We start from the raw sequence: 72,089 nt of genomic DNA, 5'->3' as shown, positions 1-72,089 counted from the left end.
TAAGAACAGTCTTTAGCTGGAAGAGGTTTAGAATGGTCAATGATTTCTCAGATAATGGAAATTTGAGAATTCACCAGTTCTACAGAAGTGAGTTTATTTAGATTAATAATTCTTGCAATTTAGATATTGGGACTTAATGAAGCATGGGTTATAAAATTGAAAACACTTTTGAATCTCTGCTTACAATTCATTCAGTATTAACAATGTAAGTTTCCTGCTGGCACAGTTATTAAGGTATTGTCTGTCAGCTACAAACCAACCCTTTTATCTGCTTTGTGATGCTGGGACTGGACTCTATAAACTATATCTCTCCTTTGCCAGAGACTGTTAAATTTTGTGAATAGTGTGCCGTGGAGGGAATCTGGAAGTAGAGACAGAAATTTCTATTTTCAGTTGGTTTGATTTTCCCTCTTAGAGTCACCCCAGTAAAGGCCCCACTAGTAAAATGTGTGTGTGTGTGTGTGTACACACATATATTGAACAATTGGTTTCAGCTTTCTTCTTTACTCCCTGCCAGTCGAAAATCAACTTATCATGACCTTTAGAGGAACCAGTAGTAGTCTGGCAGTGCGTTCATCAGAGGTCTGAGCCTCAAGTCCAGAGCTGGCACTTTCACACTTCTTTGTTCAGATTTCTTTGTTCAGATAACCAGCTTCTTCTCTTACTCCCCTAGCCCTAGAGGGTAGAGCTGCTTCCTGAAGTTTCTATTTACGTGTTGCCTCAGGGTTTCTTTCTTCCATTATAGCCTGTCAACCTGTGTGTCAAAATTCTTTGCTGTTTTCTTTACATATTTTATATGATCTTTTATATAAAATGTATTATCTTGTCAAATAGCTAGAGTGGTTTCTGTTTTCCTGAATATTATGGATTGAACTGTGTCCCTCACAATGACAAACTGAAGTCCTAATCATCAGCCCCGTGGATGTGAACTCATTTGTAAATAGGATCTTTATAAATGTTATTAGTTAAGATGAGGCCAATTGAATCAGGCAGGTACTTATGCCAATATGAATGGAGTCCAAATAAGCAGAGGAAATTTGGACATAGGAATCAATGGACAGGGAGAGAAATAGGCACGTGACAGAGGTAGAGATTGAGTTATGGATTGCCTGCAGCCACTACCATAATGCCACAGACTTTAGAGAAAGCATGGCCCTGTAAATATCTTGATTTTGGATTTCTAGCAACCAAAATCAAGACTATACATTTCTATTATTTAAGCCAACTGGTTTGTGATAAATTGTTATGGCAGCTTTGTCAAACTGAGATAGCTTTTGTTACCAGAAGTGGGTTGCTGCCAGGCTGCTGAAACAAACACCAAAAAAGTGGGAGGGGCTTCAAAATTAGGTAATAGGTAGAAGCTGCAAGAATTTTGCAAGTACATGATAATAAAAGCCTAATGTGCCTTGAAGAAACTGTGGGTAGAAATATGGCCATTAAAGGCAGTTCCGGTCAGGACACAGAAGGAAATGATGACTGTGTTATTAAAACCTGAATGAAGGACAATCATTGTCATAAAGTGGCAGAGAACATGTCAGAATTATGTTCTGATGTCAGACCCAAAGCAAACTGGTAAGGATGAACTTGAATATTTAGCTGAGAAGATTTCCAAGCAAAGTGTGAAAGGTGAAGCCTGGTTTCTCCTTATTCCATATAATAAAATGTGAAAGGAAAGAGGTAAATTGAGAACTAAAGAATTAAGCAAAAAGGGAAACAGCACTTGATGATCTGGAAAAATTGTCAGCCACCCAGATAGCATGCTCTGAGAATAAGTCCAGAAACAACCTTAACGTGGCCCTTCCTAAGTCCCCAGGAGACGCGTTCCAGGAAATGGAGTTCAGCATAAAGGAGTGACTGAACAACTGTTTGCTAAAGAGATTAGGCATATAACTCATGGATCCAATAAAGCACCTCATAGTAAGTCAGGAAAGGGAATGCAATTATCCAAGATAGATCTGTAAAATCTGATGGCCTGGACATTGAATTGCATGGAAGACATAGATATTTGAAAATTTTATATTGGCAGAAAGATTGCTGACTTGGACTAGAAAGGAAAGAGATAGGATAAAATGAAAGAAGAATAGCCCTGTTCTAGTTTGTTAGCTGCTGGAAGGCAATATGCCAGAAATGGGATGGCTTTTAAAAAGGGGAATTTAATAAGTTGCTAGTTTACAGTTCTAAGACTGTGAAAATGTCCAAATTAAAACAAGTCCATAAAAATGTATAGTTTGTAGTTGCTACTACAAATTAAGGCACCAACAAGAGATTACTATCACTTAAGAAAGGCCGATGAAGCTCAGGGTTTCTTTCTCAATTGGATAGGTATGGGGTGAACATGACATCTACTAGTTTCCTCTCCAGGCGTCTTGCTTCATGAAGCTCCCCACGGGTGTTTTCCTTCTTCATCTCCAAAGGTCACTGGCTGGTGGACTCTGTGGTTCCCTCATCCTTCTCAAGCTTTCTCCAAAATGCTTCCTCTTTTAAAGAATTCCAGTAAAGTAATGAACCCACCTGGAATGGGCGGAGTCACATCTCCCTCTATTTGAAAGTTAATACTCACAATTTGGTGATCTGCGTGGAGATAATGTAATCAAGTTTCCAACCTATGGTACTGAATAGGGATTATAAGAAACAGTTGCTCCCACAAGACTGATTAGGATTAAAACATGGCTTTTCTAGGATACATAAACCCTTGCGAACTGGCACAAGTCCCAAGAATGGAACCGTGGTCTGGGATAAAGGGAACTCCTTGTGCCAACAGAGAGGGGATGTTACCCTGACATTTTGAGAGGGTGGGCCCACACCAGCAATTGGAGAGGGCAGACCTGCTCTAGTGTTTGTAGAGAGTGAGCCCACCCTATTGTTTGGAGAGGATGGGGTAAAGAGCATGGCTGCCTTTCCAGCATTTGCAGAGGGTGATGCCTTTGTCTCAGTGTTCAGAGAGGGTGGGGCTCTCTGGTGCTTGGAAAGGGTGGGGCTGTCACTCCAACAGGCCCAGAGGACAAAACATTAAGCCACAGGTTACTCTGATATCTTGAAATTTAAGGGGATTTGCCCTGTTGTGTCTGAGATTCCTGAGGACCGGTGATCCCTTTTTTCCTTCCAACTTCTCCATTCTGGAATGGAAATGTCTATCCTGTGCCTGTTCCACCATTGTATTTTGGAAGCAAATAACTTATTTTCTAGGTTTCACCAGTCCACATATGGAAAGGAATTTTGCCCATGGATGGACTATAGCCATGGCTGATTTAAATGAGATTTTAGACTGAAAGTTGCTACTACAATGACTTAAGACTTTAGGGATGTTGGGATGCGGTATTTTGCATGTAGGAAGAACATGCGTTTTTGTGGCCTAAAGGACAGACTTCTATGGACTGAAACAGATCCCTCACAGAGACACATCCAACCCCTAACCCCTGGTCCTGTGGATGTGAAAACATTTGTAAATAAGATCTTTAAAGATATTATTAGTTAATATTAGGTCAAATTGAATCCAGTATGACTGGAAGTCAGAGAAGCAGAAGAAATTTGGACAAAGGAATAGATTGACAGGGACAGAGGCAGAGATTGAGTTCTGGATTGCCTACGTGCCAGCACAAGAATGTCACTAAATTCAAAGAAAGCATGACCCTGCCAACACTTTGATTTTGGACTTCTAGCCTTCAAAATTGAGATAATAAATTTTTGGTGTTTGAGACTACTAGTTTGTGAAACTTTGTTTCAGAAGCCCTGGCAAACTAAGACACTGTAACCCTGATTGATACAGCTGCGGTTCCGAGGAAACAAGTTGATATAGCTGCTGTTCTGAGTGAACAAGTTGACCTTGTTAGTCTTTTTTGTTCATTGTATAAGTGTTTTTTTTTTTTTTTTTTTTTGCATGAGCAGGCATGGTGAATCGAACCCTGGTCTCCAGCATGGCAGGCAAGAACTCTGCCTGCTGAGCCACCATGGCCTGCCCTGTATAAGTGCTTTTATTTCAAGTTTCCACTTAGTATATAGAAAACTAGAAGAGTCATCACCCCACCATTGCCATAACAGTAATAACAACAACAGCAACAAACCCTGGAAAATCTGTAAATTCTCAACTTTTCTTGACCCTTTCAGAGCTGAGGTTGCAGGACACTGAACTAATCTGAAATCTGAGGAGAGAGAGGCTCCTTAAACGAGGACTGGGGTGAAAGTTCTTGCTGATCTGGAGCGTGTCCAATAAGCACCAGTAGGAAGGATTCAGCTAAAATCATTAACAGTGTTAAAGGCCAAGTGTGGGCTAACAAGACAATATGGGGACCATAGATAAAAGGGAGATTCACACTCCTTCCACTGTTGTTACCTGTGGACCTCACAGGTTGTTCACAATAAAAGATTCGGGGCAAAGTGAAAGACCTGAGAAAGTAACTCTCACGAAGCATGGTCTGAGGGAGGGACAGCAGCCTCTAGGAGAGAATGAAAGTCCATCTAAATCATTCTTCCCTATCTTTCCTAGGGGAAAAAAAAAAACACTAAAACACTGTTGCCTTTAGGACATTGGTGAAAAAACTCATGACAGGGTGATAAATGTAAAAAATCATCTACCCCAGGCTGAGGGGAGGTATGCATACATGGTCCAGAGCTACAGTAGTTGAGACTGGGCAGAATTACTGAGAATAGTCTTCTGAGAAACAAAGTGCCTCTTTACAATTGAGGTTAAATCAGAGCCACAGAACATACCTTCCCTAGACCCTCACCATGAAGCTAATGTGGGTTGGATAATAAGCAGACTATTGTTTGGAGAAAGGCAAGAACATGGAGAGAGATTATGAGGCTAAGTACAAAGTGAAGAGTTAAAGTTGAAGCTGAGCCAACCCCTGCCTTAAACATGAACTAACAGTAGAGGAATTTGATGTCTTAGGTACACTGAGTGTTGCCACAGCTATAACAAATCCAAATTTAGTTCACTTGTGGACAAGATTGAATGAACCAACCACCTAAAGATTTAGCAGAAGGTGAGAAAGGTGTGCCTAATTCCAGACATGAAACTGTTTATCTCAATTTTTACTATTTTATGTAAGATGCCTAGCTCTCAACAAAAATTATCACATATAAAAAAGAAGTGAATACACAACCTCAAGAAACAAAGCCATCAACAGAACCATACTGAAATATGAAACAGATGTAGGAACTATCCAACACAGAATTTTAAATAAATATGATTGATATTTTATAGCCATTATCAATAAACAGTGGACAACATGTATGATCGGATGGGTGATTTATGAGAGAGATAGAAACTGTATGAAAGATCAAATAGAAATCTTAAAAGCGAAAAACACTTGAAAGAGAAGAAAAAAGTCTGTAATGAACTCATCAGTAAACTCAATACACAGAAGGACAGAATCAATGAAATTGAAGATCAGTCAAAAAAACTTTACAAACTGAAACACCAAGTGATTAAAAAGTGAAACAAACAGCAACAGCAACCCACAACAGAGCATCCAAGAGCTGTGGGACAATATCCAATGTATGGTAATTAGAACCCAAGAAGAAAAACTGAGGAGAAATATTTGATGAATTAATGATAAAGAATTTTCCAAAATTGATGGTGGAAACTAACCCACAGATTCAAGAAGCTCAGGCACTACAAATCAGGATAATCACATTCAACTGATCAAAAGGAAAGACAAAAAGAAACACTTGAAGGCAGCTAAAGAAAAAAACACATCATAGAGAGGAGTAAAGAAAGGGATTACAGAGGCTAGAGAACAATGGAATAATAACTTTAAAGCACTGATAGAGAAAAAGAAATTGTTGACCAAGAATTCTATGCCCAGCAAAAATATATTTCCAAAAGAAGATGAAATAAAGTATTTTTTCAGACTAACAAAATGGAAAGACTTCATTGCCAGTGAACCTACATTGCAAACAATTTTAAAGGACATTTTTCTAGCAGAAGGAGTGTGACCTTGGACAGGAAATTTGTTCTACCTGAAGAAACCGAGAGTGTTGGAAATGAAATAAATAAATGTAGATGCAAAATTCATTTGCCTTATTTTAAGTTACTCTAGAATATAACTGATGGTATAAAGCTAGAATACTAGCTATAGATCATGTTTTTAAAACATATGTAAAATAAATTTTATGACAGTAAAACAAAGATGAGAGGGAGATCATCAGGATTGGACTTCTGTGAGGTCCTTGTACAACCCATGAAGTTTTATATTGTTTGAAGGAAAATTCTGACGAATTAAAGAGCTATAGTAAAAACCATAGGCAATCAATAAACAAAATAACCCAATAAACAAAATAACCCAATAGGTAAAGGGAAATATTAAAATATACTCAATTTAAAAAAAGACAGAAAACAAAGAAACAAAAAATCCCAAACTCTCAGAATGTAATAATGAAAAAACAAACAATTCAAGTTCAAAAGATGAGGAGGGGCAAAAAGTTAGAACGGATGCTTCAACAAAAAATATATTCATATGGCAAATAAGCACATCAAAGTTAATTTACCTAATTTTATTAGGTGAAGGCAAATTAAAACCACAATGAGTACCACTGCATACCTATTAGAATGACTAAAATGAAAAGCAATCTGTCACTACCAAGTGCTAGTCAGAGTATGGCGTGATTGGAACTATCATTTATTGTAGGTGAGGATGCGAAATGGTAGTCACTTTGAAAAGTAGTGTGTCAATTTCGTATAGAGTTAAATATGCAATTACTCTGTGACCCAGAAAACCCATTCCCAGTATTTACCCAAATGAAATTAATACTAGTGTTGATAAAAATATCATCTATGTGAATGTTTTAGTGGCTAATAAGACCCAAAGTCTAAAAACAACCCCAGATCCCTTAACTAAGGAATGGGTAAATAAATTGTAGTGCATCTATAAAATGAAATATTATGCAGAAATAAAAGGGAATGGCTAACCAATGTGATATAACAACAATATGGATGAAAGTCAAATGTATTATGCTTAGAGTTTTAGTGCACTGCTTAGTGTACAATTCTGTTTATATGACATTTTTGCAAAGGCAAAAATAATGGGACTGAAGACAGATCACAGGTTGCCATATACTGGGTAGGAAGAGGGGTTGACTACATAGGGGTATGGGAGAATTTGAGGGGCAGTGGAACTGTTACTCATCTTGGTTGTGGTGACTGTATATGTTTGTCAAAACTTGCAAAAATTTCAATAAAATGAGTGAATTTTATAGTACATAAATTATACTTTAAAAGTGGAAAAAGTGTTTCTCTGCATTTCTATGATAATGTAATTTTCCATATTGAGCCCTTTTGGAAGGGAGGCAAATTTATATCAAATCCAAAAGAAAATCTAATATAAAAATAGAACTTTTTAAAGATATTTAAAGCATCAGAGAAGTACTTGAACAATTTTGCAAATAGTTTTAATTATGTAGAATTATCAAGATTAATATCATTAACTTTATTTTGTCTGAAGAATCAGCATTCAAAATAAAATATTCATAGAACTATTGGGCTAAGGCTTTGGCCTTATCATATTGCTATTTTTCATATACTTCCTTGAAAAAAATAGATCAACATGGGCATTGAATGAGAAATCTATGTTCTAGGAAATATTTCCACTCACTCTGAAATAGCAGTTCAGCATTTATATATGACAGGTCTATTTATCAGCATACTGTGACATTTAGTAAAAATGACTAGGGATGCAGAGTGCTGTTTTTCTATGTCATGAGTGGCAATTGCAATTTATTCATATACAAGCTATTCAGTCTCATTACCATATACTTTTTCTACTAATAGAATGAAATGAAAGAATCTTTAATTTTTAAGAGTTTTGGTGGACTCAAAGAGTGCTGGACTAACAGGCAACTGTCTTAAATGCCATCTCCTCAGAGAGTTCTTCCTGATCACAGTGGCACACCTGTTAAATTCTCTTATTATCAAACACATTCCTTATTAACTGTTCATTGTTTATTACTCTCAACATTAAGATAGGGACCTAGTTTGTCTTGTCCATTATTGTATTCTGGCTCAGTGCCTACCCATTTTAAGTATTCAAAATTAGTTTTTGTTTCCTTTCTTAAATTAATGAAGGATAATTTGTGATTCCATTTTATATTCACGTCTAGCTTATTGATTAAACCATTGTTATTAATTTTTAATGGTGGTTCTCGGGTTTGAGGTACGTATCTTTAACTTTCTTTAAATGGCATTCCGGTGCAATATAGTATAAGATACTTCAGTGGTGTACTTCTATTTCCTCACTTTTATCCTCTGTACTGTTGTTATCATATATTTTAATTTTATGTACTTCAAGCACTCATGATACATGTTAAATTTGCTTTAAAGAGTCAGTTATATTTAAATGATGACAGAAAAATGTATTCAATATTATCATCATTTTTTTTTACCATTTCTGGCGCTCTTCATGTTTTGTTTACATCCAAATTTCAATATAGTATCACATTTCTTCTGCCTGAGAAAACTTTTTTTACATTTTTTGAAGTGCAGGTCTGATACCAGGAAATACTCTGGTTTTATTTTTTAATTTTTGAAAGCCATTTTTGCTAGGTATAGAATTCTAGTTAACAGTTTTTTCTTTCAATTTTTTAAAAATAGTACTGCATTGTCTTTGGCTTATATGTTTTCTGGCAAGAAGTCTGCTGTAAATTTTATCACTCCTTGTTTCTCTGTGTGTAATGTATTTTTCCATAGCTGCCTTTAAATTTCCTCTTTTCTTTGCTTTTCAGCATTGTTATTATGATGTGTCTAGGTAACTGTTCTTCTTTGGATCTTTTGAGTTTCTTTGATCTGTGGTTTCATTAATTTTGCTAAATTCTCAGCTATTATCTTTTCATATATGTCTTCAGCTCTGTTCTTTCTCATCTCCTTCTGGGATCCAGTTAAACATATCTTGTCTGTTTGTTATTGTCCTTCAGTTCTGGAATGCTGTATTCTTTCTCTTCTTTTTTTTTTTTGTTTCAGTTTAGGTAACTTAAATTGACTTATTTTCAAGTTCGTTGATTATTTTCTCAGCTGAGTCCACTTGCTAATATGCAAATTGAGGAAATTTTTCATCTCTGATATGGTCTATATTTTTATTTTTTGGATAATATTTGATTTTTTAAATTAGTTTTCATCTCTCTCTTGATATTTGCCATCTATTTATGCCTATTGTTCAGATTTTCCACTAGATTTTTTGCATATTAATCATAGTATTATAAAGTTCTTAAATTATAGTTCCAACATCTGAGTAATTTATAGAATTGGTTCAATTGGCCTCATTATGTATTGAAAATATTTGATTTTTCCTTAAATTTATATTAATCTTGTAATTTTATAGTGAATGTCAGACATCATGTATTGAAGAATAGTACAGACTGACGTAGATAGTATTTATGTCCAGAAATGGACATGTCTCTTCCTCTTTAGGAAATTAGTGTAGCAAGTTGAGTCAATCTGGTCAAAAATTGGGCTACACTTGACTTTTGTTGTTGCTACCATTACAGATGATATGCACAGTCTATGTACCAAGACTTCAAATTTCTCTACTTGTAGGGTATTGCACTTATATTTAGTATGGGGTATGGTATGATGAGTAACTCTCATTTTTCTTGATCAAACCTCAGCTTTGAGTATGCATGCTCCACAGATGGGATCTCTTGCCATACTTCTGTAACTTTCTTGGAAATAACTACTTGTTTCTTGGTACTCTCTGCAAGGCTTTGATGGTGGGGGAATAAGGAGAGCTCTTTTTCTATTGGTCCAACTTCAATCTTAGGGGGCCTGAATATCTGGGTCTTGCATTTGGGTCCTGCTCAGAGTTCTTTCCTCTGCTCCCCATGGTATCTACTATTATTGTTATCACTGTAATGTCTATTTTAGACTGGCTGTGGTTACAAAACTGTGGTGGGACAAACAAGGCATGAGATTAGAGAGGGAAGCAGGGCTTTGTTAACCATGTTAAGGGTGTTTTATTTTATATGAGGGCCCTGAGAAATAAAATGAGCATTTAACAATGATAATATTGCCTCAATGGTACCTTCCAATCTTGCCTACTTTTGAAGCATTGATATTTTATATTCTCATAAAATATTTTGTTATTAATCCCAGATGGTTCAGGCAAGTGAGTATTTAGGTGGCATATAACCTCTTTTTCATTTCTAAAAGCAAAGGGATCCCAAGAGAAATATCTTGGTGGGAGAGAACTTTTAAGGCTGTGGATTGCTGCAGTCCTCAGAGAGTTATGGGTAGGAAAGGTGTGTGATCTGTGGCATTAGAGAGAAATACTGGATAATTTTTTTAAGGAATGAAACTTTTTGAGTAACTTGAAAATGTTGGTAACTCTTCCAAAGCATTGAAAGAAAAGGACAGATTGATATATTAATCCATGTCTTTAGGGAGATAAATTTTGTTATATTAGAGTGTGAGAATGGCTGTACCTTTGACGTAGCTTCCCCATTGTTTGATGAATCTACATCTGGGTTTTGGAATGTATGTTTTAGTTTCCTCAAATTCCATGTTCTTACTCACTGCATAAATGAAACCATACCCAGTCTGAATAAAGGAATAGAGATAAAACCTTGGAATAACATTATCACAAGAATTGGCTTTTCTACCACAGAGGCATGTTTCAATTATCTATTGCCATGTTAAAATTTACTGGCTTAAAACATGATTATTTCTCAAGATTCTTATAGTTCTGGTTTACAGAATGGTTCCCTCTAACCCATGTAACATTGGCTGGGATTACTCAATCATTTATATTTGCCTGGTGGCTGTTCCAAAAGATCTAATAAGGCTTTACAGATAGATGTGGCAGCTCAATCCCTCTCCACGTGGGTTCTCTTTCTGTCTGGTCTCTCCTTATTCAGTAGTCTAGTGCAGACTTCCTTATAATACAATTGTTTTTCCCAGAGTGAAAGCAGAATCTGCCAGGTCAACCCATATTTGGGGTCTATGGGGGAGGTTAGATTACATTTTTTAATGGGCAGAGCAGCATGCATTCCAAAGAGGGAAGGAATCAACAATGACTGTATTGGAAACCTGTGCACCAGAAAGTAAAAATGCTTCTGGTTGACAAAAATAAGATTGGCTCATTGAAAGATTTCTCTGCAGTTTAGCTCAGTTGTTTTTCCCAAAATTGTTTCAGAGAATATTCTGGAGTTCTCCTTAAGGAGATGAAGAGTATAAGAATCAATGAGCTTCAACTGTGGTTGAGAAATAGGCCAAACTCATATTCTGTAGTCTGTTTTACAATATCATCATACAGGGACATTTAGCAGTCTCAGAGTCTCAGAAGCCTCTTTGTGAGTGATTGATAACCTGCTACCAAACAAATCTACTTTTGGGCATCAGTTGGGGGCTGGTTTAAAAACCATGATGATACTCAATAGAGTTTGACTCTAGCTCATACATTTCAGGTTTAATGTTTAAATATGATTATTCTTTTCTTAATTTTTTGTACTTTCTCTACTTATTTTTGCCACTCACGACAGATCAAAAAGTGGAAAGAGGAACAATCCCCTAATGCTGATTCATGCCTTATAACCAGGTCTGTCTACTTTTGGGTCAGAGTCGATTGTAATGTAGCTATATCTTGTTTTTTCTCCTTTATCCAAAACACATGCTGACCATTTGCTCTCAGATGGATGTAGGCCACTGTGATCATGTTGCTAGGTAATGTGACATGTGTTTCAGGAAGAGTTCTTAAAGCCAGAGAATCAGTTAAATTGGAGTGGGGGAGTATCCAGGATATCCAGTTTTACATTCAATGGCATTAGGACATTAAAATACATGCAGAGCAATTTCTCTCATGAGACCAATTATTCCCAATTATTGTGTCTTCATAGTGATTGCCCAGGTGTGACTCAATAAATCTCCATATTATATTGGGAGTAATCATAATAAAGCCCTTTTATTTCATTTCATTTAGTTAGTTTTCAAAGGATTTTAAAGGATTGTTAAAGGATAAATTTGATTAAAGTGGTTCAGGTAGTACCTTCAGAAGAAAAGAGAATTGGTTATAAAACTATGTGCTAACAGATGGTTTTTGACATTTTAAGAGGGCACAAGATAATGCCTGTCTGGAAATTTAATACCTAACCCAAAGGATATTCTCTGATTATGTATGGTTTTTCTTGGGTTAATAATCTGTTTTGATATTTAGAAGAGCATTTTGCACATAATAAATGCTCAATAAATATCTATAGAATGATTGTCTAAGAGAACATCAATTTTTTTGTATCCAGTGTGCTATTTAAAAAATCTGGTGTTAATGCCTCTGGAAGCAGAATTAGATAAATCAATTGGAAAATAACCATCTCAGTGTAAGGGAAATTACATAGATTTAACTTTAAGGCAACCTCAAGGTTACTGTTAGATGGGGATTTTTGAAAAATATTTTTCACAGCTGTGATGGAGCTATTTTGCTGACACAGAACTGTCTCATCATTTGGCAGAGGTTGGAAAAGAGGGGGCCAAGTTAGGATGGGGAGAGAAATGGTGTTTGAAATTGTTGAGAACTTTTCTTATAGCTCTGAGATTCTGCAGTTTTAATGAGAACTAAACAAAAGAACTATTAACTGCTTCCTCAGATGGGTATTATCAGTAACAGCTGGCTATAGTTTGTTTGTATTTGAAAATAAAATATTTTAAGTTAATGCTCAAACTATCAGTTTATGTATTAAAGTAATCTTACCATTTTTATTAAGGTTTGATACAAGATTTAAATTCAAGAATAATGTATAAGTCATTGGATGTTACTTTTAAAATGGATGCATAATTGAATTTGGTATGCAAAAGAGATTATTTTATTTTCTAGTGAACGTCTAGCTGATTGCACAGATATTTTCCCAAACAGCTTTTTTCCCCATAAAATTGCAGGAGGTGGGGAGGTAAGGTTTGCTATATTTTATCCAGAAATGTTTGAAGAAGGAAATTGGTTGTTGTATGAAAAAGCATTTTTGTGATTAGATTGTTTTATTGAAATGCCAGTGCAGAGTTCAGATTTCTTGATCTTTACCTTGGCTTTACCCACATGTATATGCAAATGAAAAGAACACAAAACCATTTCTCGTACTGTTTTCCAGCATCTAAATGCAAACGGTTACTTTGAGTCTATCCACATTCCTTTTTTTTTTTTAAGCTGGCTTCATCTTTCATGAAATTTAAATAGAAAGCTTCATTTTCCACAATATAGTGTGAGTTTGCATTATTCAATATTAATCTGTATTTCAAAAATTGGTATACATAAGCCAGTGACTGAATTTGTCTCAGAAAGATCCTTTTTTACAGTAAGAGTGGACTTAATTTAAACCATCAGATAGAGCTTGGAAACAGGTTTACATGCAGGGGGTGCTCAGGAGGGTTCTTATTATCCTACCTCATTTCTGAAAATAACAGTTTAGCTGCATGGGCCAGGTGACGTTGAATTTACAAAGCAACATGGGGGGAGATTCAGAGGCTGGGCCATGTGATTGCTGTGGCTGTAATCAGGTCAACCTAACCTGGAAACACAAGGATATCACAATAACAGTCACAAATCAGAACATCTCTTATTCTCATTTGGCTGTCCCCAAAACTGACCATAAGGAGCTCTTCTGGACATCTCAAGGTATGTCTCTCATGGCATTTGTAAGCTCATCTTCTAAGTAACAATATGGTGTCATGATTTTCCTGTTCCCCTGATGTAGCTCTCTGCCTCTGATGTCTGCTAATGTTGGCAGTGGCTGCTTGAGGCTATTGAGTTTTGCCTTTAAGTTATTGATGCCTGACACTGGATATGTGAATATATAGGCTGAGAGTTTTACGCCTGGTGCCCTTAACTGCTGAAAGCAACAACACTGCCTGATTGTTGACATATATTGTGCCTTGTTGCTGAAGTCATTGGCATTTGATGTTGCTGTCACTTTGGCTTTTCAAATTCCCAATTTATTTACTTTGGACAGGCTCTTTTATCAAAGTCTCCTTATCCAAAGACTTATGCATATGAGTCCATGCAGGCTAGGTCAGGGGATAAACTAAATTACAGATATTATGAGTGTTCAGTATAGTCCCTTCTTTTAACACAGGCTGGTTTTATTTTGCATCAAACTTGTATACTTAAACTTTCAATACTCATATGATGAATTATTTTTATAGTGAGCCCCTTGATACTTTATAGAAATTGAGCACTGAAAGGCCCAATCTTCAGTCTTCTGGAAATAATTACGCATATTTACATTTCAGAGAAAAATGTTTGGGCACAACTTGAAATTAATGCCATATGAATGGTAGAAATTAAATACATACAACACTTTAAAAATATTTTTTCTTAAAAAAATTATTTCTGTTGGGGGAATATTAGGGAAAAGAGGGTAAGATGACAACTTAATCTACTAACTGTATTTCTCTTTTGGACCAAAATAATTTTATACTCTGGAAATAGTAAAAGCTAAAAGATAAAATTCTCTCTCTAGAGATATGAATAAATATCTGTTATAGATGTAGATATATTCTGACTTAGTATATAGTAAATTTGCTAAGATGTGAAAGAGAAGGCAGGGGTCCTTATCAGTCTATATAAATTTTGGAAACAATCTGCTAAGCATAAAGATGTCTGAGGTTTCTGCACAAGCGAGTCTACAGAATTCATCTTTTGCAAGAAGGCTTTTCTTTTGTTTTAGAAAGAAAACAGCGGCAGTGAAACTGGAGTTACTGGATCAAGGCAAAAGTAAAGCCTTCATCTTACTCTGAAAGGGAGAGGTTTCAACATCTTTAAAGTTTTTATCCTTGGAAGGATGGTGATGCTTCTACAGAGATACCAACTAGGGGTAGCTTTTATTCTTTCTTTATGCAAAATAACGAGTTGGGAATTTGACTCCTAGTGGTGAGTTGAGAGTCAAGCAAATCCATTCCTCCTGAGAAGTAAGCCAGCTTCTACAGCATGGTGTAGGGGAGTTTGAGCTTAGGAGAGAGAAATCAAGCAGGTGACCTCCTATGAAGGGGTATGACAAATTGACTCTATCAGCGGTGTTTTCTAAGACAGTTTGGTACATAACAAATGCCCCAAATTTAGTAACTTAAAATATAAGTTATTCCTCATGATTTTGGGGATTGGCTGGATGGCTCTTCTGCCCAATGAGATGTCCCTTGGGACACTAGTACAGCTGCACTCATCTGGAAGATGGCTGGGTTAGAAGATTGAAAAGGTCTCATTTACAGTCCTGGATCTTGATACTGTCTGCTGGCTGGAGGCCCTCAGTTTTCCTTCACATGATTTCTCTTTCCCAAAGGTGATTTATTTTCCAGAGTCTTTCCATGTGGTTTCAATTTGTTGTAGGATAATCTGGATTTTCTGACAATATACTGACTAAATTCTAAATAAGTTTAAATGACAGCTACATGTCTCTCAAGGACATGGCCTGGAAATAGCACTTCTATGCCATTCTGTGGATCAAAGCACATCATGTGGTCAGTTCATGTTCAACAGGAAGGGAAATAGAATCCATCCATTCATGGGAGGATGAGCATGCTCATTCAGAGAAGTGTTTATAGTGGCCACAAATACCTCATTTCATAGTTTCCTATTATAGCCTTGTCATTTCATCTCTTCAATACAGTCACTTAAAATTATATAGATTTTTATTGGCTGTACTTTGGTGAATTAAGAGATGCTTCAGTGTCCAATCTACATGGAAGCAGAAAATTCAAAAATGGCACAGCCTGGACAAGTATGGTTACAGTCAGTGAGAGATGACCTGTAAGAAATGAAAAGGCTATTGAAAAGAAAATGGCTGGCAAAAGTGATAAGAGAAAAACACAATAGAGTTAGGGAACATACAAGCATTTTGCAGAGATTCTTAGAAAACCAAAGGAAAGAAGCAGAATAAAAGACTTTCCTCAATAATACAGGATTGAAGCTCATACTAATTTTGCGGTTATTGTATAGGATGAATGAATCCTTAAGACTGGTAAATGTGGAATCACCTTGGTCATATGAGGATATCTAGCAAAGGACCTAAATTTGTTCTAATTGGAGATCATAGAGGAGGTAAATAGCAACTTAAAAGGGCTGAAATCTCCAGTGGAATAAATATTATCATTCACCCCTGTCCTGAGGAAACTGTACATTGAGTAAACAGCTGTTGTTTCAGTTATTCCATTGAGAAGAGAAAACTACATTTTTTACTTTGAGTATTATGATAGTGGTAGAGATAGAGTATGATGAATGGAATCTTTATTTCTGAGAGGAAAATATGAACGGATCTTAGGGACTGAGAATTGAGAACAAAAATTGCTTTGTTTTGGTATGTTCCTGGGCACTCAACCCATTGAAGACAAAGGACAAATAGCACTTATTCTTAAATTCTACCTTAATTCATGTTGACTGGTAACATATTGATCTTTGTTTCACTTATCAATATGCTGCCTTTCCTAAGAACCCAGTTTAAGATTATTGCTTTTAAGAAGTTTTCTTAAAACATATAATGCTCATCCTATTCTTGAAAGGTTATTGACCTTGAAAGACTTTGAAAAAAATCTACCAACAATAAACATATTAATATTTTAAGAGAATTATAATAGAAAACATATTTTAGTTTAAATAATTGGCATCATAATAGTATTATTGTCTTTCATTCAAAGCATGTCTATTTATACAAAAATATTCTTAAAATTACCTCCAATTGTGTGGCTCTAGATCAATTACTTGCAAAAATATTTTCAAATTTGTTTGATTTTATTTTCACTGTTATTAAACTGACTGAAATATTATTAGAACTTAGATGAAATGTTGTTTTAGAGCTATCTGAACTCAATATCCAAATGGAATGCTAGATTTATGTCAAATAAGTGACTTATGTAGTATAATTTAGCTTCATAAAGAGCCATTTAAAGTCCTTCATTTCCAGAAAGCAGAAAAATAAATTCTTGTTATGCAGAGTTAAAAAAAACACACAGTGTCATCTTCTGTATATAACAGGCAAACTCATTATGCTCATTAAGAGGAAATATATGTTAAAAACTAGAAAGGAGCATGGACTCTTCATTAGAAACACAAATTATTCTAATTGGCAAAGGGTTATATTATCTTTTAATTTCAGAATGAAAATCTTGAACTAGTCTCTACAGAAAAGAAAACTATTCCCAAGATTTAAATTGCCTACATTAATCAATGGTAAAATTTAAAGTATATACAACCTTTATGGCATGGATATAACCGATCCGAACAGACAGTGGCCATCGAGGCTAGAGCAGGTATCTGACAGCCTCCTCTGTGCCATACGTTATCCTTTTAGTTTGATGGATTGCAGGGAGACTGCCAGGTTGGTGAGAAGGAACTTGGGATAGAAGAGCAGACTAGGGGAAATGTCTATTTACCAATTGGAATGGAGATATTTACATATTTTAATAACCTGGATGCTCATAGGATAGAGAAATGAATGGACTTTAGTCCTAGCATTCCCCCCCCCCACCACCCCCATTTAACAAACTGTATAGTTTGGTCAACCACATTATTGTTTACTAGCGATGAGGGTTATCTAGTTTCTGACCTCTGAAAAACTATTAACTAGCTGGAGCAAAGGGAATAAAATGCTTAGAGGGCATGGATTTAAGTATCATTTAAATTGAGAGAAGAAGGTGATTCCTGTGGCCTGGGGTAATTGGGAAATATGGAAGTTACCATGAAGTGGTTGAAACTTGAGCTTGGATATAAGGGGTGGAAGTTTTATACATGGTAGTCATGCAAGAAGATGGTGGATAGAACATACCTCAGGTAAGTAGAACAGATCAACAAAAGGATTGGGGAGTTTATGGTCCATTGGGTATGGGACATTCTGCAGCATGGCCAGTGTAGGGTAATGATGGCTCATGTGTCTTACAAGTTGATACATTATTTTGATGTTAGGCACAATCTGAGAACCCTCAATAGTGCATGAATTCACTTTAAGTTTATTCGTTTTATTGTCAAGTAGTATGTACCACGGGGTTTCTTATACTCACTCTGGCCCCAGTTCTTCCAGACTACAATCCCCATACATCTATTGTCTGGATCAAAGTAGCCTTCTCAAAATTACCACCAATGCTTAACTCTGAAAAAGTGGCCCGGTTCCCTGGGCTGATAAGCTTGAAAGGTTAGACCTACCTTTTGCACCTATAGTTAATTATTTAAAATCCATTCCTGTGTTCAAGTGCCTACCTATTGAGAAAGACAGCATCAGAAGAATCTGTTTGTCCCTCTGGTTGTTTTCCTGCAGGGTAATAGAAACTCACTTAAAGCAAAATCAAACAAAGAAAGTGTCTGTCTTAATTTCTCTGCCTGTGCCTAGAACTTGCAATTACAGATTGAGTTATGTTCCCCTGAATAGGTGATGGCTAAACAGGCCATATGTATATATATACATATGTATATATATGTATTTAAATGCAGTTTTGTTGAGATATAGTCACACACCATACAAATGATTTGAAGTATGCAATCACTGGCTCACATCACATAAGTTGGACTTCAACCCCTTGATCAATTTTAGAACATTTTCATTACTTCAGTAAAGAAATAAAAGTAAAACAGAAAGCCTAAATCCTCCAATACTACTTATGCCCAATTCCCTTCCCAATATCATAGTATTGGTGTAGGACATTTGTTACAGTTGATGAAAAAGTATTAAAATATCACTGTTAACTGTAGTCCATAGTTTGTAATAGGTACATTTTCCTCATATAAACCACTCTATTATTCCCTTAATAATGTCATACATTTGTTCTAGTTCATGAAATAACTTTTTTTATATTTATACAGTTAATCGTGGATGTTGTCCACCACAAGATTTACTGTGTTATACATTTCCACGTTTTAACCTCCAACTTTCCTTCTAGTGACACACATGACTCTAAACTTCCCCTTCACACTACACTCATGCACCATCCAGTGCCATTAATTTTCCTTATAATAACGTCCTCATTCTATATCTAGGTAACATATATTATTGTATTTTATGCCTACAAGTTTACATATTAAAATTAGTTCATATCAATGTGACCATACAATATTTTTCCTTTTCTGGCTGACTTATTTAACTTAACATAATGTCTTCCAGGTTCATCCACATTGTAGCATGCTTCAGGACTTTATTCTTTCTTAATACTGAATAATATTCCATCATATGTATGTATCACATTTTGTTTATCTTTTGATCTGTTAATGGACACTTGGGCTATTTCCATCTTTTGACAATTGTGAATAATGCCACTATGAACCTCAATGTGCAAATGTCTGTTCATGTCCCTACCTTCAGATCTTCTGGGTATATCCTGAGTATCCTGGGTATATCCCTGAGTGGGATTGCTGGGTCATAAGGCAACTCTATATTTAACTTCCTGAGGAACCGCCAAACAATACTCCACAGTGGCTGTACTATTTTATATTACCACCAGCAGTGAATCAGTGTTCCAAATTCTCCACATCCTCTCCAACATTTGTAGTTTCTTGTTTGTTTAATAGTGGCATAGTGGCTGTTCTAGTAGGTGTGAGATCCTATCTCATTGTGGTTTTGATTTGCATTTCCTTAGTAGTTAGTGAAGCGGATCATCTTTTCATGTGCTTTTTAGCCACCTGTATTTCCTCTTTGGAAAAATATCTATTCATGTCTTTTGTCCACTTTTTTTTTGTATGCTGTATGGTGGGGTCACATTTTTTTATTTTTCCACGTGAGTGTCCCATTATTGCAGCACTATTGGTTGAATTTTGGGGGGGGTTGGTTTTTTCCTTGTTTGTTAGTGTTTTTTTGGGAAGTGCATGGACCAAGAATTGAACCCAGGTCTCCTGCATGGCAGGCAAGAATTCTACCACTCAACTACCTTTTAAAAATTTTTTATATTATTTTTATTTATTTATTACTATTTTTTAACTTTTTTATTGTATAGTAAATGCATATACAAAGCAAAGAAATGAAAAGGCAATAGTTTTCAAAGCGCTTTTCAAAAAGTGGTTACAGGATCGATCCCAGAGTTTGTCATGGGCTACCATAGGATCCTCTCTTATTTTTCCTTCTAGCTGCTCCAGAATATAAGAGGCTAGACGGCTTAAATTCTTTTTTTCTCATCACAATCGACTTTTTTTCCTTCTTTTTTTGTGAACAATATCATATATACAAAAAGCTATAAATTTCCAAGACAGTACCACAATTACTTGTAGAACATATTTCAGACTTTGACATGGGTTACAATTTCATAGTTTTAGGTTTTTACTTCTGGCTGCTCTAAAAAGTAGAGACTAAAAGTTAAATCCTATCTTCTATGTGTAACTCCACCATCACCTTTGATCTTTCCATACCTCTTACTGGGGTTGTTTGGGCTATGGCAATTCTAAATTTTTGATATTGGAAGGGTCTGTCACTATTATGGAGTAGAGAGATGGAACTATCTGATGTTCTGGAGAGGCTGAGCTAGGTTTCAGGACTTATCTAGACAAGGGACCCATCTGGAGTTTATAAGTTTCTGACCAGTTACTCTAGTGCCTGGAACCCTTTTGGAATCTTATAAACTGCCCTAGGTGTTCTTTAGGATTGGCTAGAATGGTCCTGGGTAGGGGTTGGCAGGTTATGATAGGCAGTAAGGTCTATCTGCAGCTTGCATAAGAGCAACTTCCAGGGCAGCCTCTCGACTCCAGTTGAACTCTCTCTCTGCCACTGATACTTTATTAATTAAACTTCTTTTCCCCCATTTGGTCAGGATGTAATTGTTGATGCCACGGTGCCAGGACTGGATTCATCCCTAGGAGTCCTCTCCCATGTCGCCAGGAAGACTTTCACCCCTGGATGTCATGTCCCATGAAGGGGGAAGGGTAATGATTTTACTTGCAGAGTTGGGCTTAGAGAGACTGAGGCCACATCTGAACAACAACAGAGGTCCTCCAGAAGTAACTGTTAGGCATGCCTATAGGTAGTCTAAGCTTCTGTGCTCCCTACACAAAGTTCACAAGAGTAAGCCTCATGATTGAGGGCATGGCCTATTGATTTGGGTGTCCCTAAATTTTGACACAGTATCAGGGGATTCCTGATGGTAAGGTTTAATAGTTCCATAGTCTTTCTCCCCTCACTCAGGGGACTTTTCCAATACTTTTTGATTAGCTGGTTAATATATTCTGGGATGTTTCCAGGCATTACAATAATCTATACAGGATTAAGGGACCACTTTCTCATTCTAGTGCTCTATATTTCACTTGTTCAAATGAGCTGTACAGATAGGTTGAATTAGATTGTACCCTACAGAAAATTTCAGTACCAGATCAAATAAATCTTTCTTCCATTGGTCTCAAAGAGTATGTGTGGTTCTAAAATATAGACACTATCTTCCTTACCCCTAGTTCTGAATTACTTTGAGCCCAACCTATTCAGCTTCATTCTTATCTTTAAATATTAGGATATATATATATCCTCTCAAAATACAAAATATAGAAATAATAATCACCACTCCGGACTTAATGTGTCTACTCTAAAAGCTTACAATCTAGGCCCCTGTTTTCTTATACGCATTTTCCAAAGGTGACCATGCCATTGTTGTTCTTTTGTTTCTGGCTTATTTTGTCTCACCGAATGAACCGCATGTTCATTCACATCATTGCATGCCTCACAACATTGCTTCTTTTTGTAGCAGCACAACCTTCGTTCATGAGTACGCACTATCATTTGCCAATCTACTTCTCTGTCAGTGCATCCTTCAGCCACCTGCATTCATCGGGCATCATGTAGAGGGCCCAAAGTCCACAGTCCATCAACATTCTCAATTTCAGGGAGTTTCATTGTTTGCACACTTTTTAATTGGGTTGTTTGTCTTTTTCTTGTTGAGTTGCAGGATTTCTTTATATATTCTGGATATTAAACCCTTACCAGATATGTGATTTCCAAATATTTTTTCCCATCAAGTCAGCTGCTTTCTCATCCTTTTCACAAAGTCCTTTGAACACTGAAGTATTTGATTTTGAGGAATTCCCATTTATCTACTTTTTTCTTTTGTTGCTTGTGCTTTGGGTGTAAAGCCTAAGAAACTACTGCCTTATCACTACATCTTGGAGGTGTTTCCCTATATTTTCATCTGGGAGTTTTACAGTATTGGTTCTTTTCTGTTTTTTTTTTTGCATGGGCAGGCACCAGGAAGTGAACATAGAGCCCAGGTCTCTGGCATGGCAGGTGAGAACTCTGCCTGCTGAGCCACCATGGCCCACCCCAGTATTAGTTCTTATATTTAGGTTTTTGATCCATTTTGAGTTAATTTTTGTATAGGGTATGAGATAGGGGTCCCTTTTCATTCTTTCAATTATGGATATCCAGTTCTTCTAGCACCAGTTATTTAAGAGAATGTTCTGTCCCAGTTAAGTGGACTTGGGAGCCTTGTCTAAAAGCAATTGACTATAGATCTGATGGTCTATGTTTCTAAACTGTCAATTTGAATCCATTGATCAATATTTCTATCTTTATGCCAGTACCATGCTGTTTTGTCCACTGTATGATTTGGTAATATTGCCAGAAAGCAATATAATAGAAATGGGTTGAATTTTATGAAGGGAATTTATTAAGTTACAAGTTTATAGTTCTAAGGCCATAAAAATGTCCAAACTAAGGTATCCAGATAAAGATACCTTCAACTCAAGAAGGCTGATGGGTCCAGAACACCTCTGTCAGCTGGGAAGTCATGTGGCTGGCATCTGCTGGCGTCTTTGACCTCTGGTTTCTAACAGCTTCCCCAAGAGCATTTTCTTTCTTCCTCTCCAAATGTGTGGGTCTCCTATTGGGTCTCTCCAAAATGTTTCCTCTTTTAAAGGACTTTAGTAAACTAATCAAGATCCAATGTTAACGGGTGGAGTCACATTTCTATCTAATAAAAAAGTCACATGCACAATTGGGTGTGTCACATCTCCATGGAAACAGTCCAATGAAAGTTTCCACCCCACAATATTGAATCAGGATTAAGAGAAACATAACTGTCCCCAAGAGATTGGCTCAGAAAAAGGGACATGGCTTTTCTAGGGTACATAATAATTTCAAAGTGGCACAACCACCGTGGCTGTATGAAATGCTTTCAAGTCAGGAAGTTTGATACTTCTCACTTCATTCTTCCTCTACAAGATGTTTTTAGCTATTCAAGGCCAGTTACCCTTCCAAATAAAATTGATAATAATATTTTCCATTTCTGCAAAGTGGTATGATATAATTTTGTTTGGTATTGCATTGAATTTATAAATCAGTTTGTGTAGAATTGATACTTAATGACATTTAGCCTTCCAGTTCATGAACACAGAATTTCTTTCCATTTATTCAGGTATTGTTTGATTTCTTTTAGAAATTTTTTGTAGTTTTTTGTGTACAAATCCTTTACATCCTTGGTTAAGTTTATTCTTAGATATTTGATTCTTTTAGTTGCTGTTGTAAATGGATTTTTTTTCTTGGTTACCTCCTTAGATAGCTCTTTACTAGTGTATGGAAACATCATTGATTTTTGTGTGTTGATCTTGTATCTTTCCACTTTGTTGAACCCATTTATTAGCTTAATAGCTTTGTTGTCATTTTTTCAGAATTTTCTAAATATAGGATCATGTCATCTACAAATATTGACAGTTTTATTATTTCCTTTCCAGTTTAGATTACTTCTATTTGTTTTTCTTACTTTGTTCTACTGAGTACAACTTCTAGCACAATGTTGAATAGCAATGGTGACAATGGGCATCCTTGTCTTGTCCCTGATCTTAGAGGGAAAGCTTTCAGTCTCTCATCATTGAGTATGATGAGAGCTGTGGGTTTTTCATATATGCTTTTATTATGTTGAGGAAGTTTCCTTTGATTCCTACTTTTTGAAGTGTTTTTATCATGAAAGCATGCTGAATTTTGTCACATACATTTTATCCATCAGTCAAGATGATCATGTGCTTTTTACCTTTTGATTTGTTAATGTGGTGTATTACATTAACTGATTTTCTTATGTTGAACCACTCTTGCATACCTGGAATAAAACCCACTTGGTCATGGTATGTAATTCTTTTAATATGCTGTTGAATTTAATTTGCAGGTATTTTGTTAAGGATGTTTGCTTTTCTTTTCATTAGAGAGATTGGTCTGAAGTTTTCTTTTCTTGTAGTATCTTTATTTGGCTTTGGTACTAGGGCTTCATAGTTGGCTTCATAGAATGAATTTAGTAGTATTCCCTCTTCTTCTATAGCAGGAAGAGAGCCTATCTCTTCTGAATCCTCCTTAAAAGACTTTCAGTGATTAGATTAAACATTACTCATTAAAGAAGATACTCCTCCTAGCTTATTACAAATGGAATCAGCTGTGGATGTAGCCGATGTGATCATGATTTAATTCTATGAAATGTCCTCATAGCAAAAGACAGACCAGCATTTGCTGGTACCACCACCTAAATCTTGTGATATTTGGAGTGAAATTTTGGGAGTGCTTAAGTGACAGACAAAAGTAAGACAACATAGAAAAGGGCTTTGAAATAGATGTGCTGAGCTAGGTGCTTGAGTCTCTTGGGCAGAGAAATGGCCTTCTCTCCCATTGGTGTGATGCTGAATATCTAACTACCTATTGTTCCGTGAAACATCCCCAGGAATAAATGAGAATTTGGACCTATTTGGACCCAGGAATAAATGAAAATTTGGGTTCTGGAAAAATTCTTGAAATAAATAAAGACTGAACCTACGTATTTTTCCTGAGAAAATTTTCACAGAATGGCCAACACCAAGACACATTTTAGTAAAATTTGGGGGCTTTAAATGAAATGAAAAAGAAATAAAAAATAAATAGAAAGTCCTTTTGTCTTTCAACAAAAAGATCAAGATGTTGAGTGGTGTGACACTTTTGACATGATTGCTTTGTTCTGTACAACAAAGGACTAATACATTTAGGAAACTCAAAGGAAAATAATGTTACTTAAGTATTTTATGTTCAGGCAAAATAGCCTGAACATGGATATCATAATTGGCCATAAAGATTCATTTTAAACTCTGTTGTATTGAAAGGAAAAATACATAATTGGGTTAATGATAACAGGCAGGTTTATCCATCAAAAGAATTAAAATCATAAAATTTAAATCATTCCATAAGCATTAATACACACATGGAAATGCATGCCGGTATTAAAATATATGGCAAAGTCTGTTATCAAAAGAGATAACACTAACTGGTATTAGGATATAGAAAATTATATGAGTGGTATAGGATAGAGACCACAGAAATAGATTATAGCAAATTTGAGAATTTAGGATTTAACAGATGTATTTTTTTAATTGAGAATTTAACATACAAAAAATGTGGGAAAAATGTAATTTATTTAATAAATGTCGCTGACAGCTTCATCTAGAAGAAAATATAACTCTATTCTCATTGCATGCACAACATAAATTCCAGATATTCTAAATATGAACAAAACAATAGAAAACAAAAAGACTTTTGAAAAAAAAACAGACAAGTAAGTCTAAATTGCCAATATATATTTATAAATAGAATATCTATACTTGCTTATATTCAGGGAAAGGAGCACTGATGTAACAATTTTGACATTTATGTTACATTTACCTGATTATTAAAGTTGAAAAAAAAAAAAATTGTTGACACTTATGACTGCCAGGGATGTGGAAAAAGGTATTTTCAAATTCAGTGGAAAAATTAATTTTTACAGTATTTTAAAAGTCACTTGGTGATTTCCATCATATTTACTTTTTTATTTTTTCATTTGAGAACTTCTAGATTTATAGAATAATCATGCATAAAATACAGGATTCCCATGCACCACACCACCACTACTTGCATTGGTGTGGAAAATTTGTTATAGTTGATGATAACACTTTTTTTGGTAATGCTGCTGTTTTTAATAGTAGTTACATTTGTTATAATGGATGAAAAATTACTGAAGTAGTACTATAACTACTGTCGATAGTTTATGTAGGGGAATTTTTCCCCATATTTCTGGCCTATTATTATATTGTTATTATTATTATTTTATTATGTCATGCATTTTTTATTTTATTATTCATCTCCCTATACACTGGATAAAGGGGGTGTCTGTCACAAGGTTTTTATATTGAAGGGTCAGATGATAAAAGCTATATGGTTAGTCATTATACATGATTATGATTATGACTACTAAATCATTATATGGATATTTTTAATTTCTAGTGTATGAGAATAATCAGATGTGAAATTGTTGCACTGTAATCCAGTAGCCCTGATCTTTGATAATGATTCTATTATGATTTTAAGTGTATATCCTTCTAATAATGCTATCTCTAGAAATCTATTACTAGAAATGGAGATAATAATATATAAGGACATATGCACCTGGATGTTGGTATTTTGTGTTTGTAGTGATAATAAAAAGTAGGTAAAGTGACTACTTAGTAAAGAATGTGTTTGGATATCTTGTACTCCATTCATTCCACAGTATATTGAGGACATTATAATGAATGAGATAGATTAATGAATGCTATCTAGTTTGGATAGAAGCTAGGGGGAGAAGCAATATGCAGAAAACTGCAGTTTAATATTATTACTATTTAATAAAATAAAACAAATATATATATATATATAACTCAGGTTTATCTGCATATTTGTTTATTACATATAAATATTGCATATTATATTGAAATCTATAATTTTTTTATAAGAATACAGAACTACACATATACCATAGCATACCAGGTTGTGAATGTTGGATACTGAAGGTGGAAAAAGGACAGATGAGGCAGGGCTGAGGGTGGAAGGGATATATTATGAAGAAGAAGCATAAAGAAGAGGAAAGGAAAATAAGATTTATTATTACAGATAGACCTTCAGATAAGTGCACAACTTAACAACTGTGAATACAACAGCAAAGACCTTAAGCCAGAAAGGGACACCCAAGTAGAATTACATCTAAAACTGCACCACAGCCTTTCCCTTAGGGACACTCATTAAGAAATTTTTACCCAATAACCGTAGGGAAGGACAAATGGAAGCTGATATGAGGACACCATGTGTATCACCTACCTTACTTTATTGTGTTGGACGTTGTTGTCAGCTTTGTACCACCCCACCAAGCTGATCTAAATTTGGGAATGTGTTTTCCATAATGCCTTCTCCTATGAGTTTGGGCTTTTCCAACAAGATGGACATGTATGAATGTTGAAGGCAGAAGGAAGTGGAGCCCGCTATTCTCTGGAAGCTGTGCTGGCCAGACAGTGGCTTTGTCAGTCAGTCATGGAGACCTTCCTCACAGACAGTTCTCACTCTGGAGTCAGGGACAGCTTGGCACCTGCCTCTCCTCTGAGCCTGGGCTCCTCTGCCCAGCCAGCGCTTCGGGCTGCGATCTCCACTGCTCACCCTGACCTCCAGTAGTGACCTCCCTGACACACACACTGTCCCAGGTCTTCCAACAGTAATGTGAGCCTCTACTTTCATATAGACCTGTTTAAACCCCAAATGCAAAAAGTGCCTTTTCTTTTCCTGATAAAAGCCAGTCTGATAGAATTATGTATGAATTCGCATGGTAAGAAATAGAGTAATGAAAACATTAAATAAAATCAGTAAATAATGAAGTGAGTAAGTAAACAAACAAAAAGTAAAAATGGTAAATAATGAACAAATGAAATACCATATAAACAAAGGAAAGTAAAGAAAAAATGTGAAATTAAAATAGCATATTAGAAGAATCAACTAGGGGTGGGAGCCGCCTTCCTACAATGAGACAATTGTCTGTAGAGAGTTTAAAAACAATTATAAAAGCAGCTAAATTTTATCCTGTTTATTATTTTCATGAGCTCTGCAATTCTAAACCATCATCAGTGTTAAAATATTCCTCCCAAGATGGCTCCTTGGCAGTTAGACCTTGACTATATGCTTAAAAGAATTGTGATATCTACATAAAACATGTATAAATTAGAAGTGGTCATTGAAAGATTGTTAGTCATAAGGGCTGGAAAAAAAGACTAGACATAAAGACAAACGTCAGAGGGATCCTCACCTTTGGACTGTTTGACAAGCTTGAACTTAGTGAGGAAGTAGACTCTTAGAATTTTAACAAATAAAGTTAAGTATTTCATCCCCAGTGACAAGGCTATCCAGATTATGAGAGGAGTGAATGAGGCATATCTTAGCATAATGTTAATATATATTCCACTCATCTTTCTCTCCTTATTTCATGCTCTACAAGCAATGTACAGATTGTGAGCTCCATTTCGAGTAAATTTCCCTAAATCTGGGGAAGGAATTGATTATGTAGACTTAATATATTCAGGCCTGAGAAAGTAATTTCTCATTGTAAATGTAAAAAAAAAAGTGACGTTCTTGGTTTCATTTTAGTGAGCAAGAATCATTCACCTGAGTCTTATCCCTGAAAATTTTGAGAGTAAGGGTATGGGAATTCAGAAATTTAGCTTTACTTTTAGAGATATTATTGCTAGTTTTTGCAGAAAATACTATCTGGGCTGGAATCCAGGTTTGCCAACTACTAATTCTGTGTCCTTTCTCTTACATTAGTTGCTATATATTATCCCGACATGTTCTGTGGGGGAAAAGGTGATATTGCTAATTTATACTTGAAAATAAAGCTAAGTATGTGCCAAGTAATGTGATAAATGACTAGGTGTGTATTTTCAGGGAAAAAATACCGAAACAAACTTGATTAAATTCACTCATTATTTTAGATTGTTTTAGAATAAAGGATATATCTGGTTTATTTAGCAAGTTTGGCAAAGTTTTCTTGCATCAAGAGATATGCTAGGTGCTTATTCAAATGAAGAAAGGGATATGAGTGCAAAGGAGAATAGAATGTTTTATGTCTTTGACCACTTATGAATGCTAAGGAATTCCTTTAGGCATATTCTATTTTAGGGTCTATTTATTTATATATGATGATAGTTACCAATAAATTTTTAGATAGTTTACTTCAGAGATAGGGCAGAAATTCATTTGGGACTCAATAATGTAACCCTGGAATAAAATAATTTCTCTATTTAGATCTAGTCTAATAGTAAGATTCTGAAATACTTGACTTAAAATTAAAATTTTCTTTAAAAATTATTCTGCAGCTACATACAAGGAATAGTAAATCATTTCATTACCTTCTGACCATGATTATTTGAATGTGTTTTCGATAAAAATTGTGTTGGGATTTTCACTGTATGTGCTATGTTCTTGAATAATGTAGAATATTTTCAGTTTTTATTCAACAGTTGTGCATGTCAAAGAAATGAGGAATTTGTAAAGCTGGCTTCGGAAAAAAATAGTGTGTTGTGACTACAAAAATCTGAAGGTTCTTTCAGATAGAAAGAGAATTATGTTGGATTTCTTTTTTTTAGCTAACTAAAAAAATTGTGTTCCCAGTGCCTGCCCATACAAAAAAAAAATTGTGCATGTTAACCATATTCAATCAACATAAATGAAGGCATTTGTTTTGAAATTGATATATTCAGATGTCCAGTAGAGTCAGGTCAAACTCTACTAATATTTAATTTTTAAACATGTTTAGGCAACTTCTCCATTAAACCATTTGCAATTTTTAAAAATCGTTTTATTATAAATTGCTAATGATTAATGTAGTGCCACTTAACAGAATTGAAAAGGGGGAAGGGGTTGCAATTTTAATTAAAGAGTAATCTTAATTGTTGTAGACAAAGCAATATTCGGAATGACATTGAGGTTGGGAATAAATTGGAACACTGAATGTGAGCCAATTCACATGTGCTTGTCAAGGTAAATCTCTGGACTGGAAAAATCACTCAGTGAGGTGACATATAGAGCAACAGTGAAGGTGAAACACAGCTTCCTCTTTTGGTTCTCTGTATCCTAGAAATAATGTTCAGGGATTGGGAATTGAGCATGCAGATGATCAAACTCTTAATTCTAGTGACTAGGGATTAGGATTTAGAATGAAAAGAAAAGAGTTATGGTTTACCTTTATTTATCTGATCCCTGGGAATTATCAGCTTTACTGTTCAAATCAAGCATAAAAGAGCTAGTTTATGTGCATAAAGGTAGGGTTTTTTTTAACTAACAAGCTTAAAGAAAAAAAAAAAAAGCTTTCCTTAAAGACAAGAATTCCTGAAATCCATTAGGCAGAAAGAGGTGAATGTTGAAATTTAGTGCTAAATTTAATACACGCATACACGCACACATATATATTTAACAACAGGACTTTTTTTTAAATGTCAAAGTAATTTATCAAAGGTACAGAGAATAATACAATGTACACTTGAGTTCCCTCCGCCACCTTGAGAAGTAGAATATCAACAAAATCATTGAAACCTGCTGTGTCCCTTTCTTTCCTTCCACATGGAGATTGGTGAGATCCAAAATTTTCTCATTTTTTTCCCTTTATTTTCTTAATACTTTACTTCAAAATCTGTTCTTTCTCTATGCAACATGCATAAGCTATATTAATTGATTTTACATTTTTCTTTTTGCTTTATGTAAATGATGTTTTTCTGAGGATTAATTTTTTTCCAACATTTATCCTGAGAGTCATCCACTTTGACTTTTATAGCTGTTAATTCAATGTATTTACTTCTGAATAATGAAAACCCATATTCTATGGGCTTGCATATTCTCCGGTCTTTTCTTCATAGTTACTATCAGACTTAAATTTAACACCCTAAATCTGTAACAATCTTGTTTCCTCTGATACCAACCTAACCTCACTACATAAACTATAAAGCATACATACTATGTTCTATATCCCTCCTTCCCCACCTTTACATGTTCTTGTCACAAGTTACATTTTATACATTATGGGACCAAAATCATTGCTTTTTCACCAGATTTTTATACATTTGCCATTTAGCTCCTATAGGGAATGGAAAGTGGAGATATAAATAAAAAAATACATTAGCCCAAGTATTTATATTGCCCATGTCATTATCTTTACCAGAGATCTTTCTTTCTATAGGAGGCTTCAGTCAATTGACTAGTGTCATTTCCTTTCAACCCTTTAACATTTTTTTTTGTTAAGCAGGTCTAGTGGGGATTAAGTCCCTCCATTTTTGTTTACCTGGGTCTTAATCTTTTTCTTATTTTGAAAGAGTTTTGCTGAATATAGAATTTTTGATGGGCATTTTTTTTTATTTTCAACACTTTAAATATGTCTTTTATGATGAGAAATTGGCCCTTAATCTTATTGACACTTCTTTGTACGTGACATGTTGTTTCACTCCTGTAGCTCTCGGAATTCTCTATCTTTGGCATTCAGGAGTTTGACTATAAACGAGGCAACATACATATGCTCCATATGTACTCAAGGGTTAGTCTAGTCCCTCTGGAACTGGGACCAGGGATCTCCTCTGTGAGCACAGGATGCTTCCTTGTCAAGCTGATGAGGGGATGAGAAAGGGGCCAGAAGAATATTATAAGATCTAACCAGTTGTAAGTGGGCTTTTCCTTGATTAGCACTTGCCCTGTTACTACAGTCCTTTAACTGTTTTCTGGAGCCTGAGAAATACGTTTCAGCCGGTTCTTGCTGGTTGTTTTTGCTCTCTGGGTTGGAGCCCTGAGGTGGCCATCTTGATCCAGGCAGGGCTCCTCGTAAGCTGTGTGCTTTTTTGTTCATTCATTTGTTTTTCATGAACAGATGTTTTAATATAAGTTGGATCCCAATATAATCATTCAGTCACACTAGTAAGTACAAGAGAATGTAGAATTTGCATTTTACTTTTAGCAGTCTGTCCAGGATTTTATGACAGGTTAGGGTAATTCTCTGCTAGTTTCAGTTGGCTGGGAGCTGTATGAGGAATGGATATTGCATTCTTTTAAATACTTTTTCTGCATCTGTAGAGATGATTGTATTTTTTTTCTTTTTAAATCTGTTAATGTAGTGAAACAATTGATTAGTTTTCAAATGTTAAATTGGCCTTACAATCTCAGTATAAACCCCATTTGACTATGCAACACTATCTTATTCATGATACATGATCCTACTTGTATATGGTTGGATTTGATTTTCCAATATATTGTTGAGAATTTTTGCATCCATGTTCATGACGGACATTGTTCTGTATTTTTATTTTCTTATACTTGCCAGCTTTTGCTATCAGAGTAATAGTGCTGACCTCATAGAATGACATGTCTCCACCCATTCGAGTAGGTCTTGATAAGTTTCTGGCGTCCTATAAAAGAGGAAACATTTTGGAGAATGAGAGATACAGAGAGAGCAGAGCAGAACGACATAGCCACGAGAAGCCGAGTCCACCAGCCAGTGACCTTTGGAGATGCAAAAGCCTCCCAGGGAGCTTTATGAAACAGGAAGCTCATACATCTCCAGAGTGTTTACAAGGTCATAGGTAAATTTATACTTAAGGGACAGCTACATAGCTATCTCATAGTTTCATAGATTATCAAGATTCTTTCCTTTTTCTAAGTTAGCAGCTTTCATTTTCACTTGCTACTCACTTCCCACAAATTTCCCTTTATCTCAGAAATGGTCAATAATCATTTCCTTCATTTGCTGTGAAATTAGCTCTGGGAGTTGGTGGTTTCAGGAAATTGTAAATCAGTGGTTTGATTCTTCCAGGTGTGTAGCTTCCCTTTAGCAGTGCCAAAGACAGGCTTCAAAAGTGGTATGAAAAACAAACAAGCAAGCAAGTACACTTTGACGTATGCTTTGTGAGTGGATTTCTTAGAAGCCCTGAGGAATAAACGGTAATAATTTTTCTTATCAAAAGATTCTGTTGGTTACCATGACTCCCACATTCCTTATTCAGCACATGCAATATGCTTTATTATTGCCTTGTTAAAACGTGGCAATTGATATGCTACCATCTTGGGCCAGAGTTTCCTCACTTGGAAATTGAATGGATTTGACTGTCATTTACTTGATTCCATTTATCCTTGATATACTATAACTAAAATTATCATCAGTTATTTTTCTCTGTTTTACTTATTATTAATTGTAACATCTCTGTCAAATATCCTAGAAAACTTTTAAGATATTATGTATGAAACTTCTTTAGTTAGCTTTACTTAAAAGGAATGACATAATGTTTTTTCTATTTTAGGATGCTCAGAGTACAGTAAAGCATAAGATCAAGAGATATAATTTGAAGCAAATGTACCTACTTTTTGATTCACTTTGAAGCAAAAGTAGTGAACTTGGGTGGCAAGTGGGTCACATGCGAGTTTATTTGGATCTTGACAGCGATTTAAACATCTGGAAATTTATATAAATATCTAGATTTGAAAAAGTCTGATGATATTCAGCTTAAAGTCCTGTATGGCAAAAATCAACTGGAGCTATGGAGCAACTACTGTTTGATTTGGGGCTTTCATTCACTAGTTCTCTATAGTCTGCAACATTCCCTACTGAGATAGTCACCACCTAATTCCCTTCTACAGACTTCTGGGTCTGCAAGCCTTGTTTTAAAAGCATGTACTTGAATTGTAGAAGTAAAATGGACAGCTTGCAATATCTTGTTCCATTCACCTATCTAAGATAGGAAGCATAAAATTTTTTCAAAAATATGTTTTAAATATTTATACTCACTGCTTTGAAAAACTATAACACCATATTAATATTGAGGGGTAGATAACTAAATATTGGGATTATATTTTCTGTTGCCAAGTGCATAGTCCTGGTGAAAGGTTGACAGAGGAAAAAGGATAAAATCTTAGCATGTGTGGTAGTTAGATTCAGTTGTCAACTTGGCCAGGTGAAGATGCCTAGTTATATTCCTGTGGACATGAGCCAGTGGTATGTGAACCTCATCTGTTGCTGATTACATCTGCAGTTGGCTAGGAGGTGTGCCTGCTGCAATGAGTAATGTTTGATTTAACTGGCTAGTGCTTAAATGAGGGAGCTCAACGTAGCACAGCAAAAGCAGCTCAACATACCTCATCTCAGCACTCACAGCTCAGCCCAGGCCTTTGGAGATGCAAAAGGAATCACCCCAGGGAAACTTGTTGGAACCCAGAGGCCTGGAGAGAAGGCCAGCAGAGATTGCACTGTGCCTTCCCACATAAGAAAGAACCTCAGTTGAAAGTTAGCTGGTTTTTCTCTGAAGAACTAACTAAATAAATCCCCTTTTATTAAAAGCCAGTCCGTCTCTGGTGTGTTGCATTCTGGCAGCTAGCAAACTGGAACAACATGGTAAGAATTATCATTCCAAATCTCATGATGGACTTTTCAAGATGAATTCAGAATCGACTCACAAATTCCTATTGTTAATACAATGTATAAGAACTATGTTACAGAAGATATTCCATTTTGGAAAGAAGATGAGTCTTATTATGTGACTGAAATTAATTTTTCTTTGTTGAAATTATCTGCCTAAAGCAGTTAGAAAATTGCTTACAGCAATCAAGATCTTGGTAGTTTGCCAGCTTTTTAAAAGATAAGTTGTTTTTGAAATAATTATTTTCCAATAGTGTCATTGAAGTCGAGCACATTTTACACCTTAAATGTTCTTTTTAATTAAAGATGCGCATTTTTTATATTTTACAAATTTATATTGAATAGGCTTTGAATATGAAACATGAATAATAACTTCTCTACTCTTTTCAAGTATTCCCATAGAGTCAGAAATATCTTGTAAGCTTTGTCAAAGGTCCTAGTTTGGACAGAATCTTTTAAAGTAGGTTTAAGTCATATAGCCAGTTATTAAAGAACTTATATTTCATTTAAGTTATTCATGTTCAGTGTTTAAGGACAGAGTTTTTGGTGATACATATGAAATTCACATTAGAACATTTATTTTTATATATTATAGATACATTTTAAATATTAAAAATTAATCCACGGCTTACATACATATAAGTGATGCATGTAAGCACAGTACTAAGCACACAAATGTTTCCCACAAATATATTTGGAACCAATAAACATTTCTTGTATTTAGAAATCTGGCTCCACGAGCATAAGAAATATCTCTCCCTTTTTTGTCATCTTATCCCCAGTGCCTGACATTCTATTTGCTAAATATTTGTGGAACACTTTTTAATATGAAACCTTCAGTATTAAAAAAGGATCAACTTATTTCCTCTTTAGGTATCTTTTATTTTTATAGCTGGAGATTTTAAAAAAAATACTTCCATTTCAAATCAAAACTGACAAAATAAAACAAATTTATATGTCAAAGAAAAATATACAAAATACACTTCAAGAATCCTTATGAATCACTTAAATAAAACAATAGAGGTGAGTTAGAGACATGATAAGCCAAGTCATAAAAGAAGAAACATAAATTTTTCATGCCTCTCTGGGGTGACCTTCTAGTTAGACATATATAAAGCTCTTTCTCTTTCAAAAGATTTTATCAGTCTTGCCCTGGGTATATAGAGTGTTAAAACGTAGAAGTCTGGAACTTAAATGGAAAAATAGAAGAACAATTCTTCTCAAAATTCTCAGGGAGTGTAACCTTCTCCCTGCCGGTTAATATGTATAAAAATCTGGTGAGAGATAAACAATATTTATGGGGGTTTTGTGAATGGTAAACACTCCCTTCTAATTGATACTCTCTTTTCTTTCAATAAACCATATATTCATACCATCCATTCAGTTAACAGATATTTATTACTGAATAAACACTTAACATTTATCAAATGCATGTAGTACAAATAAAACAGATAAGTCCAAATTTATTTTGGCAGCACTCAGACGGAGTTGTATACGTTTGTACAAGTTCAATTTTTTTTTTTAGTTTTTTTCTTTTGATTCTATTTATACAAGTTCAGTTTTTATGGAAAAAATATGCTCTCAATTATACCAAACCAAAATATATATTCAATTAAACTAGGATTTCAGATAAAGCTTCTCTAGAAATGTTTCTGCAGGATTAGATCACCACAGAAGGACAGAAGAAAAAGGGCTTTTGAAAAGAAAATATTAACAAATGCCTGCAGGCATTATCAATCTAAATTGATAAATTGATTTTTGCAAAGATGCCATAAAAGTGGAGTAGGTTAAGGATAATTTTTCCAATAAATAATGAAATGCTCTAGGTCAATTGGATATGCATGTAGAAAAGTAAACGTATTTTGACTCTCATCCCATACCAATTTCAGATGGAATGAGATCTGAATATTAAAAGATCACAACAGACTTTTAGAATTAAGCTTAGGTGAATAATTTTAGGACAGGCAAAATTTTCTTAAACAAGTCAGAAAAATGGAACTTCCATTCCTAGGTTTGTATCCCAGAGAAATGTATACATATTATTACCAATTGATATGTTCATGCATGTTTGTGGCAGCACTGTGCTCATCACCGCTTGAAACTGGAAACACCACTTATGTTTATGAGCAGTAGAGTAGGTGAATACATTTTGTGATATTCATGCAATTGAATACCATACAGTGTATACAGCAGTTAGAGTTCGTGAAGCAATTCATGAAGCAAGACACTAGATTACATATATATATATATTTTGAGGTGGGGGTGTGCATGGTCTGGGAATCAAATCCGGGTCTCCCACTTGGAAGGCGGGCATTCAAACCACTGAACTACCTATGCACCCAAGATTATATTTTTTTATTCCATTTAGGTAAGATTTAAAAATAGGCAAAAGTAGTAGGTAGAAAAGTGATGATAGTCAACATTTGTAGGGAATAGTGACTGGCAGAGGGCAGGTAGGGGCATTGGTTTTTAATGTAAATCATACAAAGAAAACTACACAAAACAAAACAATAGTCTTCGGCAATGGCTACACAGGCTTGGATAATTGAAAGGATTGGCAGGGCTCCACTGAGCCACTCACAGAAGGCTTTAACAGAGGCAGAGGATATAATAGGGCAGGAAACAGAACGCACAGGCAAACATCAAGTGCCAACAGATTTCTAGGCACAGCTTTCCATGGTCCTTCATGAGTCACAAAGGATGAATTTTGCCTCCAGGTAATGAATGTCCAAGATGTGTGTGAGAAATCTTGTTTTCAGGAACGCTAAGGCCAAACTCAGCACTTTATGTATTATACCAGATGTCATCAATAAACTAGCTGGCCCCAGGTGCCAGCTGGGGAGTTTAGAGCTTTAAATAGCCATGGAAAATCATGAGTTAGTCCAGGCATTCTAATCTTGGCCAAGAGTCTGTACCGTACTTCCAGGTATCCACAGAGGTAAGCATAGAGCTATCCCAGCTTACTTGTAAAATAATTTTGTCTTATGCATCTCATAACCTAAAGCCAGGTGAAGAAATGGCACATTTCCAGAAACTCTTCCATGTGCTCTGATCCTTCTCTGCCTCCAAAATTAGCCACACTCCTGACATGTGAGTAACCAACAAGTGTCAGATTTAAAAACAGGAAACAGGCAAAATAGTAGCTTTATCAGTAAAATATGAATCCCCTAGGGTTCAGTCTTGAGCATTTAAAAAAAACATCGCTATCGCAATTCTTTTTTGATATATATCCCTTTATTTTCCTTACATTTTATTTGTTGATAAAAAACCTAGGGTCTTTGAGAGTTTGCTTCAGTCAAGTGTTGCTCTTTGAGTATTTACAGTGCAGTTGATCATGTTCTTCTGTCCTCGGTATTTCCTGGAAATTGGCAGCTGGACTAGAGGCTTGATTAATTTTGTGGTTGATTATTTTATCAGGGAACCCATATGTTCAAAGTATATAACTAAGTGACAACAGTTTATTTTGCAAAGTAAATGTGAAAACGGTGTAGTTTCCTGGATCCTCCAGATAGAGCAACGGCTCTGCAGTAAACAATAGAGAAAAGTAGGGCAGATTAAGGAGCTAGGCTTTTGCATTCAGGCAGCTTTGATGTTAGGCAGAGGTCTTCATTACATACTTGAAGGGAGAAGGCTTTCATTAGAAGAGAGTTTGGGTCTTGTGATGCTATGAGTTATTCATTCATCCAATATGATTTTCTTAGGTCCCGATGCTACATGGAGTATTAAGTACTGAAGCAATTATAAAGACAAATTGTACATAATCTTCATCACAGAATGGCACTCTATCAAAGGAGACACATGCACCAATGAACAAAGGGCTTTCAGAGCACAGCTGAGGGGTTGATTAATTCTGGTTAATAGGACATTTTCCAAGAGGAGTTGCCATTTGGGCTGGTTAATGAAGCATCAGGTGAATAATGCACATTGATTATAAGCATTATTTCCAGACATCCCTGAAAAGCTCAAACAGGGGCTTCCAAGAAGAAAATCTTTTACTCCTGGAGAGATCTTTGTAAACAAAGAGGCTTCTTCAGGTATTATGCATTAGAATTGTTCATCAAATATTTAATTGGTCACCTAGTATGTGCCAAACATTAGTATATGCACTGGAGATACAGCTGTGAAAATGATTTAAAAATAAATAGCAACAACAAAAAAACTCCATTCTCATGAAACATATTCTAGTGGGAGAGACAGATAAATCAACCAAAAGAAAATGCACTAGTAATATAATTTCAGATTCTGATAAATGGTATGAGTAAAAGAGTAAAGCATACAGGATGGGGGCTAGTTTACCTAGGATAATCAGGGAACCCCCTCTGAAGAAATAATTTAATGAGTAGATCTGAATGATGAGGGCCAGCCAACCAAGGGTGTGGGGAAAAATGCTTTAGGCAGTGCCAACAGCACATTGCAGGGTTTGCTTACACTGCCTTACTTTGTACTTTTCTGCTGATAGTTTTGAACTTTTAACTTTGGAATCAATTAACCTTAAAACTTTAGCTACTTCTTCAAAAAGTTTTCTCCTAAGGCTTCTTTTCTGTTGGACTGGCAGCTCTTATACAAACAAAGGCATTTCTCTTTTGTGCTAATTACTCTCTGTCTCTTAATCACTGACTAATTACCTCTATTTGAAGCAGAATTCTTCAGTGTTCACGAAGAAGTCAGTAGGAGTACTGTCTGAATTATAGGTACTGTTTTTAAGAGCATAACATGACAACAGGATTCAAGAAGTGTCTGCTTTTCTTTTGTCCAAACCAAGATATTTTGACAATTTTACACTTCATTATTCATTTTTGACTGATTCCGTATTGAAGCTACTAGAATAATTAAAATAATTCACTTTGTCATCAGAGCCTATTATTATATTTAAAAACTAACGATGACTATCCAATGATATTCACAAATTAGGGAACCAGCTAGTTAGAAAGAGAAATCTGGTCTATTTTATATGAAAAATAAATAAATGAGACTCTGTCAGATTTTTTTCTTTTTGTAGAAGGAATTAGAGGTTCAAAGTGATGTGTGTTCCTTTTTAAAGACTTTTCTTGATTATATTTAATCATTGCCTTTTCATTGAAAATACAAATGCTTTGGATAAACAGATACCCATGCCTGTAAATAATATTTAAAATATAATTATATAAAGATTGGTGTTCTAAAAATATTAAATGAAATCAGATATAAGCAAAACTCATAGCTTTAACCCTAATCATAATTAATCAAGTGGTCAATATCTATGAATAGAAAAGTGTATGGAATCAATTAATGAAAACATGTTTCTGATGAGTTTATATTCCTTTCCCCTGTTTTGCCAGTCCTAGAAGACCGGTTTGGATGTGCAGTGACATCTAGGTGAAATTAAAGCTATAATTCTGGAATACTGGTCTGTGGGGTTATTTTCCACCATCCCTGAATCTTCCTTGTATTCTAGGGGACAAGCAAACCAATCACTCCCATATAAGCATTGAGAAACTGGTTAAATAAGATGAAATGTTCAGGAGCCTTTAAAACAGCTAGCTACCTAGTTACAGTCTCAGCAATCACATGTGATAATTCTTGAACTTTCTCCATACTTGGGGTTAACTTCTGAAAATCTATTTTTGAGGGAAGAGAGATCCCAGATGAGAATATTTTCACTACAGAGTAGAAGCAAATCAACTGAACTATGAAAGAAGTATGGCAGCCTGGATCAGGCTCAGCAACATGGCCTTGAGTGTTCCCTTCAACTGGGAAGCTGTGCCTAACCACGTCTTGCCCATGACCATGATCATCTAGTTCACTAAGCTCCTGACCAAGCTAAATCCCAACTTCTATTTTTCAGGGAGGAAAGATTTCTGATATAAAGGGATGCCTCCTGTCATTAAGGGCTCTACCTATTAGGCTTGCTTTTGACAGGAAACAATTGAAAAGTGCAACAAACAGGAAAGAGGTTATTAGTGTCACCCAACAAGAAGTCCATGGTTAACAGTCCAAGATTGACAGAGTGGCTTATTGATTTGTTTAGGGATCCTGGACATTTTTATTCTTATGACACTCCATCTGAAACATCCTGGGTTTGGTCTCCATGCTTTTGCCTCATGGTAGCAAGAAGACAGTTGTACCTTCTAGATCTCATTTGTGTTGTAGGCAGAAAGAAGGAGAAAGAAAAAAGCCTGGAGATGACCTTCAAAGCTCCACCCAGAAAATTCAATGTGTACCTTATGCCCAGAACTGGATCACATGAGCTCCCTTATTTATAAGGGAATAGGAATCATCCAATTCTAGCTGCATTCTTTGCGGCTTCACTTAAGTATGTTATTAAATGAGAAACAGAGAAAGGGTTTTGGGTAGGCATTGAGTGGTGTTGTCCACAGTTGACCACGAGTTAATTTGTGGTCAAATTCTCTATCAAAAGGCAAGGCAATTCCCTAACTGACCCAAGAAGAAATACAACTCATTGTATTTAACAGAGGCATAGGCAATGGCAATGGCCTGTGGGTGATGATCAGCAGTGTCCCAGGGGTCTCAGAGAAGTCATCAGGCTATAGATTGGACTGCTTGGGTGTCAGGATAACAAAGGAGGCCTTGGCAGTAGGCCTGGTAGAGGGACAGCAAAGCAGAAAACAATGACTCAGATGCATGTGTGATTTCCTCTTCTACCTCCACCCCCAGTCGCTTAGGTTGTTCATTGCTAATTTGGTCTCAGAGATGTGTTGTAACTTGAAGTGAACATTCTTGGGATTTTTGAGACTATGTAACTGGGAACACATTTTGGGAACACATTTGTATTCCTGTTAGTTGAGTGAGAGGAGGCTTGGTGATTTGATATTCAAGGTATTAGGCAAAATGTGGCATATTCATATTCATTGGAAGGTAAATCCTGGGACATCCAGGATTTGTGCATTGTATTCTTTTTCTATATTAGTGTTTTGTTGCTTTGGCTTACTTCCTTCATCACTACCTTTTCTTCATATCAAGGATGCTGGTATTTTCACATATAATGATAATATTTCTAGAGGAGTAGAGAACACTGCTTTAATATAATTTATAAAAAGATAAAGGAGTAAGAATGTTGCTTTTAATATTAGCTAGTATTTGTTAAGTAATTACAATTTTCCAGGTATTACAGTAAACACTTGAATGTATTTTGTATTTGATTCTTGGAACAATTCTTAGAAGTATATATTATTCTTAATGTCATTTTACATAGGAGAAAGCTTAGGTTTTGAGAGATTGAGTAATTTGCCATAATTGTGACTCTGCCAATGATGGACTTCAAATTTGAATGCAGGTCTTTTGGCACCATGCTCTGCTTCCTATATGGTCTGTTAGCTTATTACTGTTAGATTGTTTTTTCATGCTATTATTACCAGTGTCCCATCTCCAGCATTTTGTAGCACAGATATGTTTCATTTTATCTGTTTATAATTCTCTAAGCCAGGGTCATTACTAGGAGCTCAATTTGCATAGCATTTTATTTTCTGCTCAATAGTTTACTATTATTATTTAAAAGTTTCATTAACTCAGTTCACACAACATTGAGTCATCCCAGTTCCTGTGCTTGACAGCCAGATGATGGATCATAGGAGTTATGACTAGGTTGAAAATGTGTTCAAGTCAGTGTTTTGTATGTGAAGGATACACTGCAGCAGTACCTTTTCAAATTTTTATTTTTTAGCATGGTCTTGCATTGCAATTGAGTTACTGGAGTTTTCTCTATTTTCTCCTTTAAAAATATAATTAGAAGAAAGATAAATAGGGTTTAAAGCCCTGCAGCAGTGTAATTTTGTTACCAACAAGTTAGTTTTAGGATTCCTTTATGTAGAAGGGATTTACTTGTAAAATATGATTCCAAAAAAATCTGGGTTCAATTATTGAGGCTTGGTATATTTGATTTGTCTGAAATTTCCATTTTTCTCTTGGCTTAAGTCACACAAAGAATCACAGTTTTGTGATAGAAATATATCACACATATGACTGATATATGAGAATTAGCTATCATGGTAGTCAAGCAAGCAAGTGCTGCCTGGATGTGTGGGGTGATGATTTCCTTGGTTCAATAACTGATCATCTCTTACTGGTGTGTCACTTTTAGTAAGCTTTTTAAAATCTCTTTGTCCTTCAATTGAGTAATTCATAAAATGGTGATACTAAAAACAATAACTAACTCAAGTTGTTGCAAAATATTAAATTATTTAACCCATGTATAGCATTCGAAGGAATGACAGACACAAAGTTTTCAAAAAATACTATCTATTATTATATCTAGAAAACACAATTGTTGGGCTCAGATTTATTGTGGTTAACCTCTGTCCTTTAGGGTGCTTTGGGGGGCTTCTTGAGCTCATATCATAAATTAGGAAGGAATGAGTCTTTTCCTGTTTTCTACTGGCCTATAGTTCGCAATGTATCACTATGTTTTTCTTGATACTGCATTGCTCAGTGGAAATGGCATTTATAATCCAAAATTCTCAAAATCCTGCCTGAAATATCTTGGATTGCATTCCAGTAAGAGTATTATGTGTTGGATTGAGATGGAATTGACTCAAAGGCAAGTTGGACTAAGGGGATTCTAGAATCTTCACTCCAATGCTCAGTTAAGGTTCACCTAAACCACCTTGGAGGAATTATTTAATTTGATACTTTTCAAGACAAGAAAATGATTGAGACTGATTGGACCACACTTCAGCACCTCAATATTGTATTGAGTCTATGGTTATGAGTACTGAAATCAACATGTTAAGTTTAAAGGAAAAAAATGATTGGTAGGCATTATTTATTGAAAGAATATGGTATTGTTCTGCCATATCAAAAGTCAGGAATGCAGCTCTTTTTCAAGAAAGACTACAACTTTAGGAAGCAGATAACTCGGGGGAATTCAAGGTGCCCTCATATTCTCTTCTTGACTTCTCTCTGTACATCTACATCTGCTACATTCTTCTTAGCAGCCTTTCTCTGGGTCTGAGGTCATATTTCCAAGGGTAAGTAATAATTACCCATGGCTCACAAGTTTACTTGCCATGTTCTTGACACATGGTGTAATTATGATTCTGTCTCTTTAATTCCAAATTCCTCGTGATTACAAGCTGATTGATAGAGGAGCCTATCAGCATGTCAATCAACTGGGCCAGTGACAGGGTCACATTACAAAAACAAAACTGCTCAAAAATGCCCTTTATAGAAGTTTGAGGGCTGGTGAAGTTAACACAGTTGCTTCGATTTAGCAAATAATCTAAAAGCAGTCTATTTTATATATCGTGTGTGTGTGTGTGTGTGTGTATGTGTGTATATATATATGATAAATCCTGAAGATTTACCACCAGGTACCGATATAAGCATATAATGGACCCTTTCATAATGAAATGGTGGGACACCTTAGCATATAGTAGTTAATAACATAACATCTATTTTGAATCTGTCTGAACTTTGATGTTTTCAAGTTCTGCTTATCTCCTGTTTTTACCTTAAGTTCTTCTTATTTTGTACTGTATCATTTTCTTCTATCAGGTCCCTCATAGTACCATTTGCAGAAAATTCTCATTCTTTACATATATGCTTGTTCAGAGTTTATTTTGAATACCATGTCTTTTTTAAGAGTAATGCTATGGAAACTTTGCTGGGATATAGTTGACAATATGCACACAGAGTTACTTACCATAATACTTACAGTTCTCCCCAAACCCTTAGTTTCATTATTAATGCATGGTTCTTTTTTTATTTGCATGTTCCGGCTCTTTCAGCCCATATCATGATCCTTAGTGTTCTTTTACAACTATCTCTACGTTGGGCCTAAGCTTCCACTAAAAGATAGATGTTTTTTTGGTAGAAAGAATAGCTGTTTAATTGGTGCCTTTATCAGTTGGGATCCAGGCAGGAAGGAATTTCCCACCAATTAGGTACTTGAGAATAGCAATTACAAAATTATTTATAAAGGTAAGAGAAAGCAAGGAATGGCACAGTACCCTAAGGCAAGGAGAGTCATCACTAATCCCAGGCCTGAAGTGAGCAAGAGGAGAGAATAGTGGTCAGAACCTGGATAGGAAGGTCTCTGAAGAGGGCACCGAATCCCTGTGGCCTGGCAGGAAGGGAGCCCAAGAATTATTGTGACTTGATTCACCTCCTGTTCTATGTTCTCCATTTAGTACCACCATTTGCCTTATGTAGAACATGACAGCAAATGAGCCAGGGGATGTCATTTATACAGGCAGCTTTGCAGGGTACAAAACAGGATGGAGAAGAGTAGAAGGGAACTGAAGAGTCAATTGCATTCCTCTTTCTTGACTGCTTTTCTTCTGCAACATCCAATTTAGCAGAAATATGCTGTGATGGTTAGGTTCATGTGTCAACTTGGCCAGGTTATGGTGCCCAGTTGTCTGGTCAAGGAACCACTGTCCTTACTGTGAGGATATTAAATCATCAGTAAGTTGATTGCTCCATGTTTGATTACATCCACAACTAAGGAGAGTATCTTCAGCAATGAGACATTTAATCCAACAGTTGAAGGCGTAGCAGCAAAAGAGATAATTTTCATCTCTATTTCAGCCATCCAGCCTCTCTTGGGGAAGTCATCAAAAGCCTTCATCAGAGTTGCCAGCTTGCAGCCTGCCCCACAGAATTTGGACTTGTGCATACCCACGTTTGTGTGAGACATTTTGTGATGTCTTTGTGTATATTATAAGATTATAAAATCTTATAATATTTACAGCTGTCTATTGGTTCTGTTTCCCAAGAGAACCTTGACTAATACACATGTATTATGTATGACTACATTGACAAATATTTGCCTCATTATGATAAATGCTGTAACTATATGTGATTCTTGTTATCTGGGTATTTTTACTGTAGGCATCTGAATCCTTATATGTAGAAACCACCCACCTATCCAGGTGTTTTTAGATACAGTACCTGGAATTATTCCTTAACTTCAGGATGAATGCAGTTTTCAAAAGGAGAGACGGAAGCTCTCTTTATGTGTGCTCTTCCATAGCCGCTTATTGTAACTCTGGATCTCTAACTCTCCAAAAAATATATATACAAATGGCAAAAGAAGAAAAAACATGAAAAAATTGTCCATATCATTAACCATTAGGGAAATGCACAATAAAACCACAGTGAGATATTATTTCACATCCACTATAATGGCTGCTATAAAAGGGGAAAAAAGTGTTGTAGAGGATGTAGAAAAATAGAATAGTCACATATTGGTGGTAGAAATGTAAAATGGTACAGCCACTGTAGAAAACAATTTGGCTATTGTCAGAAAGTTAAGTATGGAATTACCATATGACCTGGTGTGCTGGTTTGAAGCAGTCATATACCCCAGAAAAGGCCAGATTCTTTTAAACAATTCTTGTTGGTACAAATCTATTGTGGGTGGGATCTCATTTCAACTGAGATGTAACCCTCCCAATTCATAGTGGATTTTAATCCTTTACTGGAGTCCTTTATGAGGGCGTACAAGGGAGAAAAAAGCTGAGAGAGAAATACAGAGAGCTCAGAGAAAAAACGCCCAAAGGTGCCTAGAGAAGGAGCAACAGAGAGAGCCACTGAAACGAGCACCTGGAGAGAAGGACCAGCAGACGCCAGCCATGTGCCTTCTCATGAGACAGGGGTGTCCCAGATGCCAGCAGCCTTTCTTCAGAGAATGTATCCCCCTACTGATGCCTTAATATGGAAAAAATGTTACGAGGGACAGTTGAGGGTGGGGAATTGGAGTTAATGCTGAATTGGTATAGAATTTCTGTTTGGGGTGATGGATAATTTCTGGTAATGGATGCTGGGGTGCAGCATTTTGAAAACATTAATTAATACCACTGAATTGTATATTTGATAACGGTTAGCTGAGAACTTTTCAGTTGTATGTATTTTACCAGAATAAAACACAAACAAAAACAATTCTACAACACACAGAGTAGCCTTAATATAAACTATGAATTGTAATTAATACTATAATTATAACATTATGTCATCAATTAAAACAACTATACCACACTAATGCTAATTAATAATGAGGGATATATAAGCATGTAAAGGGGTTATATGGGCACCCACTATTTTCTGCATGATTTTTCTGTACATCTGTGACTGCTCTAATAAAACAAAAAATTAAAAAAAAAAGATTTGAATTGAGTTTTAAGTAACTACGAAGACAGGTGAATGTAGTATATCAGCCTGCAAGCTTGCTTCAGAATTTCTTTAAAAAAAATTGAAAATCTAGGCTCCATTACAAAAATATTAATAAAGACAATTTTAGCATGAAAAAATGTATAAAGTATCACCTTGCTCTCCAGAAGCCTATATTTAGAAGAGAAGAATAAATATATCCATCTCAGAAGAGTAAATGGCAGCATAGGAGACAGGATCCTGAAATGTCCCTCGAGATTACATTTGGTGTATTTTCCCTTCATGATCTCCAAAACTGTGATTTTGATGGATTTTATATCCTGTGATCAGATTAGATTATGTGGGACAGTTGACATTAAAATAGGGAGATTATCTTTTTTGCCTGACTTAATGGCAGGAGGCTTTTAAAAGCATATAATTGTTTACAGCTGGTAGAGAAAGAGGATGTCAAGGAGATAAGAAGCATAAAATGAATTCCCTGTGAGGAGCATTCTTTATTGAGGTGGAGGGGGGCCATGGGTCAAGGACCGGGGCGTGGCCTGGAGGATCTGAGAGAAGTCGATGGAAATTTCATTCCTGGAAGTGCACGGGACTTAAAACTGCGAATAATAATGGAAGTTTTGGAAATGAGCTTGTATAGGACTCTGAATTCGAGGTGTGAATGCAGTCTGCCACACCCTGATTGCAGCCAGAGCAAAGAACCCGGCACAATGTGCTTGACGTCTGCCCTATAGACCAATGGCTGGTCAATGGGCATCACTTTAAACTACTAAATTTGTTACATAGTAGAAGAAAACTATGAAGGCAATATGTAATAAATCTCTCAACTGCCCAATAGAGAGATTACTTTTGGCTGGGAATAATCAGGGTAGGCTCTATAAATGGCTGTGAATATGGGTAGGATTTTGAGGTAGAAAAAGTGGAAAGTAAAATTCAGGCAGAAGGACTAATGAGAGTCAGATAAATGGAGTCAGATAAATGAAAATGTATTTTTTATTAGCTAGAGGAGATTGCTCAAAAGATTGTGAATATGATTAAGAATTGTTTCTTAAAGTATGGATCAACTCCAACTGTATTATAGTCACTTAAAACATTTAAGTGTAGATGCCTATTTAATGAGTATATCTTATTCTGTAATTTTAACATCTCCAGGTAATTCTTATGTATGCTTACTAAAATTTATTTTAGATTAAGAACATAAACTATAAGAATGAGACATTTGGGGGAATATTTTTTAGAAATTTGCATTTTTCTATTCATAAATACTTTGTTCTTCTTTGAGTGAGTTTTTATTTTAATGTGGGAGTTGATGTGATTGAAAAGTGTTTTAAAAGTTTTTCTGAAGATAATATTTTAGATGGTTCAGAGATGAGGACAATGAACAAGTACAAATTATAGTCTTCTGTGATAACAAAGTGAAAAAGACCAACAAGACAGCAGCAGTAGACGTGGAAAGAACAGGATGCCGCTATACAAAGTTATAAAGAAATATTCACAGGACTTGGTGGCTGATTTGATATCTCTGCTTATGCACTGAGAAAAGGAAATGAAGGAGGCAAAACGAGATTGTCAAGATACCACTTTGTTGTAGTTCGGGTCAAATCTACATAGGAAGGAGCGGGTTTGGGATTTGAGACATAAACATTGTGGCCAAGATGGAAATTAAACCAATTCTTGTTGTGATAAACACTAAATTAATTTATGGGATTTCATTTAAATTTATTTAGTCTTTAATTGGTGTCAGGGGCACTGATGTTTGAAATGCTAATCCCAAGTTTCTAATGTGTATGTGTAGGTGTAGGTGTGTTTACTCCCCCAGTAAGTCTCCAAGCCATGAATCCTAGAGTATTTTCTTGGTGTTACCAAGAGTTGGAACTCGCACTATAAATGTTGATTAACAGATAAAAATACAATATGACTGGAAGTGTATGTGACATCAGTGACCATTTTCACACTAGTTAAATTATTTGAAAGAAATATCTCTTGATTTGTGCTCAATAATTAATCAATGCTGTCTAACATTTGTAGAGTCCTACTGATAAAGACAGCCTTTTCTTTCCTTTCTTTGGTTAACTGGGAAAATTGTGAGTAAAATTAAATATACTCTTTTGACATTTTAACGTGTTAAGGTATGAAGCAATTAATTTTGTATAATATATTTCTGCTTTTTAAAAAAACATAAATTACCAAATGAGACACCCAGAACTTTAAGAAACAACTTTCTTAACTTTCTTATCTTACATGTACTCTCCCCAGTTAATAGAGAAATATACTTTTCAATTCCAAATGTGGCTGGCCAGACATTACTGTGTTTTGGTCTATGTTCTGCATCCCAGAAGGCTAATCTGAACAAAGAGTTGTTTCTGCTTCCAAATGAGATGTGTGTCCCAGGTGTTTATGCCAGATTGACTGTCCCTATATAAAAGGTCATGCACATTCAAAGAAATGAAAAGTAAAAAGGAAGTAAAGTGGTTTCACATGGATAGGTTGAAAAAATGGCTTTTGAACCAGGGAAGAAGTTATAACAGCCCACTAGCCTGGTGCTAGAGATTTAACCTATGTACTTATAAGGCTAAAATTGGTGTTATAGGTTCTTTAACAGTTGCTGTATGGAGTAATGCTGCAGTATTCTAACTCTGAGTCCTATGTGGCACACAGATACCCATTGGTCCAGGGAACTACTAGTTTATACACATACAGCACAGCATCTCAAAATTTAGAAAAAACAACTAGAACTCAGGAATAGATATTACTAATATAAGAGTTTACTGATATGTTTCTTAACCAGGAGGGAGGAGAAGAGACCAAAACTCAATTAAAGGAGCTTTATTGTGAGGCTATGTGCAGGCTGGCTAATGCTTAAGATAGCAACAGCCCTGAGCAGGGGAAGGGATGTGGTTTATATAGGATGGTTGCTGAGGCTAGGTAGGTGGTGGATTTTCATGGTCTAGCTTGGGAGTGAGAAATTGGCAGGCTCAGTGGGGAGTTATTGCAACTTGTAGCCACCGGGGCTGTAACTACCAGAGGGTGGAGGTTGAATAAGGGGAGCTATCACAGGAATGCAGCTGCCAGAGGGGGGATGCAAGGACAATCATGGGGCTGCCTCATGATCAGGTGCAGGTTTGGTTTTGCAAGGGGTCACCTGAAAGTTATGAGTGGGGGCTTTAGCCTAACACTTACAATCTAGGAACCTTTACAGTGAGCTTTATTTGAATATTCTCTATTCCCTGAACATCAATTGTCCAATCTTCGACCACCTTCTACCTCTTGATAACCTATAAACTCGAATTCAATTCTCAGAGTTTGCTCATTATAGTTAGTTTATATTAGTGAGACCATATATTATGGTCCTTTTGTTTCTGGCTTATTTCACCCAACATAATGTCCCCAGAGTTCATTCACCTAGTTGTGTGGCTCACAACTTCATTCTTTCCTGAAGCTGCTCAATATTCTGTTACATGTATTCACCACAATTTTCCCTTCCATTCATCAGTTGATATATCCTTCGGCTACCCTGTCCTTTGCAAATCATGAGTAATGTCACCATAAACACCAGTGTATACCAGTGTGCAAATGCCTATTCATGTCCCTGCTTTCAGTTCTTCCAAGTCTTTATCTAATAATGGGGTTGCAGGATCGTGTGGCAACCCTATACTTAGCCTCTGATGGAACTACCGCATTGCCCTCCAGAGGGGCTGTACCATTCTACTTCCCTACCAACATGAATAAGTTCATCTCTCTCTCTCTACATCTTCCCCAGCACTTCTATCCCCTTGTTTACTTTTTAAGCAGTTTTATTCACACACAATTCAGTCCATCCTAAGTGTACAATCAATGGTTCCTGGTACAATGGCATAGTTATGCATTCACCATCACAAACTATATGACAACATTTCCGTTTCTTCCACAAAGAAAGAAGAAGAGAAGAAAGGAAAAAGAAAAAAAGAAACAGCAACAACAATAAGAATCCCATACCTCTCCATTGTATCCCCTTCTATTAATATTTAGCTTTGGTATATTGCCTTTGTTATAGTTGATGAAAGAACATACACTTTTAGTAGACCATAGTTTGCATTAATTGTATTTTTCCATATACCATACAGTTTTAATGCCTTGCAATAGTGACTTTCAATTGTTCTCCCTAATGTAAAAACTTTCTTATGTTTGCGCATTTAGTCATCATCATTGTCCACTCTAGGTTTTGCTATGTTATACAACCCCAGTTTCTATCCTCTACCTTTCCTTCCAGAGTCATACATGCCCCTGGCCTTCCTATTTTAACCATGTGTACATTCAGCTTTGTTCATTATTCTTACGCTATTGTTCTACCATCACATACATTGTACAATCCATTTCTGGATCCTCACAATCAATTCTGTTGAATGTCCATGCTTCTTCAGCATCAAGTGCCCAAACTCTACCTTCGATCTCTGGATAACTGTGTTCTCAACTTTAGCTCTCAAAGTTTGCTCATTATAGTACTTCATATTAGTAAGACCATACAGTAAATGTTCTTTGTTTCTGGCTTATTTTGCTCAACATAATGTCCTCAAAGTTCATCCATGTGGTTATATCTTTATAACTTTATTCTGTTTTACAACTGCATCCTATTTCATTGTATGTATATACAACACAATTTGTTTGTCCACTCTTCCATTGATGGGCATTTGTGCTGTTTCCATCCCTTAGCAATTGTGAATAATGCTGCTTTAAATATTGGTGTGCAAATGTCTGTTTGTTTCCTACTTTCAATTCCTCAAATATATACCTAGTAATGGGATTGCTGGATCATATCACAATATGATATTTAGTTTCCTGAGGAACTGCCAAATTACTTTCCTCCAGAGTGATTACACCATTCTACATTTCCATCACAGTGAATGTGTGTACCTATTTTTCCATATCATCTCCACACTTGCAGTTTTCTATTTATTTGTAATGCTCATTCTTGTAGTTGTAAAATGATATCTTATTGAAGTTTGGTTTGTATCACTAGAGAAGTTGAACATCTTTTCTTATGTTTTTGAGCCATATGTACTTTATCTTTGGAAAAAGTGCCTGTCCATAACTTTTGTAGATTTTTTGTTTGTTTTTGGCTTGGGCATGCTCTGGGACTCAAACCCAGATCTCCAGAATGGCAGGTAAGAATTCTTCCACTGAGCCACCATTGCACTGCCCTATCCAGGTTTTTTGCCCAGTTTTTTGGTATGCTGTATGGCGGAGTGACATTTCATTATTTTTCCATGTGCATATCCCATTATTGCAGAGCCATTTGTTGAATTTTTTTGTTTGGTTCGTTTTTGTTTGTTTATTTTGTTTTGGGGGAAGTGCATGGACCAGGAATTGAACCTGGGTTTCCCATATGGCAGGCAAGAATTCTGTCCCAGAACTACCCTTGAATCCCCTTTTGCCCATGTTTTAATTGGGTTGTTTGACTTTTATTGTTGAGTTTCAGAGTCTCTTTACATATTCTGGATAGTAAACTCTTATTGATATGTGGTATCCAAATATTGTCTATCATTGCATAGGCTGCCTTTTTACTTTTCTGACAAAATCCTGATATGCAAAAGTATTCAATTTTGAAGAGATCCCATTTATCTACTTCTTGTTTCATTGTTCACACTTTGGGTATAAGGTTGAGGAAACCACCTCCTATCACAAGGTCCTTATGAAATTTCCCTACATGTTCTTCTGAAAGTTTATGGTCTCAGCTGTAATGTTTAGGTCTTTGACCTATTTTGAGTTAAACTTTGTATAACGTGCTAGGGTCCTCTTTCATTCCTTAGGATATGGATATCCAGTTCTCCAAGCACCATTTGTTGAATTGGCTGCTCCGTCCCAGTTGAGTTGACTTTACTAACTTATCAAAGATCAATTGGTCATAGATGAAAAGGTCCACCTCTGCACAACTCAATTCAATTCCATTGGTCAGTACAATTGTCATTATGCCAATCCTATGCTGTTTAAGCTTTGTAATAGGTTTTAAAGGCAGGTAGTGCAAAATCTCCCACTCCATTTTTCTTTCTCAAGATATTTTTGGCTATTCAGGGCACCCTGCCCTTCCAAATAAATTTGATTATTGATTTGGCTATTTATGCAAAGTAAGATGTTGGGATTTTAATGGGTATTGCATTTAATCTATAAAACAATTTGGTTAGAATTTTTATCTCAACCATGTTTAGTTTTCTAGTCCATGAGCACGGTATGCCCTTCCATTTATTTAGGTTGTCCATGATTTCTTTTAGCAATTTATTAATGTTTTCTGTGTATAAGCCTTTTGTATTCTTAGTTAAATTTATTCCTACATATTTGATTCTTTTGGTTGCTATTGTAAATGGGGGATTTTTGTGATGACTGATTCAATCTCTTGAATTGTGATTGATTTGTTGATGTCTTTTATTCCTTCTCAAGTCCATATCGGTGGTTCATGCTTTCTACAAAGTTGCCCATTTCATCTAAGTTGCCTATTTTGTTAGCATATAGTTGTTCATAGTATTCTCTCATCTCCTGTATTTTTATGAGGTCAGTAGTACTCCTCTCCCATTTCTGATTTTAATCATTTGCATTCTCTCTCTTTTTTTCTTTACCTGCCTTGCTAAGGGTCCATTGATTTTATTGATTTTCTCAAAGAACCAACTTCTGGTTTTATTGATTCTCTGTTTTGTTTTCATGTTCTCAATTTCATTTATTTCTTCTAATGTTCATTATTTTTTTCCTTCAGTTTCCTTTGGGGCTGGTTTGCTGTTCTTTCTCCATTCCTTTCAGGTGAACAGTTAACACCTTAATTTTTGCTCTTCTTTTTAATATAGGCATTTAGGACAATAATTTTCCCTCTCAGCACCACCTTTGCTGTTTCCCATAAGTCTTGATAAGTTGTATTCTAATTTTCATTTGCCTTGAGATGCTTATTGATTTTTTCTTGCATTTTGTTCCTTGGCTCACTATTTGTTTAATAATGTGCTGTTTAGTCTCCATATATTTGTGAATTTTCCTGCCTTTTGCCTGTTATTGATTTCCAACTTCATTCCATTATGATCTGAGAAATTGCTTTGTATAATTTTCATTTTTAAATTTTTAAATTTATTGAGACCTGCTTTGTGACCTAACACGTGGTCTGTCCTGCTGAATGATCCATGAGCACTTGAGAAAAATATATATTTTGCTGCTGTGGGGTGCAATGTTCTTTAAATGCCTGTTAAGTCTAGTTCTTTTATGATATTATTCAAAATCTTTGTTTCCTTATTGATCCTCTGTTTAGGTGTTCTATCCATTGATGAGAGTGGTGTATTGAAGTCTCCAACTATTATTGTAGAAGTGTCTACTTCTCCCTTCAGTTTCGTCAGTGTATACCTATGTATTTTGGGGCACTCTGGCTCAGTGCATAGATATTTAAGATTTTTATGTCTTCTTGATGGAGTATCCATTTTATTAATGCATAGAGTTATTCTTTGTCTCTTCTAGTTGTTTTACATTTGAAGTCTGATTTGTCAGATATTAGTATAGCTACTGCCACTCTTTCTGGTTGTTGTTTGCATGAAATATCTTTTTCCAGACTTTCACTTTCAACCTGTTTTTGCCTTTGGGTCTAAAGTGAGTCTCTTGTTGACAGCATGTAGATAGATCCTGTTATTTAAATCCATTTTGCCAATGTATGTCCTTTGATTGGGGAGTTTAATCCATTAACATTTAATGTTATTACTCCAAAGGCACTACTTTCTTCAATAATTTCTCGTTTGGATTTTATCTGTCATATTGTATTTATCTTCTTTCTTTTTACCCTCTTAATTACCCTTATGCTGATCTTCATTTCTACACTCTTCTTCAAATCTCTCTCTTCTGTCTTTACCTATCTGCTTGTAGCACTCCCCAAAATATAAAACACTTCATGAAATTGCATGTCATCTTTGCACAGGGCCATGCTAATCTTATTCATATCATTCTGTTTTAGTATATGTGCTGCCAAATTGAGTACAACACATCTGCTCTTGACTGTCTTCATCAGTTCTTGATATCATAGAGTATTCTCTGCAAAAAAAAATCAGAGTAAGTCAACTCTCTGGTTCTGACCTCTTAAAAGATTCACATTTCTCTTATAATAAGGTCCAAAATTAAAATATTTTCTTATAAGTAACTTTGTAAATGTCTTCTGAACACTTACATGTTATACCAAACTTGCCCTCACTGTCCATTCTCAGGCCAGTTGTCATTGTTTGAAGACCCCTGCCTCCTCTTCCAGTGTTACATATGGGCTGCATGACCTGGAATCCTGACCATACATAATTTTCTTTTGTATCCCTGGCCCACCATGCCCCATGCCCCACATGCACACACTTTTAGTTCAATACTATTCATATACTTTTCAGATATCAAGGCAAACATCCATTTTACAGGTGACCTCTACCAGATCTTCCAAACTAGGTCATGTCCCCTTGTTCTATGTTTTGGTAGTGTTTTGTCTTCTGAGTCTCATTGAAGTTTTTAATTATTTATTAATTAGTGTGATTATTTTATTTTTTTCTGATTTTTGTCTGCTCTTCTGTTAGCTAGTCTAACCCATGAATATGGAGAATACGTGTGTTTTTTCACCAAATTATTAACAGTAAGTAACATAGGGTCTGCCATACTTAATAGTTGACAGATGAATAAATGAATAATTAATCCTGGCAATAGATTACTTAGTAATGATGTGAATAAGACATCTTAATATAATAAAATGTATACTATATTGCATCCAGTGATATATGTGTATATATAATATAACTAAACATAGGTAATAGGTACATGGGGCTCGATTTTCTTTCTTTCCTATTTTTACCTGACTATGAAGTAGTGCATTCATTGCACCATTCGTTATTACAAAACAAATTTGAAGATCTATAATTATTTTTTACAAAGTGTTTTTTATTTGTATCGTGATATACTACATGTATTTACCTTTCTACGAGAAATGCGAGGGTATGAATTTTTCATTTTTAATGTAGCCCTAATATGCATGAGAGAAAATGTTCTGCAAAAGGATGAAGAAGAAAATGTAATTTGGAAATAGAAAAGAAACAAAGAAACAAGATCAGAAATAATACTCTAGTTGCCTTTCCTAGGCTTTCAGGATAGTAGCAGCACGTAGGGAAACCTAGATGTTGTCAAGACAAACCATCTTATTTTACAGATGAAATTTTGGAGTTGAAATATTAAATGACAAGTTTGCACAGTGATCCGGTGTAGAAACTAACCTCAAAGTTTAATTAGAGTTCCACTCTACCAATTTAACAACCTGCCAAAAAAAATGAGTAACACAAAATTGGCAAGCACCTAATCTCTTCCTGAATTCCTGAGAAACTTGTCAGCTTCACACCTCATCATTGGAAAGGCCCTGCTTTAGTGAGCTAATTGACAATATTATAATGAAGAGTAAAACCTACCATGTAATTTCCTGTGTGTTTTTAAGCAAACTCTTTCACATTCTTTGGGTCTTACTTTTCAAACTTTTGGGGCTAATTAATGTACATAAACTAACAGTCTCTTCACTACTGACCTGATTTCAGAAAACGTTAGTCTTCTCACCATGATATAAAGGAGATAAAATGCATATGACTAGGTTAGAAATTAGCAGAGTACTTCTTGTTTTGCTTTTAAATTAAGAGAAAAGCAGAGTGGTGCAACGGTGGCTCAGTGACAAGAATTCTTGCCTGCTGAGCTGGAGACCTGGGTTCAATTCCCAGACCTTTTTTTTTTTCCACTAGGATTGCTGCAGTTAGTACTGGATAAGAAGTTATGGTTGCATGATGCTGGGAAGGAGCTCCCAATTCTTCTCACTTAGGTAGAGAGGCTCGACTTCTGCAGTTGGATGCATTCTTCTTTCAAGGAGTATATTCTATAAGATTCAGAGCCATAATTCCTGACATGTTAGATAAAATATTATTTCAAGATGATCAGGTATATTCTAACAAAGACACAGCCAAACTTATCCACGCTTATTAAGGTAAAATGTGCTGTGACCAGGAAATATTAGAAAGACTTGTGAAAACAAAAACTGATCTACAACAGTTTAGGTTTCACACATTTTCATCCATGAACACCTTTAGCTGGTTACACCGGAAGTGGGTGACCGGAATTAGAACTAGAGTGGAGCATAGCTTGTGCATGAATGATTGCAAACCCATTCCTATGTTTGGAAAAACATTTAATAATCAGAACAGTTTCTTTTATATGTGAAAAAACAGTGTGGTGCCCTATCTCACGAGAGGTCAGGATTCTTGGTTAATATAATAAAACACAAATAAGGTTGCAATGAGAGAAAGTCATTAAAAGCAGCAGAGTATAGGAATTGATCACTTTAGAATTCAGGGAGGTGTAAGTTATGGATAGGTCTTCATTATTTTATTCATCTAGCCAAGAAATAGGCTTCTATATTAACTTCATTTTGACAATGTTTTGATTTTTTTTTTTTGGGCACCAGGAGTCGAACCTGCATCTTTGGCATGGCAGGCAAGAATTCTGCTGCTAAGCCACTATCATACTACCCTGAACTCTTTTTTTAAAATCTATTTATTGTAGTGACATTACAATTCAAAATTTCCCATCCTGAATTGGCTTTTTTCTTTCTTTCTTTCTTTCTCTCTCTCTTTTTTTCTTATTTTTGCCAAGGCCTTCTTTGTGTTCAGTCTTTTCTGGAAGATTGTTTTTCCTATGTGTAATTTTTGTGAAAGAATAGTATTTCTAATGGAATATTGAGTCCTACTTGTATTATCATTAAGTATAGTATTGTGGCATTGCAATAACTTCATCAGGAATTGTCCATCCTGAAGGCTTTGCTGACTATCCAGCCATATGGATAAGCACATGCTAGTTTTGACCATACGTATGTGTATTTAATGTTAAAAAATGAGAACCAATAAGAATATCTAATTAAATTGAAGGTTAGGATCCTGTAGTGCTTTTCCAAAACATATTTTAATAATGCTAAGAGACAAGATACTAGCTTAAGTTTTGGAAATTATCCTATACAGTTGCATTTTCAGGGGCTAGAGTTAAGATCCTTTATAGATACCTCTTCCTGATTTCCCATCATCTTTGGGTAAAATCTTTTGCTTTTGCTGAAAGTTATCATTTCCCTATTATTTTAGCTGATGGCATTAAATATATTTAAATTGGAGAGATTAGAGTATGAAGTTAGCTGGGAAGTAATGAGAAGCTTTCTGATTCTATAAGCATCCGTTTGTTGTTTGAAGACCTTTTGATGTTCCATCTTGATTTTTCTCCATTGTATCTTTTCAATGGCTCATTATCTGTCCTGTCTGTCTCATATTTGGGCAAATATGTGCCATGTTCTTCAGGGTTTCTAGTTTGAAGAAAGAACACCAGGAAACAAAAACAAACAAGTAAATGAGAATACCTAAAATCTATAAACAAAAGCCTCAATTAGGTTAACAAGGCAGAATACAAAATGCAATACAGAAAAGGTAGCTAAGGAACATGTCAACATAGATTTGGCACCTGGTTTCAACGATTTCGTAGTCTGTACTTCACAGAATAAATGAACCACTCTCTCATATATACTTTTCTGTGAGTGCTATGCTAGGGACTTCAGAGGGGTTACTAAAAACAGAATTTAAAGTACATAATAAAACATACAAAAACTTCATTCATGCTTTTCAAGTTAGTAATATTTATATAAAATTGAGTCTTTGAGAAAGTAAAAACTTTCCCAAGCAAAGATGGTCTAATTTGCTATCCTTGACTTGGCTGCATAACAATCACATTAACTTTTATTGAATATTTATGGCAGACACTGCAGAGGTACCTCATTAATCCTTATCATAAGATTACAGGGTGAAAAGTACTTTTATTTTTCCACTGCATAATGAGAAAACTCTGTGATAGGCAGAATTCTAAGCTTGCACCCAGACCCCCACCCCACTCCAGGTGTCCTCTTCCTGCATGGGCCTGGCATTGAGGATGTGCTGAGTTATGAATCTGCCACAATTGAGTTTAAGAAAGGGAGGTTATCCAAGTGCTTCAACTTTTGTGTTAATGAAAAAATTTCCATTCTCCTCACCATTGCTATAGATATGTGATCGTGGCACTTGAAGCATGAACAAGTAACATAATCTGCTCAACCTCCCCAGAAGCCCAAATCATTTTACTCATATTCACATTTTCCTTTTTTCTTCTCTGTTGTCCTCTTCTTAGAAATTTGACAATTGCGTCAGAGCGATTTTGATGCTTAAATGCTCTGGTGCTATTGCTAGTTTATTTGCTTTCAGTTTAATACAAATGTCTCTAGACATTTGGAGTAACTAAATTGATGGTGTGTGCCTTAGATATTTGCAAAAATTGGTGAACCCTGTGATGAAAAATTGGTGAACCCTGTGAATGCTGCCATGTGGATTGGGCAATCTAAGAAGGATACAATAAAATAGTTGCCTATTTGTGAATGTTCTCTGTAGAAAGGTAATGAGGACCTAAATAAGAGAAGACGCAGACAAACAAAACCAAGCCAAAATAAAATAAAATAGTATAAATAACAACATTGAATTGTTTACTCTGCAGAAGGGATAAATGGCATGGCTACTAAGTGAGAAGATTCCTGAATCTAATCGCAATATTAAAATGAAGAACTCTTAATTTTTCATATCTTTCTTGGAGAAGAATATGAAGAAGAGACATCTGTGTAATTAAAATATAATAGAAGCCTCGCCAGCTGTCTTTTGTAAGAATTGGATAAAGAATACTTGGGATATTTAAGCACATGGAAACTTAAAAGACAGTATACTCGTAGGAGCGAAGCCATCATGGTCTGACTTAATCACTCTGGAAGATTGTGCAGACTGAAGCGCTAACCCAAATTTAAAGTGCACATCACTCATCCTTTAGCAGGTGAAAGCTGAACAAAATTAGCTTTTCTTTATCTATTAGCAAAGTGGTAACTGAATCAGACTTATAAAGATAAATATGTATAAATATATTAGAAAACATAAACCTAGTATATGTTGAAAAACTATGGTTTGAGAAAGAAAAATATTTCCTCCAGGTTACAAGATTCTCTTAGAAGAGACAGAAGAGAGTTTTGTGGTTTCCTGAATAGTGAGGACTGGATTGCTTTCCCAGACACCACCGTAAGAAGGTTCCTGGCTTAAAAGAGGGTTAATACTGTGGTGTATTTAGAAAGGTGGATCCATAAGCACCAGGCTTGCCAGCCCTGTAAAAGTTTCCAGTTTTTTGAGTGTAGACACCAACGTGGATACTCACCAGTACATCTCAGTGGCAACCTGGTTATCTTATGTACGACGTCCATGACTAAGGAGAAAGGGAGGCTCATTCTCAGAGGAACTCTGTGAGATTCCAGAATCTTGAAAGACTCAGTAAATCTGGAGAAGGGGGTGCTCCATGAAAGACTGGTTGAATTTTTCACTAACCTCAAGGTAAACAATTCAGCCAGTTTATAGAAAATCAAGATATGTTTTATATTTCTCACTTGTGTTTCTGTACTACATTCATAAATCCAGCACAAGTATCAGTAAGTAACATTCTTGCTTTAGCCAATGGCCCCACATTTTTTTTTTCCAAAGATGAGAACTTTGCTGATAAATTGTATCGTGCCCCTCCTGGCCAATGACAAATTCAGTTACAACGGTGTGAGTTTGTCATGGTCATGACATTTTTTAAAGATTATACTCATCATTGGTTTATTTAGCCTCATCTTACATATGCTTTCCTCTCCCTGTGTTAACCATCGTAAATGTTCACAAGAGGTAGGAGAGCCAAAGGCTTAAAATAGTCATTTATGGTATTTACTATGTATCTCAAAACAGTTGTTATATCAAAGCATGATCGAAGAATGTACATTCTGAAAATAGTATTAAAGTACTCTTTCTGTTTTGACAGTATTAATGTCTTCACTCTGAAGAAATCAGAATGCATGCTTCCTTTCTTAAAACAAACACTGCATAAAAGAATATTTATGTCAAGTGCCCATATTTAGTTAAATGTTCAATTTATCTTTGAATGGTACAGTCTTTTATTGAAATCAGCACAGAATTTTGAAGACTATTTTGCATCCTAGCCTTTTTATATTACCTTGCTATTTTATAAGCTATTTTAAGTTAAAAGTTAAAAAGAAGAATAGTCTTTGAGCTGTATAGAAAACAATTCTATATGTAAATTGCATTTCACTGGTTATTTCTTTTTCATTCTCTTCTAATCATTACATCAATACCCTTTGTTCTTATGATGCATGTAAAACGTTTTCACATGTAATATTCTTTTCTATACGATAATATACATAATCTTTAAAATTTTTTTACTATTATGTTAAGTTGTGTGAGCAAAGTAAATCTCTAACAGAAATATTACTTGAGCACATATATAAACATTAAAATATTTGATTCTACATGAGTTTAGGTATCTTTCTATTTGAATTGAAAATGCCCTGTTGGAGATTTTCTCTGCCAGTTCATAGGCATGTGTCAGACCAGCCATGTTAGAAAAATTCTAAAGAACACATGAAAATAAAAGATTTCTGGTCCCTATATTTAGAGGTTGTGATTCTGCAGGCTGGAGTGAATCCTAGGAAACTATATTTTAATAACCCTTCAGTGTTTTTCACCTCCTCAGATGATATCGCCTCCTTAATTTTTACCCTGCAGTTGTAAGGAACATTTTAAATGAGGAGACTTCCCAAAGTTGTTTGCGATATTGTACCAATTTGGGGGAAAAAGCTGAAAAAATAAACTATACTTTTTGACATTGGAAATTGAGTCAATTTCTTTCTTTCTACCTATTTGATAGAAATTAGCTTCCCTGAAAAATTCTTCTAATTGTTCCTGAGAGTTTCACAGCTTTTATTCCCCATGTGTGCTGAAAAGAGCCTTTTTGGATTTTCTCTTCAGGCTTTCCTTTCTTACGGTCTCATAGCCACTGCTGCTTTTGGGCCAGTGATTGGTCTGTGAACTCTTGTGTTGGCTCGAATGAGGGAACCCTACTTTCATTAGTTTTATATCAGTGCTTGTTGTTCACAGAGCTCTCTGGAAAGTCCCACACTGCAGTCCCAGATTCCATTTGCCGCGGAGCCTCTCCGCTTCTATGCTGTTGCGCTTTGGGGAAGTTTTGGAGGAAGTTTATGGGGCAGCTGCTTGCTCTTTGCCTCTCTCCCTATAGCCCAAAGCAGAACTCCTCTCTCATCCCTGTTGTGTAATCCCTGTTGTTGGCACAGAAAATCTGCCTCGAAGTATCAGGAAGTCCCCTATTGTGCCCCTTGAAGTTAGTTTGTACTGGTTTCATTCGATCTTTATGTATTAACTCTTTAGCAGTAATTCTTTCCCAAGAATGCAGTAAAATGGCTTGGGTCAGTCAGTGGATAATTATAGTTTCATAGAAGTATAGCTCCTGGGTTTGTTTCCTCATCTGGGTTTTCCTTTTGATCTTCATATTGTTTATTTCTTCTCTTAGAAGATCTAAGGGTAATGAGGCCCCAGGATTTGTCCCCAGTTGTCTTTAGACAAAGTGAAATGCAGAAGGAGCAGAATATTAAGACGTTGGGAAGCATTTTTATTGGGAAGAAACCTGATATAATTTGTGATGGTGATAAATGACATAGAATACCTTCTTGGACCTATGTGGTTCACACTTTGGCCAAGAAATCTAATTTTAGAAAGACTCTCAAGAGGATGATGGTGTAAATATGGAGGTCAACCTTTGTACTGTGTGAAGAACTAGAAAGAAAATAATTTAACATTTATCTTAAGTTAAATAGAACTGAAAAATAATCCAAAATTCTTCTGAAAGACCAGTGATGAACATTTTAAATGCTGCTTCATTTTTATGTTAATAAATAGCCCTAATTTGCCATCTATTTTTGTATTTGTATCATATTTTAATAGTACAATTTTAATTGTTCTCCTTAATCATTTAGAAAACAATCAAGCAGTTCTTTAGTTTTGTAAACTTGTTTTAAGAGGATAATAAGCAAATTACAGAATGATTAAAGAACTCATAATAATTTATCTCAGGAAAGTTAAAGACATTACATCCTGGAAGGAGGAACTCAAATGGAAAAAACTTGATGCTTTTATGTCATTACAGATATGTATATTGCAAAAGTCATAAAAATTATTTTAATAATAGTCTCAGATTATTTATGTGCCTCCAGCCATCATCATATTTTTAGGCTGCTTTTCCTCAAACAGTGCTGCATTGCAAGATGTTTTATTTTTAAGAAAGTTTTGAAAGTGTTGACTGACAAAGCTAATTATCTGCGTGAGGAAAATCTATAAGAATAAAGCAATACCATTTTGATTTACTGTAAGGGAAAAATCACAATTGAATATCTTCTTGTTTTTTTCCTACATCAAACCTAAAAACTGTAAGAAGGCAGAAAATTATTTATTCAAGAAGATACTATTTGCCAAACATTTTAAAGTTCCTTTATTTGGTGCTTATTTCTTTCAGCTATTTTATACATGGAAACAAATGTATGTTCATGAATCTTAGTGTTCCCAATTCATTTCTATAAGTTAAAAGGTTATAATTGAAAAGTAGTAGAGTATACTTATCAGGAACATGGCTTTGGGGTTAAGCCTGAGATCTAATTTTGTCTCACTGTTCACTAGCTTTATCTCAGGGTGGCACATATAACCTTTCAAGTCTTATCTTCCTTATCTATAAAATAGCATGGTGCTGTGAGGCTTTCACTGGGCAATATATTTTAAGTACTTAGTATGATATTTCCCAAATAATAAGCATTAGATTAGCTAGCTAATCTATTACAATAGTTGATATTAGTTATTTTCATTAGATAATCATGTTTCCCATGACTGAAAAAAAAATCACCCATCTGGTCAAAAGAATACTTTTATAGGCAGAACAAACATTTGAATAGTGCTTTAATAGTTCCCCTCAAAAGAGGCAGACTTGTATGGAAACCAGAGTTGGGGAGAGGTCTTGAGGGCAGACTTTTCCTCTCTTTCTCCCCTCCTTAACATCAAGTCAGTATATCAGGTGCAGAGGTGTGGGAGTTTGAACACATATCTGGTGCATTTTTCCAGTTTATCAACTTGGCATAGACATACCCGCTTCTGGAATCTTGTGAAAATAAGTTCTAAAACTTGCCCTAAGTCAGTGGCTGTTGATTTAGCCTATTTTTCTAGGGCTATGGGAAGTGTTTCAGGCCTCTTTTAACTTCAAAAGAAAGTAAATAAGGAAATAATAGTCTTTTCATTGTATATGATTAAAACCTGTCTTTACTAAAGACAATTGAGACGGGTATTTGTATATCTGATATATTCATTATATTTTAGCCAACAGGAATTTATTATCACTTGCCTCTGGCATTTTTTGCCCAAAAGTCAATGTTTTTGACTAGTGAAGTTTACGGCATTTTATGTAGACATATGTAAAATTAATTTTTTTCTAATATTAGTTACACATATGGTACATTTTATTGTCTTTATAGCCATATTTTCTACTACTCTAAGTAAAAATAACAGCCTTGTTCGTAATCTCTTCCCACAGCAGTCTTATGACACCTGCTACCAGCAATCTGTTCCAATAGTTTGGTAGTTCTTCTACTTCAGGAACTTATTTTCACTCAGAAACAAACTCAGTCCCATAGTATGGAATTTGGTATTTCCCCTTCAATATATTTAATAAAGATTTCTCAGTACATCGTGTGTCTGTCTGAAATTGTCAAATGCATAATGCCTCTTTATAATGTGCATACTTACATGTTCGCTGCCTAATACATTTGTATTCAACAAAGTCAGGCGATTTATTTAACCACTCTAAATTTCGGAGTTTCTATTTGCAATAAAGGACTGACAATAGTGCCAATCATGCAAGGTATTGAAATGATTCAGTGAGATAATGCAAGTAGAGCGCTTATGTTAGGAAAAAAAAATGCCGTACTTGAAAGTGAATAAACACTCACCCAATTGTGGAAAAGAAAAGAATTTATTCATGGTCTTCCAAGAACAGGTGCCCAGCCAAACATACAATGGTGGCTGGAGCACCAAACAATAGTACCCAAAACGATTATACCTGTGCCTAGCTCACAGACCTTCCCATGTTTCTCCACTAATAAGATACTCCAGAGATTACAGCCTACCTGGATAGTCTAACTAATTCAAATTTCTGGCAGAAGGTTCCTACTTTTGATTATGCTTTATATTTCCATGACCCTGGCCGTTACTTATTTAAACTTGTTTCCACCTGTTTGGTGCCAATTCTAGCGTATGTCGGAGATGCTCTCCTTCCCTGCCTACAAAACCGGTTTGAGTTATACTGCAGCCCTTTCCTGTGCCATCTTGTCTGAAAGCAAAACTTAATTTTCTTACACTTTGCACAATACTTGTCACATTCTGAACACTCACTATATACACTTGATTAATCGCCGCTTCTTTTTCTTAGTATTAAGCACCCAAATCTGAATGGCACTGATGCTCGCAATGTTTGAATAGGCTAAATCCTTAAACGTAATCATAATAGGGACTGTAGAGTCCTTAACTGCCAATTTCAACATCTAGGTCATCACAGAGTCTGGTTCATTTCACCACTTTTTTCCTTGAACATGAGTCATACTTTCCTATTTCTTTGCTTATATAGTCATTTTTGGTTTTAGACTGAGCATTGTTGGATCCATTGTAAGGAGACTGGGTTATGTTGTTGTTCTTTAAATGGCATTGTTTTAAGTTCTGCCATGTAGTTAAATTATTAGAAGATCCTTTTGGTCTGGCTGGGCTTAGTTTTATTCTTTATTAAGATAGAGTCTTAATTTGGTCTTAGGGTGTACCCCGTACCCTGAGGTGTGGCTCTCATTCTCAAGGCTTGGCCTTTCTGGAGTCTCAACCAAATGGCTGAAGTACTCTTACCCCTGGCTGGGTTGGAAGCCCAGCTGTCTCCCAACAGTGAGATGTGGTAACAGCTCTCAGCCTTACAAGAGAAGATATCCTCAAACTTCTTTGAATCTGACTTAATGCAGTCAGCCCCTGGCCAAGGGCTCTTGGTTAATCCCTATTCAGAGTCTACTTGCCCTCACTGAGAAGCTTCTGCTTCCCAGGTACTGTTCTGCACACATTATAGTTGCTTAAGCAGCTGGAAACTGATCTTTGCCTCCTCAGATCAACAAAGCCACTACTTCACTTGGGCTCCTACTCGCCGCTCTGCAAAAAAGAAGTACTGTTAGGAAAGAAGCCGGAGTGATCTTGAGTTTCACCTTGTGTATTTCCTTTCTCTCAAGAGTCACAGTCTTATACTGCCTGTTTTTCAATACCTCAAAAGAATTGTATCAAATACTTTGTGCAGTTTTATAGTTCTAGTAGCAGAGTAGATTTGATATCAGTTATTTAATCTTGGTCAGAAGCAGAAGTCATATCTATACCTAGCTTTAAATGAATCATCTTATTGAAATTGACAATCTGGCTTGTTTGAAAATGTATCCCATTAATAAATATCAATCATCTATCAAAACATCTAAGAATAGCATGTTAGGGACCTGTAACTACATTTTAAGATTTTGTCTTGTGTCTTTTCTAACTTACCAGAGAGATATATATTAGAGTTAGAGTTACTGAACAATTAATCACCCAAACTGAGGCACTTTTAAGTATAAAAGAGAGTGCCATTAAAATTTACACTAAGATTGCCTAGAGTAAACTGTGTAGTCCCATTAGTTAAGAACCAATGCTTTAATCTAAACTGCTATCTATACGGTTGAATCTAAAATATGTCTCCATCTTAAATGTCTTTTTGAACCCATAACTGTTTTGCCCAGAGTTTATAGAAAATTTCTTCCTGTTAGTCTAATAGACACCTATAGATATGTACACCGAAAAAAACAAAACAAAACAAAACTTCACATACCTCACTCCAGCTCCTACTATGCTGGAATAAACTAGCTTTCATTTTATTATGACCTATTTCAGTGAATGACCTCATTATTCACCCAGTCACCAAAATAAACTTTCTGGAAGTAATCTTACATTGTTTTATTATTTTACTCTCAGGCCTTCACTTGGTGTTCATGCTCTGCTAATTCTACATTTTTAAAGCTTTGATCTTTTCCCTTCCAAATGACACTGTATTTGCCTTTACACAAAGTCCTTATTATCTTCTATCTGGGTGATTGTTGGGGTCTCCAAACTGGTAGTCCCAGCTCCAATTTGTAATCATTTTATTCATTCTCTATCCCTCCCTTAGTGTAGTCTCTGTCTTTGATAGCTTTACATTTACAACTAAAAGATGTTCAAATGTCTGGCTTGACAAATAGGATTGTCCTTGATGACTCTGCTTGGCCTCTTCATCTTCATTTCTCCCTGTGGCCCCCTGATCATGAAATATTATTATAATGCAACGTACCTTTTTTTTCATCATTTGCAACCACTATTTCTGGAACAACTTGTCCATTCCAGAAACACTTCAATTTCCCCTTACATCTTCTTGTATTTGTACAAGGACTAGCTCAAGTAATTTCTTCTCTGTAAAGGTTCTGCCTGACTTGTTCCAAAGCAAACATCTCCCAAAGTGTGCTAATAATACTCCTTCTTTTCATAAAACACCACTCTGTAAAGACTTCTTTCATTCTTACTACATTATATTTTCATGTTTCCCCCCGACTAGCCTCTAACACCTCTGAGAATAGGGCTTATATCTTACTCATTTTTCTCATACCCCAAATTATTCATTTTTTCTGGCAAATATTGAGTGTTTACAATATTTGTTGAATGATTTTCACATTTGCTTAAAATGCAGAAAACCTTCCTGGAATTATTTTAAGTAATCAGTTGAGATTTTCTTTCTGGTTTACAAATATATTTTAATAAGTATAAGACCATATATTTCTCTCCCTTAGTGAATCACCTATCACACTGGGAAATCACTTATTTGTTCATCGAATATTTATTAAGCAGCTACTATTTTATTTTAGCAGGCACTGCACTATATTTTGGGGACTGAAGTTTTAAAAATTGTACAGTTTTTATTCTAAATATTAGATACAAGTAACTTACTAATTCAGTTTTGGTTCTGTATGTGAAGCGTAGGGTATTATGTGTGAAACATAGGGTATACACATCAAACTGGGCTGAATCTTGAGTTGAATTTTGAAGGTATCAGATAGATGAAGAAGAGATGACAAGAAAAGCTTATGAATGCATTAGGAGGAAAATATAGTCTGTAGCTAAGAAACTTCTCAGGATTAAAGTATAAAAATTTGAACAAGTGTAAGCAAGTGACAGTTTCATGTTACAACATCTAGTTTGTTGTCATCTTATGGGGTTTAATAGTCTCATACAACCCATTGAAATATAATGTACTTTAAAAATACTGTCCCTTCTGTTTAAAAGACAATTAGCCAAAAGTAAATCACTATTCAGTACAGTCAGCACTGGGTAATTAGCGGTGGAAAACATGGATCACCCTCTGAATTGATTAGTATTTGAAAAGAAGAAGGATTGATAAAAGGAGTACATAGAAGGCAAATGAGTGTTAGTTGTAAAACATTCTTGCCATTTAAAAACAAATGTAAAACAAAACCTGTTAGTATAAGTTTTAGGCTTTCTCTAAACAGGAAATGAGAGGGCAAGCAAATAGGTCTCTTATTGGACGTTGTAACTTCATATATGTGGAGAATTATCTGAAATATATGGAGGTGAAAGAGAATTCTCTGTCTGGGATAGGATATTTATAAAAATGGGTTCGTAATCTAATCTGTATAGAATTCACAGAATTTTCGAGCCTGAAGGGGTCTTTACAATCACCCAATGTAACACGCCTAATCATAAAGATTGCCTGGGACACCAATTAAAATTACAGTTACAGGCACCTACTTTGGAGTTTCTGAATTGTCAAATTTTGATGGGTGCCCAGAAATTTGTGCTTTTTAAACAACCTAGGTCAGGGCGGTGCAACAGTGGCTCATAGCAGAGTTCTTGCCTGCCGTGCCAGAGACCTGAGTTCGATTCCTGGTGCCTGCCCATGCAAAAAACAAACAAAAACCTAGGTAAGTGTTTGCTAAGCTGCTGTGATGATAAAAATCAGCTGGGGTTTTTGTTAACCATGCAAATTTCCAAGGGAGCCGCCTGTGAAGTTCTTTGTTTAATAAGTTCCTAGGTAATTCTTAAAGTCAGGGAAGTTTGGGAAAGACTGGTAAATTTAATTAGTTTATTTTACAGCTTGTGGGAGGAGGAAAATATCAGAATTTTTATGAGAAGATATTTTGACTATTATTTCTTAAAGATAAAGAAAACCAGGCTCAAAGAACTGAACGGCTTGCAAGAATATGAAACTAGAAAATAACAAAACCCTGGTTTGTGCTCAGTTATCTGATTTATTATTATTATTCTTTCATAAATTATCTTTCCATGATGGGCACAATAGGCACATACTACGAAAATTATTACTATTAATTCACTAATGAATTATAATCATTATAATACCCTATTAACCAATGACATGATTCTTAAGTGGAAGATTAAGAAGGTGAAATTGGACCAAAGGGACTAGAAATTGTGAATCTGAATGCTGTTTTGTGGGGTAGGAGGGGGGAGGAGAGGAATAGGTTTTCTCCTCATGTTTCTGCCTTAGTCAATAAGAGAAAGGAAGCATCTTCCCATGTTTCACAATTTTCCATTCCTCATTCCACATTTACCAGTTCCTCTTCTGGGTAGGAGATGTGACTAACATAATTTGTCAGAGTCAAACATTCTTCAAGTCACATTTCATGTTGAGTTGTACTGCTGCAAAGATACGGAATGCAAATATGAAATCCATGCAACTCTTGGCCCATTGATGATTGATCAAGAAGACTTGATATTCTGCCTAAGAGACAGAGTGTTTTTGGTCTAAAGGGAGAAGAGTTGTGTGAACTCCCTAATTGTTGTCTGTAGTATAGCTACTCTGATGGGTTATATATGTAAAATAATCAGCCTTTTCTGCAGACTCCAGCATGCTATACAAATAAAATAATTTTCTATGGGTGCCATTACAAGAGAACGCTTGTATTTGAAAACATCTAGTAAGAGGAAAACAATTGCTTCATGAGGCTGCAGTTCATTTTCCATAGAATTTTGATTGCTAAAATGTCTTTCCTTAAAACGAACTGAAATCTGCCTTGGTTTTCAACTTGGGTGCCGGTTTTATTCTCTAGGACTTCTATCAATTTACAGCACTCCAGTTATTGAAGCTAAAATTTGTTGAACATATGCGGTGTGTCAATATTATGCTAAGGAAATAAATCCTCATATCCTGCTCATAACATCCCTCAATACATGATATATTATCTCTGTTTTTTTCCCCCGAGAAGTACATACAGAGAGATTAAGAAATTTTTCTTTTGTCATATAGCTAGTGTCAGATTTAGTTCTCAAAGCCAAGCTGGTTTAAAGTAAAGTTGTGCCAAAATAGCAATTTAGTATAATTAAACTGATTACATGGCTTTTTCTCTTGGAATTAAAAACCTGTTCTTTAAAGTCTAAAATAAACATATACCTGTTAAAGTTATAAATGTTCTAACTTGGCTATCAAAGCCATATGGTGACAAACTACTTTTCCCAATGTTTGTTTTATTCCATATTTATACACATATATATAAACACATATACATATTTGTAGATGCACACATACAGGCATATTCATATACGCTATATACTATATACCATACTAAATATGTGTTTTATATATAGTCTAATAATATTTATGTATACGATATAAATATACATGCTACACATATAAATATTTACTATACCACTATACTATAGACACTAAATGATATATACATTATTAAAAGCAAAATATTAGCAAATGAACCTTGTTTTAGTTTGCTAGCTGCCAGAATGCAACACACCAGAGATGGATAGGCTTTTAATAAAAGGGGATTTATTTTGTCAGTTCCTCAGAGGAAAGGCAGCTAACTTTCAACTGAGGTTCTTGCTTATGTGGGAAGGCACACGATGGTCTCTGTTGGCCTTCTCTCCAGGCCTCTGGGTTCCAACAACTTTTCCCGGGGTGATTTCTTTCTGCATCTCCAAAACCCTGGGTTGAGCTGAGTGCTGAGATGAGTTATGCTGAGCTGCTTGGGCTGTGCTATGTTGCGCTCTCTCATTTAAGCACCAGCCGATTAAGTCAAACATCATTCATTGCAGCAGGCACGCCTCCCAGCTGACTGCAGATGTAATCAGCAACAGATGAGGTTCACATGCCATTGGCTCATGTCCACAGTCCAGAACTAGGTACCTTAACCTGGCCAAGTTGACAACTGAATCTAACTATCACAAACCTATATATTAATAATCTAGAAAAATATTTACTTATTTCTTGATCAATCAATATATATCTTTTTGTTTGTTAGTGATTAGATATCTTGAGAGAATTTCTTTTGCTCTATAATAAATATGAAGTCAAAACTTATCAAATATGAGGTTACTTAGCTACGTAGAATTTGTAGCAGATACCTAGGGAGTAGATGTCCCTATAATTGTTTTATCCTTTTTTAAAAAAAAATACATTTGGTAGTTTTTATGAGTAAGAGAGAATTCATTATATAATCTTGTCTGAGCTAGTAATACATGTTCTTATTTTTTCTCATCTCGTCCATCTTATTCCAAGTGATTTTCACAGGACTTCTAACCCCTACTAAAATCATATAGACATGGTATAAGTGTCCACATATAAGGTAGCCTAAACTTTCAGAGAGGAGTCAGTAAAATGTTTGCTTGGCCAAGAAAAACAGCAAAGGAATATATGAATTTATGAGATTTTATTTTCACAGGCCTATATTTCATAAATTGGTTTATTCTTCCTCTTTATAAAACTAGTGGTTTCAAAGTCCATGCACGCTGGGATCTGTGGAAATTTTATCTCAAAGCACAGTTACTCATTTGCATCACAATAGCACAGTGTCATTTCTAATATAGGTTTAGATTTATTGTCTACATGTGATAACCATTACTTCATTGCTTTTTAAAGTAAGAGGGTTATCTATAAAATACGATGTTTATATTCATTAGATATTCCTACAGTAATGTGTAAATCTATGTTTCCCTTTTCAAAAACCATTTTTATCTTGTAACCTCCATAGCATCCCAAATTCACATTGTCTTTTGCAAGCAGTATTTAGATGTTCAAAATAAAGTAAGTCAGAAGGAGACTTGAAATCCTGCATGGTTTAAAGAAGTCATATATATGCACCTCTTTCAGAGGTGACCCTGAGAATAAACCTCTCCTTAAAGGTAGATATATGTTATTTTATTTTGTTTCACAGACGTATTAGCTTAGTGATTTTAGAATTGTGATTTCATTCTAAATGGACTGAAACGTGAGGATTGTTTGCTGTAACATGTAAGACTGTGCTGGTAACACTTATTTCTCAGCAAAATATGGTAGTGCTTGATATTCTGATTGCTGATGACTTCTGACAGCCATTAGCCACATTTTAAGAGTTTTGAATATTCTGAGAAATGCTGCCTAGAACACTTACATGTGTTGAATGATAAATGTTTTGTGTGAATAGATAACCTTTTATTTTTTTGTTTGCATGGGCATGCACCGGGAATTGAACCCGGGTCCTTAGCATGGCAGGTGAGTATTCTGCCACTGAGCCACTGTTGTACCACCCGATTACCTTTTTTATGATTTTTTTAGTAATCATTTATCCTTTCACCTGCTAAATATCTGAAAATTAAAAAAATAGGTTATAAACTTACACAACACATGATAGAAATCTTTATCACTATCCAGAAGTTGAAGAGTAACCCAAAAAAATTCATGTAGATTTTCTTTCACATTACCAAGTACTTTATATCCTCTTAATTTTGTGTATGCCTGCTTTTTCTGGAACAAAAGCAAAAGTATTCTATTGTCAATATTTGGATTCAGCCCAAATGAATTTATAGGTTCTAATTTTCATTTCAAAAAATGT

At 35.5% G+C, this 72,089-nt stretch overlaps 1 non-coding gene across 1 annotated transcript; it reads right to left on the bottom strand.

The window, feature by feature from the left end:
- Positions 1–54,050: 54,050 nt before the first annotated feature.
- Positions 54,051–54,155, bottom strand: LOC143654672 (U6 spliceosomal RNA). Its single transcript, XR_013161870.1, has one exon. It is a non-coding gene; the product is annotated as a U6 spliceosomal RNA (small nuclear RNA).
- Between the last annotated feature and the right edge of the window lie 17,934 nt (positions 54,156–72,089).

This window comes from Tamandua tetradactyla, chromosome 13 (genome assembly GCF_023851605.1).
Source record: "Tamandua tetradactyla isolate mTamTet1 chromosome 13, mTamTet1.pri, whole genome shotgun sequence".
NCBI classification, from domain to species: domain Eukaryota; kingdom Metazoa; phylum Chordata; class Mammalia; order Pilosa; family Myrmecophagidae; genus Tamandua; species Tamandua tetradactyla.
This window is presented reverse-complemented; position numbering and strand designations above follow the sequence as displayed.